At 46.9% G+C, this 72,089-nt stretch overlaps 2 protein-coding genes and 1 long non-coding RNA gene across 4 annotated transcripts in view; 1 reads left to right on the plus strand and 2 right to left on the minus strand.

Moving 5' to 3' along the window:
* LOC116412131 (murinoglobulin-1-like) overlaps positions 1–2,830 on the minus strand; it is a 3,134-nt gene extending 304 nt beyond the window's left edge. Inside the window, exons 1-3 of the mRNA XM_031905749.1 lie at positions 2,775–2,830; positions 2,332–2,491; positions 370–444 (exon numbers count right to left, since the gene is read on the minus strand). Of these exons, the coding sequence (XP_031761609.1) occupies positions 370–444; positions 2,332–2,491; positions 2,775–2,830 (291 nt within the window). The remainder of the gene's footprint in view (positions 1–369; positions 445–2,331; positions 2,492–2,774) is intronic.
* A 28,033-nt stretch (positions 2,831–30,863) lies between these two features.
* Positions 30,864–45,544, plus strand: LOC116412058. 2 transcript variants are annotated; one of them, XR_004223506.1, is made up of 4 exons: positions 30,864–30,951; positions 33,734–33,868; positions 40,450–40,535; positions 44,995–45,544. It is a non-coding gene; the product is annotated as an uncharacterized LOC116412058 (long non-coding RNA). The 2 variants fall into 2 exon arrangements; XR_004223505.1 differs by lacking the exon at positions 30,864–30,951 and adding an exon at positions 31,060–31,281.
* Positions 45,545–47,786: 2,242 nt separating this feature from the next.
* LOC101733595 (protein spinster homolog 1-like) lies at positions 47,787–53,696 on the minus strand. The gene is made up of 12 exons (XM_031905750.1): positions 53,669–53,696; positions 53,219–53,284; positions 52,883–53,025; positions 52,642–52,793; positions 52,481–52,544; positions 51,943–52,088; positions 51,375–51,527; positions 50,930–51,119; positions 50,670–50,735; positions 50,361–50,432; positions 50,033–50,233; positions 47,787–47,876 (listed from the first exon to the last, which is right to left on the minus strand). Exons 1-12 carry the CDS (start codon positions 53,694–53,696, stop codon positions 47,787–47,789), a joined length of 1,371 nt encoding a protein of 456 aa, XP_031761610.1.
* Positions 53,697–72,089: the final 18,393 nt, after the last annotated feature.

The raw sequence follows: 72,089 nt of genomic DNA on the forward strand, positions 1-72,089 counted from the left end.
TGGTCAACATATAGACTGGAGCTAAGATATATAGACATCTTTGAGGAGTTCCATGACCATGGAACCATGGTCTTTACCATGGAACTTGGGAGGTGGCATTAGAGTTGGTCAACATATGGACTGGAGCTAAGATATATAGGTCTTTACCATGGAACTTGGAGGGGACTTCTAAACTTCTAATATCCTTACATTTTTACCTGAGAGGTATATGATTCAGAGTATTTAATACTGTAGTTTTAATGAGCCACGTGAGCCAAGCTACTTCTATAGTCAGTAGGGTGAACTAATGTGGGATGAGAGTAGGTCTCCTTGTGTGGCTGAACTGAATGTGAATTTTAGTTTGACTCTCAAATACAACTGGGCACTTACCGCTCCTGGGTAGTTCGTCTCCATCAGAATTGCAACCACATAGGCCGTAAAGCTGATTTCATTTTCAGCGCCACCCTGTAGGATAAAATGTTACCTCTGTCATACTTCAGCATTTATATGGCAAACGGCTATACCTCCTCATTGTCCAAGTGGCTTATTGACAGATATAAACTACACATATCACAGAGGTGTTCAATAATGGTAAAAAAAATTGCACCTCTACAAGACACCCAAGCTGTATGGAATCTACAGAATGAACTATGACAGCAGTTGTGCCTATCTAGTTAAGGAAAAATAAACCATAAATATAAAGACATAAATAAAATTAGGGTGGATTATACTGATTGGTTATTATAATGAAATGGTACACACATTTAGCAACTATCTACACATAATTGGTGTGAAAGCGAGTCCCTAATATTGGTTTTCTGGCGGCTCTCTCTCTCTTAAGCTAGCCATACAGGCACCGATAAAATCATATGAAACCTAGTTTTCGGACTGTGTTTGGGCTCAGAATTATTATCCCGATAATTTTCATACCATGGCAATTGGTTGTTCAGTTCGATTGTCCAGGTTAGAAAATGTTGGTTGGAAAACAATAAAATCTGTGCATGTATTGTGTATCTGGCAGTATCCTTGGGGTTCCTACAATGGAAATCACTTCCATACGATTGGTGTCTGCCAACTTTTACATGTTCAGAACATCCTCCCATTTGTTATTTTTAGGGCTTTATCCTACAATTTCAGTATGAAATGTGATTTTCAGATCGTTGCATTTTAAATGTACAACTGATATCTGAACGTTTGTTGGAAGAAGACTAAAAGCTGAACGTGTAAGACCAGGTAAACTTCCATCTCAGTCCAGATGTATGAACAAGTCAAAAGGATTGAGGAGACCGCCTCATACGTATGTAAATAGTCAAAAGGGATTCTGGGAAACAAATTCCTTAAGGCTCTTAAAAAAATTCCATTTACATGGGTTTACCCCTATAGGCTAAAGCAATTTGTTCCCAGAGTCCAGATATATTAAACACTTGGATAGAACAATTGTTTCCTTCAGTCCATTTAGCCAATACACAAACCTACCCCAGCTCTACCTGCCTACTCCCTCTTACCTTGAAACAACCATTGACACCCTACTTTAAATCTTGCCCTACCTCTGTAATCATTTTGTGCAAGATCCATGCCAGCCCTTTCACCAAAAACCATCTCCTACTTCTACTTATTTTCTGACCCTCCTTTACTATTACTTTCTTTATGTAACCTTTTGAATCTTACTCTGCTCTTTCAAATACTCCCCTCCATAAATTAAACAAAGGCAGGACTATAATCTATTCACCAAACATATCCTTATCTTCTCTCTAAAAACCTATCACCCAAGTCTCTAGGAACGGCCCAATTCCATCTTCTCTAGGAATACTCCAACTACTTTCCCCTAAAACACTATTGAGCTTCTACAACAACCAAGTATGTTTTATCCTTAAGGTGGCCATAACACGCGCCGATTGTAGCTGCCGATATTGGTCCCTTGTAGGCAGCTTATCAGCCTGTGTAGGGGCACAAACGACGGGCCTGCCTGATATCTGGCCTGAAATCGGGTTAAAAAATGTAGTCGGATCGGGGACCACATCGCTCGTTGATGCGCCCCCGAACCAACTGCACCTATTCCGGCATTCTAATTCGAATTAACCCTAAATTCTCCCAATATCACCCACCCGTAGGTGGGGATATCGGGAGAAGATCTGCTCGCTTGGTGACCGTCGCCAAGCAAGTGGATGTTACATGTATGGCCACCTTTATCCACACACTCCAACTGTCCAGTCTGTATTTGCATTTCCAAGTTTTATCTAGGAAACACTAGACCTCTAGCAACCAGACATTCACTCCCCACTTCCCCAGTGTCCATGTTCTAGTCCTAATCCTAGTCATGTCAGTATTCCTGGTTCTGACAAGAACACTTACCTTGAGTTCACTGTTAAACAGAGTCCCCGAGACTTTAAAACATCCTGATTGAAGGTCCTGGCTTTTCTCAAGAGCAATCAGCGCCTGATTTATGACTGTTGGATCTACTAATGTATATTGCTTTATTTTCTGAAATGTGTATAAAGATAAAGCTGTCAACCTGGGGAAAAACACAAAGAGGAAAAAAATTCAGTAAAAACTTTAATGAGAATATTCAGGTCTTATTGTGGTCCCTAACGTACCCCAAGGAATGAGAAATCTTTAATGGTGGGCTTAGCTGGAGCTATAATTTGTATAAAGTACGATTGTACAGCTTATGTCCCTTGGTTAACCACAACTACAGTCTTTAAAGGGTGTTGAAAATAATTTAATAAAAAGTGCAGTGCACATGTGCACACATTATTGCCTGAACCATTTCTTCAACATTCTTAATCTTTACTCACCATGAACTTCCCTCAGGATCTCTCTTGGATTTTTCCAAAAGCACTGAAAGTTCCATCGTAGCGTTTGAAACCAAGCTGCCTTACATATCCTAGGAAACATGGGAGCATAGAAACACCAATATAATGCTGAACCAAGTCCGTAACTATAGAGGAAGCAGACCCCATGGTCATGGGGGGCCAGGAAGGCCTGGAGCAGGGTCTGCTGCATAAACATTCCCCACGCATAGCCACTTTAATACCGTAAATACCGAGTCGGCAGGCGTACACCTGTGTGGGAGGGGGGTGCTGGGTTGCGCCAGCCCCTCTGGAGTTTTCATTGCAGTGGGGCCCAGGGACTGCTTGGTAACACTACTGTACTGAACTTTTATAAAAGTATTTAACAATTCATATATGGTCAGTGCACCAGTGGAGCTTACACTCTCCTTCCACTGGCTCATAAATATCAATTTCCTAAGAAGCCAAATAACCAGAAATTGTATAGGACAGAATCCACAATAAAACAAGATATAGAAGACATTTAAATCCTGTGATAATATTAGGGATGCATCCAGGATTCGGTTCGGGAATCCAAATCTGAAATGTAAATTTTTCATTACGAGCTTTGCATGGTTCTCTTTAGCCCTTCCAATACTGAATTTGCTTGACCAAATTTGGATTTGGTTCGGTATTTGCCCGATTTGGGGGTTCGGCTGGATCATAAAATAGTGGATTCGGTGCAATCCCTGAATAAACATCAACCAAAAGACTTCAATGTAACAAGTACCTCAATATGCTACTAATATGGGTGACAACCATCCCATTACTGACAGCTTTGACAGCCTTCATGGCATATTTTGCAAAATGTTGCATTATTTTGGAGTGGTCAAACATGAAAAATTCTTTTGTACAGTCGTATTTATGGTTATTAAAGAGAGACACAATCCTAAACGCAACCAGTAGCATCTTCATATCTAGGGTAGTTGGCACGTACCACTTTTACATTTATGGGGATGAGAATGAGCCTTAAGTCAATGCATTTTTAATACTGTGGTGCCACATGCATATATTATAGTGGAGTACTCACCAGTTGCCATGTACTGCACTGCTTTGTCCTTGGATCTCCTTGGTTAGCTGCCCGCTGCAATTCAGATAAGCCAGCACCCGCCGGTATTGGCAGCAACTTAACTAGATTCTGTTCCCCCAGCCCGTGGGCATCTGGATCAGAGAGTCCGGATTGTTAACAGCGTGGCCCAGTGGGTCCCCTATATGTGGGATAAGGTTTGCCAGTGTTTAACAAGAAACCTGAAGTTGTTATACCACACAGATACAATGATAATACTGGATATGACTTCCTGCGCAGCTGCAACAGGGGCAACCCCACATGTGTCCTATGGGCATTGGATGGGACAACAGAGGGGCAGACCGTTTAACTGCTAGAAATAGTTAAGTCCCTGGTTGATGTGCAAGTTTAAAGGGGACCTGTCACCCGAAGAAATAATTCAAAAGTATTTTCTACTTATTCAAAAGTATTTTCGACAGTCACTAGCCCACATCTTATATTGGATTGACAATACGTTCCTTATATTTCTATACTCAGTGATTCAGTGTAGAATCCCTAGAAGCACCCCAGGATGGTGCGAGGCTGTATAGAGGAAAAATACTATATGGCAACCCAACGGCACAACTCTTTTTTTATCCATTAGAGTGAGTTTGTGCCTATTTTCCTGGGCTGCCCCACTCCATGTGTTACTCACCAATCACAGTGACAGAAGCCTTGGCGGATCCTTTCACCATGTTTGCGGGTGGGGTGATGCTGAATGGAATTTGTGCGTTGTTGCCTGTATAAAGATGGTGGAGAAAGAACATGAAGAGTATTCTGGAACTAACAACTTTATTAGATCTAGTTCAGCGTTAGAGGGAAAGCCAAGCAGTGGGACTGGATTTAGAGATAACGATGCCCAAATGCAGGAATTATGTGCATTATACTCTGTATTAAATATCCACTCTATGGCCCTAATGACTCTCCCTATCCCCACCATACGACTAGGCTGGGATTATGAGTATAACCAATAGCAGTCAGCAGAAATAAAGGTAAGGGTAGATTTCCAATCTGGCCAACAGATGGGGCTGTTGCAGGATCCCCAGGCAAGAATGATTTTTCTTGGGGAGAAGGGACTTACTTCCACACACACCAGGTTACTGTATGTCACTTCCTTCTCTATACCCTCGGCCTGTTAGGGAAGGACATACGGGACGTGTGAATTAAAAAATGCTTTTCTTATACACTTATTGGCAAGAGGCGATGGGTCACTGGTTGATACAGGTTATGATATTTGTTCAATGTTTGCATGACAACAATCCCCATTATGTTCTGTATTATATTTTGCCTCTTACAGAGCCCAAACCATCTGTTCAGTGATTTAACCTTTCAGCATTGTATTAGCCAAACTGCCACTTCAACGACAAGGTACATTAGTGTATATGTATGAACACTGGCATTCCCCTTCCATACCCTACCCTCTAGCAAGTCACACAAGTAACTAAGCACCGGTGGAGTGCAGACTGCAAACGAGGCCCTGATCTTATTGCCTGCCCTATGTCGGTCCAGACTTAAGGTGGCCATACAGCTTAGACCGATTCAGCAGCTAATTGGCCTGTGTAGGGGCAGCAACGAGGGCATGCCCGACCGATATCTGGCCTGAAATTGGGCAGATATCGATTGGGCAGGTTAAAAGATTTAAGTCAGTCCCCAAACCGACTGTGCCCATTGCCGCTGTTAATTCGGGCTAAACGATCTAATTAGCCTACATTTGCCCGATAACGCCCACCCGTAGGAGGGAATATCGGGAGAAGATCTGCTTGCTTGGCGAACTCGCTAAACGAGTGGATCTTAACTTGTATGGCCGCCTTTAGATTCAAAATAAGCCCTGGCAGCCACGTTTCAGACTTCTAGAAAATCCTAGAGCTTCGTAAAAGGCCTAGGAGGTCTGAAACGTTGCTATTGCTTGTGTTGCAGCCATTTTGGCTGCAATAAAGGCCTTTTTTTTAAAAAAATCACAGTGCTGTCTATATATGAAAGGATATCTAGTTTTCAGTTGAAGTGGCTACTGGGGACATGTACCAGACAGGAACACAGAGTGTCATGAAACAGAGCCAGAGTGGGCCACCAGTAGATCACTTTAGTGGGTCCTCTATGGAGTTTCACCTCCATGCCAGGACTGTGGTTTTCCCTCATTTACCCTACAGCACTACAGAAACTCCAAAGCTGGACCTCCTGTCCATTCACAGTAGGGTATGGTCATGGGAGGAAGGCTGAAAGTTAGAACAGAAGCCAATATGGAGGGATGCCAGTCAAGAGGACTAGTCGATCTTATATACTTTTTTTTTGCATTCACACTAGTCTAGTTCCACAGAACTTCAGGTGGTCCCGGTTGCACAGTTTTAGAAGAGCTATTCTACATGGACAATCAATGGGAGTGTAACTGGATTTTCACCTCCACAATGACGGTCTTTATTACAGTATCACTGCGAGGTGGTTGGGTGGTGTTGGGAGGCCCTCCGCACGTGGCTCCAATAAAAGTCATCTGAACGGTCACATTAAAACTTATCACTCCTGTAGGGAGAAGCAGAGGCAGGCTTTGATATGCACCCGTATGCTTATACAATGTGTTTCAACTGTATATAGAGTTGCCAAAAGTATTAAAAAGGCAAAAAGATAACAAATATAGGAAGATAGAAAAGGTAGAAACCCTAACGCGTATTCACAAAAACGTAAGCTTTTAATTAGACATTCTGTTCAAAATGTTGGAAGTTTGCGAGAGCGCCTACCCAGCGAATTAGCAGTCACGTTCCAGGAGTAGGAGGCCCTGCCTTTGGGGCACACACACATGTCCTGTGTCCCTTCCTGCAGAATGGCTGTGTAGTCCTTGGATGGTTGCAGGGTCACACGTACCTAAATACACACAAGAATAGTCGTGCTGTATTTATGAAGACTTACATTATTCAGAACATCTCAATATTCAAAGTCCAACTTACCCTTTAGTGCAAACAAGTTTGAAGGCTTATTTGATGATGCAGTGGGGGTAATTATAGGAGCCTTTAGCTGAGGTGGTTGTGCTGTACGATCTCCCCATTCCCATCCTCCTGTATCTACTATGTGAGTTGGGGCTAAAGGGTGGCGTTGTGGGGCTGGTTTGAAGCTGGGCAGGGGTGCAAAGCCTGCAGGAATGGGTGGTGGTGGGGTCTCAGTGATATATAGGCACTTCCATACCTGAAGAGCCAAACTAAATGTAATCTGGTCATTCAGCAATCTCCCAAAGTATTGTATAGGGCAGTGGCCCCCAACCAGTGGTCCCCCTACCTTTCCCTCACAAAAGGGATTTGAAAAATCCAAGCCAGTATTAAATTGTCTTGAAAACCCCAATAAATAAGATAATCCGATGAGTAGAATGTGATGAAAATCTAAAGGCTGAGTTGGACAACTGATGGCGGTTAATATGGTTGGTTTGTGTAGAAGTGCAGTATAAATGGCGGTATTGGTTGTGTAGAAGGCAGTATAATGGCGTATTGGGGTTTGTGTAGAAGTGCAGTATAAATGGCGGTATTGTGGTTTGCGTAGAAGCGCAGTATAAATGGCGCTATTCTGGTTTGAGTAGAAGTGCAGTATAAATGGCGGTATTGTGGTTTGTGTAGAAGTGCAGTATAAATGGCGGTATTGTGGTTTGACTAGAAGTGCAGTATAAATGGCGGTATTGTGGTTTGAGTAGAAGTGCAGTATAAATGGCGGTATTGTGGTTTGTGTAGAAGTGCAGTATAAATGGCGGTATTGTGGTTTGAGTAGAAGGGCAGTATAAATGGGCGGTATTGTGGTTTGCGTAGAAGCGCAGTATAAATGGCGGTATTGTGGTTTGTGTAGAAGCGCAGTATAAATGGCGGTAATTGTGGTTTGAGTAGAAGTGCAGTATAAATGGCGGTATTGGGGTTTGTGTAGAAGTGCGGTATAAATGGCGGTATTGTGGTTTGAGTAGAAGTGCGGTATAAAATGGCGGTATTGTGGTTTGAGTAGAAGTGCAGTATAAATGGCGGTATTGTGGTTGAGTAGAAGTGCAGTATAAATGGCGGTATTGTGGTTTGTGTAGAAGTGCAGTATAAATGGCGGTATTGTGGTTTGAGTAGAAGTTGCAGTATAAATGGCGGTATTGTGGTTTGAGTAGAAGTGCGGTATAAAATGGCGGTATTGTGGTTTGAGTAGAAGTGCAGTATAAAATGGCGGTATTGGTGGTTTGAGTAGAAGTGCAGTATAAATGGCGGTATTGTGGTTTGAGTAGAAGTGCAGTATAAATGGCGGTATTGGGGTTTGTGTAGAAAGTGCGGTATAAATGGCGGTATTGTGGTTTGAGTAGAAGTGCGGTATAAAATGGCGGTATTGTGGTTTGAGTAGAAGTGCAGTATAAATGGCGGTATTGTGGTTTGAGTAGAAAGTGCAGTATAAATGGCGGTATTGGGGTTTGTGTAGAAGTGCAGTTAAATGGCGGTATTGGGGTTTGTTTAGAAGTGCAGTATAAATGGCGGTATTGTGGTTGTGTAGAAGTGCAGTATAAATGGCGGTATTGGGGTTTGTGTAGAAGTGCAGTATAAATGGCGGTATTGTGGTTTGAGTAGAAGTGCAGTATAAATGGCGCTATTGTGGTTGTGTAGAAGTGCAGTATAAATGGTGGTATTGTGGTTTGAGTAGAAGTGCAGTATAAATGGCGGTATTGTGGTTTGGAGTAGAAAGTGCAGTATAAATGGCGCTATTGTGGTTTGTGTAGAAGTGCAGTATAAATGGTGGTATTGTGGTTTGTGTAGAAGTGCAGTATAAATGGCGGTATTGTGGTTTGTGTAGAAGTGCAGTAATAAATGGCGGTATTGTGGTTTGTTGTAGAAGTGCAGTATAAATGGTGGTATTGTGGTTTGAGTAGAAGTGCAGTAATAAATGGCGGTATTGTGGTTTGTGTAGAAGTGCAGTATAAATGGTGGTATTGTGGTTTGAGTAGAAGTGCAGTATAAATGGCGGTATTGTGGTTTGTGTAGAAGTGCAGTATAAATGGTGCTATTGTGGTTGAGTAGAAGTGCAGTATAAATGGCGGTATTGTGGTTTTGTGTAGAAGTGCAGTATAAATGGCGGTATTGGGGTTTTGTGTAGAAGTGCAGTATAAATGGTGCTATTGTGGTTGAGTAGAAGTGCAGTATAAATGGCGGTATTGTGGTTTGTGTAGAAGTGCAGTATAAATGGTGGTATTGTGGTTTGAGTAGAAGTGCAGTATAAATGGCGGTATTGTGGTTTGTGTAGAAGTGCAGTATAAATGGTGGTATTGTGGTTTGAGTAGAAGCGCAGTATAAATGGCGGTATTGGGGTTTGTGTAGAAGTGCAGTATAAATGGCGGTATTGTGGTTTGTGTAGAAGTGCATTATAAATGGCGGTATTGTGGTTTGAGTAGAAGTGCAGTATAAATGGCGGTATTGTGGTTTGAGTAGAAGTGCAGTATAAATGGCGGTATTGGGGTTTGTGTAGAAGTGCAGTATAAATGGCGGTATTGGGGTTTGAGTAGAAGTGCAGTATAAATGGCGGTATTGGGGTTTGTGTAGAAGTGCAGTATAAATGGCGCTATTGTGGTTTGAGTAGAAGTGCAGTATAAATGGCGGTATTGTGGTTTGAGTAGAAGTGCAGTATAAATGGTGGTATTGTGGTTTGAGTAGAAGTGCAGTATAAATGGCGGTATTGTGGTTTGGGTGTTTGTGTAGAAGTGCAGTATAAATGGCGGTATTGTGGTTTGTGTAGAAGTGCAGTATAAATGGCGGTATTGTGGTTTGAGTAGAAGTGCAGTATAAATGGCGGTATTGTGGTTTGAGTAGAAGTGCAGTATAAATGGCGGTATTGTGGTTTGTGTAGAAGTGCAGTATAAATGGCGGTATTGTGGTTTGAGTAGAAGTGCAGTATAAATGGCGGTATTGTGGTTTGTGTAGAAGTGCAGTATAAATGGCGGTATTGTGGTTTGAGTAGAAGTGCAGTATAAATGGCGGTATTGTGGTTTGAGTAGAAGTGCAGTATAAATGGCGGTATTGTGGTTTGAGTAGAAGTGCAGTATAAATGGCGGTATTGTGGTTTGTGTAGAAGTGCAGTATAAATGGCGGTATTGTGGTTTGAGTAGAAGTGCAGTATAAATGGCGGTATTGTGGTTTGTGTAGAAGTGCAGTATAAATGGCGGTATTGTGGTTTGAGTAGAAGTGCAGTATAAATGGCGGTATTGTGGTTTGAGTAGATTGTGGTTAATGGCGGAATTGTGGTTTGTGTAGAAGTGCAGTATAAATGGCGGTATTGTGGTTTGAGTAGAAGTGCAGTATAAATGGCGGTATTGTGGTTTGAGTAGAAGTGCAGTATAAATGGCGGTATTGTGGTTTGAGTAGAAGTGCAGTATAAATGGTGGTATTGTGGTTTGAGTAGAAGCGCAGTATAAATGGCGGTATTGGGGTTTGAGTAGAAGTGCAGTATAAATGGTGGTATTGTGGTTTGGAGTAGAAGTGCAGTATAAATGGCGTATTGTGGTTTGAGTAGAAGTGCAGTATAAATGGCGGTATTGGGGTTTGAGTAGAAGTGCAGTATAAATGGTGGTATTGTGGGTTTGAGTAGAAGTGCAGTATAAATGGCGGTATTGTGGTTTGAGTAGAAGCGCAGTATAAATGGCGGTATTGGGGTTTGAGTAGAAGTGCAGTATAAATGGTGGTATTGTGGTTTGAGTAGAAGTGCAGTATAAATGGCGGTATTGTGGTTTGAGTAGAAGTGCAGTATAAATGGCGGTATTGTGGTTTGAGTAGAAGTGCAGTATAAATGGCGGTATTGTGGTTTGAGTAGAAGTGCAGTATAAATGGCGGTATTGTGGTTTGAGTAGAAGTGCAGTATAAATGGCGGTATTGTGGTTTGAGTAGAAGTGCAGTATAAATGGCGGTATTGGGGTTTGAGTAGAAGTGCAGTATAAATGGCGGTATTGTGGTTTGTGTAGAAGTGCAGTATAAATGGCGGTATTGTGGTTTGAGTAGAAGTGCAGTATAAATGGCGGTATTGTGGTTTGAGTAGAAGTGCAGTATAAATGGCGGTATTGTGGTTTGAGTAGAAGTGCAGTATAAATGGCGGTATTGTGGTTTGAGTAGAAGTGCAGTATAAATGGCGGTATTGTGGTTTGAGTAGAAGTGCAGTATAAATGGCGGTATTGTGGTTTGAGTAGAAGTGCAGTATAAATGGCGGTATTGGGGTTTGTGTAGAAGTGCAGTATAAATGGCGGTATTGTGGTTTGTGTAGAAGTGCAGTATAAATGGCGGTATTGTGGTTTGTGTAGAAGTGCAGTATAAATGGCGGTATTGTGGTTTGAGTAGAAGTGCAGTATAAATGGCGGTATTGTGGTTTGTGTAGAAGTGCAGTATAAATGGCGGTATTGTGGTTTGTGTAGAAGTGCAGTATAAATGGCGGTATTGTGGTTTGTGTAGAAGTGCAGTATAAATGGCGGTATTGTGGTTTGTGTAGAAGTGCAGTATAAATGGCGGTATTGTGGTTTGTGTAGAAGTGCAGTATAAATGGCGGTATTGGGTGCAGAAGTGCAGTATAAATGGCGCATTGTGGTTTGTGTAGAAGTGCAGTATAAATGGCGGTATTGTGCAGAAGTGCAGTATAAATGGCGGCATTGTGGTTTGTGTAGAAGTGCAGTATAAATGGCGGTATTGTGGTTTGTGTAGAAGTGCAGTATAAATGGCGGTATTGTGCAGAAGTGCAGTATAAATGGCGGTATTGTGGTTTGTGCAGAAGTGCAGTATAAATGGCGGTATTGTGGTTTGTGCAGAAGTGCAGTATAAATGGCGGCATTGTGGTTTGTGCAGAAGTGCAGTATAAATGGCGGCATTGTGGTTTGTGCAGAAGTGCAGTATAAATGGCGGCATTGTGGTTTGTGCAGAAGTGCAGTATAAATGGCGGCATTGTGGTTTGTGCAGAAGTGCAGTATAAATGGCGGCATTGTGGTTTGTGTAGAAGTGCAGTATAAATGGCGCATTGTGGTTGAGTAGAAGTGCAGTAAAATGGCGGCTATTGTGGTTGAGTAAAGTGCAGTATAAATGGCGGTATTGTGGTTGTGTAGAAGTGCTGTATAAATGGCGGTATTGTGGTTGAGTAGAAGTGCAGTATAAATGGCGGTATTGTGTTTGAGTACAAGTGCAGTATAAATGGCGGTATTGGGGTTTGTGTAGAAGTGCAGTATAAATGGCGGTATTGGGGTTTGAGTAGAAGTGCATATAAATGGCGGTATTGGGGTTTGAGTAGAAGTGCAGTATAAATGGTGGTATTGTGGTTGAGTAGAAGCGCAGTATAAATGGCGGTATTGGGGTTTGTGTAGAAGTGCAGTATAATGGCGGTATTGTAGTTTGTGTAGAAGTGGCAGTATAAATGGCGGTAGTGTGGTTTTGTGTAGAAGTGCAGTATAAATGGCGGTATTGTGGTTTGAGTAGAAGTGCAGTATAAATGGCGGTATTGTGGTTTGAGTAGAAGTGCAGTATAAATGGCGGTATTGTGGTTTGAGTAGAAGTGCAGTATAAATGGCGGTATTGTGGTTTGAGTAGAAGTGCAGTATAAATGGCGGTATTGTGGTTTGAGTAGAAGTGCAGTATAAATGGCGGTATTGGGGTTTGAGTAGAAGTGCAGTATAAATGGCGGTATTGGGGTTTGTGTAGAAGTGCAGTATAAATGGCGGTATTGTGGTTTGAGTAGAAGTGCAGTATAAATGGCGGTATTGGGGTTTGAGTAGAAGTGCAGTATAAATGGCGGTATTGGGGTTTGTGTAGAAGTGCAGTATAAATGGCGGTATTGTGGTTTTGTGTAGAAGTGCAGTATAAATGGCTTTATTGTGGTTTGTGTAGAAGTGCAGTATAAATGGCGGTATTATGGTTTGTGTAGAAGTGCAGTATAAATGGCGGTATTGTGGTTTGTGTAGAAGTGCAGTATAAATGGCGGTATTGTGCAGAAGTGCAGTATAAATGGCGGTATTGTGGTTTGTGTAGAAGTGTAGTATAAATGGCGGTATTGTGGTTTGTGCAGAAGTGCAGTATAAATGGCGGTATTGTGGTTTGTGCAGAAGTGCAGTATAAATGGCGGCATTGTGGTTTGTGCAGAAGTGCAGTATAAATGGCGGCATTGTGGTTTGTGCAGAAGTGCAGTATAAATGGCGGCATTGTGGTTTGTGCAGAAGTGCAGTATAAATGGCGGCATTGTGGTTTGTGCAGAAGTGCAGTATAAATGGCGCTATTGTGGTTGAGTAGAAGTGCAGTATAAATGGCGGCATTGTGGTTTGTGCAGAAGTGCAGTATAAATGGCGGCATTGTGGTTTGTGCAGAAGTGCAGTATAAATGGCGCATTGTGGTTTGTGCAGAAGTGCAGTATAAATGGCGGTATTGTGGTTTGTGCAGAAGTGCAGTATAAATGGCGGCATTGTGGTTTGTGCAGAAGTGCAGTATAAATGGCGGCATTGTGGTTTGTGCAGAAGTGCAGTAATAAATGGCGCTATTGTGGTTGAGTAGAAGTGCAGTATAAATGGCGGCATTGTGGTTTGTGCAGAAGTGCAGTATAAATGGCGGCATTGTGGTTTGTGCAGAAGTGCAGTATAAATGGCGGCATTGTGGTTTGTGTAGAAGTGCAGTATAAATGGCGCTATTGTGGTTGAGTAGAAGTGCAGTATAAATGGCGGTATTGTGGTTTGTGTAGAAGTGCTGTATAAATGGCGGTATTGTGGTTGAGTAGAAGTGCAGTATAAATGGCGGTATTGTGGGTTTGAGTACAAGTGCAGTATAAATGGCGGTATTGGGGTTTGTGTAGAAGTGCAGTATAATGGCGGTATTGTGGTTTGAGTACAAGTGCAGTATAAATGGCGGTATTGGGTTTGTGTAGAAGTGCAGTATAAATGGCGTATTGGGGTTTGAGTAGAAGTGCAGTATAAATGGCGGTATTGGGGTTTGAGTAGAAGTGCAGTATAAATGGCGGTATTGTGGTTTGTGTAGAAGTGCAGTATAAATGGCGGTATGTGGTTTGTGTAGAAGTGCAGTATAAATGGCGGTATTGTGGTTTGAGTAGAAGTGCAGAATAAATGGCGGTATTGTGGTTTGTGTAGAAGTGCAGTATAAATGGTGGTATTGTGGTTTGAGTAGAAGTGCAGTATAAATGGCGCTATTGTGGTTTGTGTAGAAGTGCAGTATAAATGGCGGTATTGTGGTTTGAGTAGAAGTGCAGTATAAATGGCGCTATTGTGGTTTGTGTAGAAGTGCAGTATAAATGGTGGTATTGTGGTTTGTGTAGAAGTGCAGTATAAATGGCGGTATTGTGGTTTGTGTAGAAGTGCAGTATAAATGGCGGTATTGTGGTTTGTGTAGAAGTGCAGTATAAATGGTGGTATTGTGGTTTGAGTAGAAGTGCAGTATAAATGGCGGTATTGTGGTTTGTGTAGAAGTGCAGTATAAATGGCGGTATTGTTGGTTTGTGTAGAAGTGCAGTTATAAATGGTGGTATTGTGGTTTGAGTAGAAGTGCAGTATAAATGGCGGTATTGTGGTTTGTGTAGAAGTGCAGTATAAATGGTGCTATTGTGGTTGAGTAGAAGTGCAGTATAAATGGCGGTATTGTGGTTTGTGTAGAAGTGCAGTATAAATGGCGGTATTGGGGTTTGTGTAGAAGTGCAGTATAAATGGTGCTATTGTGGTTGAGTAGAAGTGCAGTATAAATGGCGGTATTGTGGTTTGTGTAGAAGTGCAGTATAAATGGTGGTATTGTGGTTTGAGTAGAAGCGCAGTATAAATGGCGGTATTGGGGTTTGTGTAGAAGTGCAGTATAAATGGCAGTATTGTGGTTTGTGTAGAAGTGCATTATAAATGGCGGTATTGTGGTTTGAGTAGAAGTGCAGTATAAATGGCGGTATTGTGGTTTGAGTAGAAGTGCAGTATAAATGGCGGTATTGTGGTTTGAGTAGAAGTGCAGTATAAATGGCGGTATTGGGGTTTGTGTAGAAGTGCAGTATAAATGGCGGTATTGGGGTTTGAGTAGAAGTGCAGTATAAATGGGGGTATTGGGGGTTTGTGTAGAAGTGCAGTATAAATGGCGGGTATTGGGGTTTGAGTAGAAGTGCAGTATAAATGGGGTATTGTGGTTTGAGTAGAAGTGCAGTATAAATGGCGGTATTGGGGTTTGTGTAGAAGTGCAGTATAAATGGCGGTATTGGGGTTTGTGTAGAAGTGCAGTATAAATGGCGGTATTGGGGTTTGAGTAGAAGTGCAGTATAAATGGGGTATTGGGGTTTGTGTAGAAGTGCAGTATAAATGGCGCTATTGTGGTTGAGTAGAAGTGCAGTATAAATGGCGGTATTGTGGTTTGAGTAGAAGTGCTGTATAAATGGTGGTATTGTGGTTTGAGTAGAAGTGCTGTATAAATGGCGGTATTGTGGTTTGAGTAGAAGCGCAGTATAAATGGCGCTATTGTGGTTTGTGTAGAAGTGCAGTATAAATGGTGGTATTGTGGTTTGAGTAGAAGTGCAGTATAAATGGCGCTATTGTGGTTTGTGTAGAAGTGCAGTATAAATGGTGGTATTGTGGTTTGAGTAGAAGTGCAGTATAAATGGCGGTATTGTGGTTTGTGTAGAAGTGCAGTATAAATGGTGGTATTGTGGTTTGAGTAGAAGCGCAGTATAAATGGCGGTATTGTGGTTTGTGTAGAAGTGCAGTATAAATGGCGGTATTGGGGTTTGAGTAGAAGTGCAGTATAAATGGCGCTATTGTGGTTTGTGTAGAAGTGCAGTATAAATGGCGGTATTGTGGTTTGAGTAGAAGTGCAGTATAAATGGTGGTATTGTGGTTTGAGTAGAAGCGCAGTATAAATGGCGGTATTGGGGTTTGAGTAGAAGTGCAGTATAAATGGTGGTATTGTGGTTTGAGTAGAAGCGCAGTATAAATGGCGGTATTGTGGTTTGAGTAGAAAGTGCAGTATAAATGGTGTATTGTGGTTTGAGTAGAAGCGCAAGTATAAATGGCGGTATTGGGGGTTGAGTAGAAGTGCAGTATAAATGGTGGTATTGTGGTTTGAGTAGAAGCGCAGTATAAATGGCGGTATTGTGGTTTGAGTAGAAGTGCAGTATAAATGGCGGTAATTGGGGGTTTGAGTAGAAGTGCAGTATAAATGGTGGTATTGTGGTTTGAGTAGAAGCGCAGTATAAATGGCGGATTGTGGTTTGAGTAGAAGCGCAGGTATAAATGGCGGTATTGGGGTTTGAGTAGAAGTGCAGTATAAATGGTGGTATTGTGGTTTGAGTAGAAGCGCAGTATAAATGGCGGTATTGGGGTTTGTGTAGAAGTGCAGTATAAATGGTGGTATTGTGGTTTGAGTAGAAGTGCAGTATAAATGGCGGTATTGTGGTTTGAGTAGAAGTGCAGTATAAATGGTGGTATTGTGGTTTGAGTAGAAGCGCAGTATAAATGGCGGTATTGGGGTTTGTGTAGAAGTGGCAGTATAAATGGCTGGATTGTTGGTTGTGTAGAAGTGGCAGTATAAAGTGGCGGTAGTGTGGTTTGTGTAGAAGTGCAGTATAAATGGCGTATTGTGGTTTGAGTAGAAGTGCAGTATAAATGGCGGTATTGTGTTTGAGTAGAAAGTCCAGGTATAAATGGCGGTATTGTTGGTTTGGTAGAAGTGGCCAGTATAAATGGCGGTATTGTGGTTTGAGTAAGAAGTGCAGTATAAATGGCGGTATTGGTGGTTTTGAGTAGAAGCGCAGTATAAATGGCGGTATTGGGGTTTGAGTAGAAGTGCAGTTATAAATCGGCGGTATTTGGGGTTTGTGTAGAAGTGCAGTATAAATGGCGGTATTGTGGGTTTGTTGTAGGAAAGTGCAGTATAAATAGGCGGTATTGGGGTTTGAGTAGAAGTGCAGTATAAATGGCGGTATTGGGGTTTGTGTAGAAGTGCAGTATAAATGGCGGTATTGTGGTTGTGTAGAAGTGCAGTATAAATGGCGGTATTGTGGTTTGTAGAGTGCAGTATTACCTTGTGCACTGATTCAGATAGTTGGACACAAAGGCTCTCAGGAGCAACATCTCCCTCGAGTGAAGGAGAAGGGTACAGAGACCTCCACAAAGAACGGGAGGGAGGAGGTGAAGTTGGACGGATACTTGGTCCACCCCCAATCCTTTCCCCTTCTGAACAGGCAGAACATGGAGGCTTGCCATTGGTGATGGTATCTGGGGCTTTTCAGTGCTGGGGAAGCTGAACCTGTGTCACTGGCGGAAAGAAGACAAGGAGAATGTGATTTACGTTCTTCCTGGGAGGAGCCTGAGGTTTTACCATAAAAATTGCTTTAAAAAAATACCCCCCAGTCACCTGACTACAAAGTCCTGGGCAGTTTCAATTAGCGATCACCAAAACGACGATTTGGGGATTTGGCTGAACCCCGAATCATTCATGAAAGATTTCCCATTCCAATTGGCCCGGCAAATAGATTGAGCCGAATCCTGGATTTGGTGCCCCCCTAGTTGTAATTATGCCTTTTATTTTAATCTCATTTGAATATGCAATTAACCGGTCTTGGGCCCAATGTGAGGTGTGTCCCAGGCAGTACCACTTAGTAGGGTACCAGTACCAGTTAGTAGGGTACCAGTACCAGGGACAGTACCAGTTAGTAGGGTACCAGTACCAGGGACAGTGCCAGTTAGTAAGGTACCAGTACCAGGGACAGTACCAGTTAGTAGGGTACCAGTACCAGGGACAGTACCAGTTAGTAGGGTACCAGTACCAGGGACAGTGCCAGTTAGTAGGGTACCAGTACCAGGGACAGTGCCAGTTAGTAGGGTACCAGTACCACGGGCAGTAGCAGTTAGTAGGGTACCAGTAACAGGGACAGTACAAGTTAGTAGGGTACCAGTACCAGGGACAGTACCAGTTAGTAGGGTACCAGTACCAGGGACAGTGCCAGTTAGTTGGGTACCAGTACCAGGGACAGTGCAGTTAGTAGGGTACCAGTACCAGGGGCAGTACCAGTTAGTAGGGTACCAGTACCAGGGACAGTGCCAGTTAGTGGGGTACCAGAGACAGAACCAGCTAGTAGGGTACCAGGGACAGTACCAGTTAGTAGGGTACCAGTACCAGGGGCAGTACCAGTTAGTAGGGTACCAGTACCAGTTAGTAGGGTACCAGTACCAGGGACAGTACCAGTTAGTAGGGTACCAGTACCAGGGACAGTGCCAGTTAGTAAGGTACCAGTACCAGGGACAGTACTAGTTAGTAGGGTACCAGTACCACGGGCAGTAGCAGTTAGTAGGGTACCAGTAACAGGGACAGTACAAGTTAGTAGGGTACCAGTACCAGGGGCAGTACCAGTTAGTAGGGTACCAGTACCAGGGACAGTGCCAGTTAGTGGGGTACCAGAGACAGAACCAGCTAGTAGGGTACCAGGGACAGTACCAGTTAGTAGGGTACCAGTAAAGGGGCAGTACCAGTTAGTAGGGTACCAAGGACAGTACCAGTTAGTAGGGTACCAGTACCAGGGACAGTACCAGTTAGTAGGGTACCAAGGACAGTACCAGTTAGTAGGGTACCAAGGACAGTACCAGTTAGTAGGGTACCAAGGACAGTACCAGTTAGTAGGGTACCAAGGACAGTACCAGTTAGTAGGGTACCAATACCAGGGACAGTGCCAGTTAGTAGTGTACCAGTACCAGGAACATTACCAGTTAGTAGGGTACCAGTACCAGGGACAGTACCAGTTAGTAGGGTACCAGTACCAGGGGCAGTACCAGTTAGTAGGGTACCAGTACCAGGGGCAGTGCCAGTTAGTAGGGTACCAGTACCAGGGACAGTGCCAGTTAGTAGCGTACCAGGGACAGTGCCAGTTAGTAGGGTACCAGTACCAGGGGCAATACCAGTTAGTAGGGTACCAGGGACAGTACCAGTTAGTAGGGGACATGGGACAGTACAGTTAGTAGGGTACCAATACCAGGGACAGTGCCAGTTAGTAGTGTACCAGTACCAGGAACATTACCAGTTAGTAGGGTACCAGTACCAGGGACAGTACCAGTTAGTAGGGTACCAGTACCAGGGACAGTACCAGTTAGTAGGGTACCAGTACCAAGGGCAGTACCAGTTAGTAGGGTACCAGTACCAGGGGCAGTGCCAGTTAGTAGGGTACCAGTACCAGGGACAGTGCCAGTTAGTAGCGTACCAGTACCAGGGGCAGTGCCAGTTAGTAGGGTACCAGTACCAGGGGCAATACCAGTTAGTAGGGTACCAGTACCAGGGACAGTGCTAGTTAGTGGGGTACCAGTACCAGAGACAGAACCAGCTAGTAGGCTACAAGGGACAGTACCAGTTAGTAGGGACATGGGACAGTACCAGTTAGTAGGGTACCAGTACCAGTTGGTAGGGTACCAGTACCAGGGACAGTACCAGTTAGTAGCGTACCAGTACCTGTTAGTAGGGTACCAGTACCAGGGACAGTACCAGTTAGTAGGGTACCAGTACCACGGGCAGTAGCAGTTAGTAGGGTACCAGTACCAGGGACAGTACCAGTTAGTAGGGTACCAGTACCACGGGCAGTAGCAGTTAGTAGGGTACCAGTACCAGGGGCAGTACCAGTTAGTAGGGTACCAGGGACAGTACCAGTTAGTAGGGTACCAGTACCAGTTAGTAGGGTACCAGTAACAGGGACAGTGCCAGTTAGTAGGGTACCAGTACTAGGGACAGTGCCAGTTAGTAGGGTACCAGTACCAGGGATAGTGCCAGTTAGTAGGGTACCAGTACCAGGGACAGTGCCAGTTAGTGGGGTACCAGTACCAGAGACAGAACCAGCTAGTAGGGTACAAGGGACAGTACCAGTTAGTAGGGGACATGGGACAGTACAAGTTAGTAGGGTACCAGTACCAGGGGCAGTGCCAGTTAGTAGGGTACCAGTACCAGGGGCAGTACCAGTTAGTAGGGTACCAGTACCAGGGACAGTGCCAGTTAGTGGGGTACCAGAGACAGAACCAGCTAGTAGGGTACCAGGGACAGTACCAGTTAGTAGGGTACCAGTACAAGGGGCAGTACCAGTTAGTAGGGTACCAAGGACAGTACCAGTTAGTAGGGTACCAGTACCAGGGACAGTACCAGTTAGTAGGGTACCAAGGACAGTACCAGTTAGTAGGGTACCAAGGACAGTACCAGTTAGTAGGGTACCAAGGACAGTACCAGTTAGTAGGGTACCAAGGACAGTACCAGTTAGTAGGGTACCAAGGACAGTACCAGTTAGTAGGGTACCAAGGACAGTACCAGTTAGTAGGGTACCAGTACCAGGGACAGTACCAGTTAGTAGGGTACCAGTACCAGGGACAGTACCAGTTAGTAGGGTACCAAGAACAGTACCAGTTAGTAGGGGACATGGGACAGTACAGTTAGTAGGGTACCAATACCAGGGACAGTGCCAGTTAGTAGTGTACCAGTACCAGGAACATTACCAGTTAGTAGGGTACCAGTACCAGAGACAGAACCAGCTAGTAGGGTACCAGGGACAGTACCAGTTAGTAGGGGACATGGGACAGTACAGTTAGTAGGGTACCAATACCAGGGACAGTGCCAGTTAGTAGTGTACCAGTACCAGGAACATTACCAGTTAGTAGGGTACCAGTACCAGGGACAGTACCAGTTAGTAGGGTACCAGTACCAGGGGCAGTACCAGTTAGTAGGGTACCAGTACCAGGGGCAGTGCCAGTTAGTAGGGTACCAGTACCAGGGACAGTGCCAGTTAGTAGCGTACCAGGGGCAGTGCCAGTTAGTAGGGTACCAGTACCAGGGGCAATACCAGTTAGTAGGGTACCAGGGACAGTACCAGTTAGTAGGGGACATGGGACAGTACAGTTAGTAGGGTACCAGTACAAGGGACAGTGCCAGTTAGTAGGGTACCAGTACCAGGGACAGTACCAGTTAGTAGGTACCAGTACCAGGGACAGTACCAGTTAGTAGGGTACCAGTACCAGGGACAGTGCCAGTTAGTAGGGTACCAGTACCAGGGATAGTGCCAGTTAGTAGGGTACCAGTACCAGGGACAGTGCCAGTTAGTAGGGTACCAGTACCAGGGACAGTGCCAGTTAGTAGGGTACCAGTACCAGGGACAGTGCCAGTTAGTAGGGTACCAGTACCAGGGACAGTGCCAGTTAGTAGGGTACCAGTACCAGTACCAGTTAGTAGGGTACCAGTACCAGGGATAGTGCCAGTTAGTAGGGTACCAGTAACAGGGACAGTACAAGTTAGTGGGGTACCAGTACCAGAGTCAGAACCAGCTAGTAGGGTACCAGGGACAGTACCAGTTAGTAGGGGACATGGGACAGTACCAGTTAGTAGGGTACCAGTACCAGGGGCAGTACCAGTTAGTAGGGTACCAGTACCAGGGACAGTACCAGTTAGTAGGGTACCAGTACCAGGGGCAGTACCAGTTAGTAGGGTACCAGTACCAGGGACAGTACCAGTTAGTAGGGTACCAGTACCAGGGACAGTACCAGTTAGTAGGGTACCAGTACCAGGGACAGTGCCAGTTAGTAGGGTACCAGTACCAGGGACAGTACCAGTTAGTAGGGTACCAGTACCAGGGGCAGTGTCAGTTAGTAGGGTACCAGTACCAGGGGCAGTACCAGTTAGTAGGGTACCAGGAACAGTGCCAGTTAGTAGGGTACAAGTACCAGGGACAGTGCCAGTTAGTAGGGTACCAGTACCAGGGGCAGTGCCAGTAAGTAGGGTACCAGTACCAGGGGCAGTGCCAGTTAGTAGGGTACCAGTAACAGGGACAGTACAAGTTAGTGGGGTACCAGTACCAGAGACAGAACCAGCTAGTAGGGTACAAGGGACAGTACCAGTTCGTAGGGGACATGGGAACAGTACCAGTTAGTAGGGTACCAGTACCAGTTAGTAGGGTACCAGTACCAGGACAGTACCAGTTAGTAGCGTACCAGTAAGTAGGGTACCAGTACCAGGGACAGTACCAGTTAGTAGCGTACCAGTAAGTAGGGTACCAGTACCAGGGACAGTACCAGTTAGTAGGGTACCAGTTCCACGGGCAGTAGCAGTTAGTAGGGTACCGGTACAAGGGGCAGTGCCAGTTAGTGGGGTACCAGAGACAGAACCAGCTAGTAGGGTACCAGGGACAGTACCAGTTAGTAGGGTACCAGGGACAGTACCAGTTAGTAGGGTACCAGTACCAGGGACAGTGCCAGTTAGTGGGGTACCAGAGACAGAACCAGCTAGTAGGGTACCAGGGACAGTACCAGTTAGTAGGGTACCAGTACAAGGGGCAGTACCAGTAAGTAGGGTACCAGTACCAGGGACAGTACCAGTTAGTAGGGTACCAAGGACAGTACCAGTTAGTAGGGTACCAAGGACAGTACCAGTTAGTAGGGTACCAAGGACAGTACCAGTTAGTAGGGTACCAAGGACAGTACCAGTTAGTAGGGTACCAGTACCAGGGACAGTACCAGTTAGTAGGGTACCAGTACCAGGGACAGTACCAGTTAGTAGGGTACCAGTACCAGTTAGTAGGGTACCAGTACCAGGGACAGTACCAGTTAGTAGGGTACCAGTACCAGGGACAGTGCCAGTTAGTAGGGTACCAGTACCAGTTAGTAGGGTACCAGTACCAGTTAGTAGGGTACCAGTACCAGGGACAGTACCAGTTAGTAGGGTACCAGTACCAGGGACAGTACCAGTTAGTATGGTACCAGTACCAGGGACAGTGCCAGTTAGTAGGGTACCAGTACCAGGGACAGTGCCAGTTAGTAGGGTACAAGTACCAGGGACAGTGCCAGTTAGTAGGGTACCAGTACCAGGGACAGTGCCAGTTAGTAGGGTACCAGTACCAGGGGCAGTACCAGTTAGTAGGGTACCAGTACCAGGGACAGTGCCAGTTAGTAGGGTACCAGTACCAGGGACAGTACTAGTTAGTAGAGTACCAGTACCAGGGACAGTACCAGTTAGTAGGGTACCAGTACCAGGGACAGTGCCAGTTAGTAGGGTACCAGTACCAGGGACAGTGCCAGTTAGTAGGGTACCAGTACCAGGGACAGTACCAGTTAGTAGGGTACCAGTACCAGTGCCAGTTAGTAGGGTACCAGTACCAGGGACAGTAGTGCCAGTTAGTAGGGTACCAGTACCAGGGGCAGTACCAGTTAGTAGGGTACCAGTACCAGTTAGTAGGGTACCAGTACCAGGGACAGTGCCAGTTAGTAGGGTACCAGTACCAGGGACAGTACTAGTTAGTAGAGTACCAGTACCAGGGACAGTACCAGTTAGTAGGGTACCAGTACCAGGGACAGTGCCAGTTAGTAGGGTACCAGTACCAGGGACAGTGCCAGTTAGTAGGGTACAAGTACCAGGGACAGTGCCAGTTAGTAGGGTACCAGTACCAGGGACAGTGCCAGTTAGTAGGGTACCAGTACCAGGGACAGTGCCAGTTAGTAGGGTACCAGTACCAGGGGCAGTACCAGTTAGTAGGGTACCAGTACCAGGGACAGTGCCAGTTAGTAGGGTACCAGTACCAGGGACAGTACCAGTTAGTAGGGTACCAGTACCAGGGACAGTGCCAGTTAGTAGGGTACCAGTACCAGTGCCAGTTAGTAGGGTACAAGTACCAGGGACAGTGCCAGTTAGTAGGGTACCAGTACCAGGGACAGTGCCAGTTAGTAGGGTACCAGTACCAGGGGCAGTACCAGTTAGTAGGGTACAGGTACCAGGGACAGTGCCAGTTAGTAGGGTACCAGTACCAGGGACAGTACTAGTTAGTAGAGTACCAGTACCAGGGACAGTACCAGTTAGTAGGGTACCAGTACCAGGGACAGTGCAGTTAGTAGGGTACCAGTACCAGTTAGTAGGGTACCAGTACCAGTGCCAGTTAGTAGGGTACCAGTACCAGGGACAGTGCCAGTTAGTAGGATACCAGTACCAGGGGCAGTACCAGTTAGTAGGGTACCAGTACCAGTTAGTAGGGTACCAGTACCAGGGGCAGTACCAGTTAGTAGGGTACCAGTACCAGTTAGTAGGGTACCAGTACCAGTGCCAGTTAGTAGGGTACCAGTACCAGGGACAGTGCCAGTTAGTAGGGTACCAGTACCAGGGACAGTGCCAGTTAGTAGGGTACCAGTACAGGGGCAGTACCAGTTAGTAGGGTACAGGTACCAGGGACAGTGCCAGTTAGTAGGGTACCAGTACCAGGGACAGTACTAGTTAGTAGAGTACCAGTACCAGGGACAGTACCAGTTAGTAGGGTACCAGTACCAGGGACAGTGCCAGTTAGTAGGGTACCAGTACCAGGGACAGTGCCAGTTAGTAGGGTACCAGTACCAGTTAGTAGGGTACCAGTACCAGTGCCAGTTAGTAGGGTACCAGTACCAGGGACAGTGCCAGTTAGTAGGGTACCAGTACCAGGGGCAGTACCAGTTAGTAGGGTACCAGTACCAGTTAGTAGGGTACCAGTACCAGGGGCAGTACCAGTTAGTAGGGTACCAGTACCAGTACCAGTTAGTAGGGTACCAGTACCAGTGCCAGTTAGTAGGGTACCAGTACCAGGGACAGTGCCAGTTAGTAGGGTACCAGTACCAGGGACAGTGCCAGTTAGTAGGGTACCAGTAATGGCTGGGGGATATTATTGCTGGGTAAATGCCCTGGAGGAATGGGTGTTGAAGCAGTGTATGGGGGGGTCACTGAAGGGCAATTAATAGAAAAGGAATTTTACCCTAGAGGGGCCCCACAGGCACCAAACTGAGTATCTGTATTGTACTATGTAATCAGTATGGCAGCGCTGCCCACAGTGCCTTTTGAGCCCTGAGCCAATCAGATTTCAGCTCTTAGCTCAAAATCTGGTTGGCTGATGACCCCCATCAGTACGTACCCCCATAAGCCCCTGTGTGACCCAGGATGGGCCACTATTCTACTGGGATCCAAGTCATTAGCCCAGGGCTGCTGTATGTGGGAACTGGCACTCAGTTATATATATATATATCAGTTATAATAACTGCACCAGTCGCCCTAGCAACGCAAAGATCTCATAAAAACCAAACCAACTGCAAATAGAGAGCCGGTCTCTCCGTACGGCCCCCAGCCGCCCCCTGCTGGCAACAAGGGGAACTATTCTGGAAGGAAAAATCATAATCATCATAATGCGGGATTCCAAGTGTCTTACATGTATGAAATGTGTCTTTTGGGGGGTTCCAGACCCCGATTGTTATAGTTAATAGTTTTCCACAGCTTGGCAGGGGTAGGCAAATGCTTACAGACACGCTTTTTCCAAACAGTTTTGGATTTTCACAATGCTTTTTTATTTTCTTATAACTAAAATGCCTATAATATCGCCATCTAGTGGCTAGCAAATATTTACATATAACTACGAGATATAAATAAAATATCTATATATAACTAAAGTTTGTATTATGTCGCCATCTAGTGGCCTAATAAAATATCTACATATAACTAAAATACGTAGTATGTCTCCATCTAGTGGTCAATAATACATATACTTAATATACGTAGTATATCCATCTAGTGGTCAATAAAAAAATCTACATATAATTATTATACATACTGTGTCGCCATCTAGTGGCCAAAACAATATCCGCATAGGTATAAAATTCTTATTAAGGAGCTAATGGGTTATTTTTAGTTATACAGTAAAGGAACAGTGTGAGTCCAACTCATAGCCCCCTGTGAAGCCGGTCAGGGAGGCTTAGGCAGTGTGGGGCCCCTTCACCCTCAAGTCCGGTAGAGCAATGAATGCAAGAATTTGGTTGCCGTGGGTTACTGCCCATTGCCGTATTTGCCCGGTGAGCCCCACTGACAGCTTTTGGCACAATGAACTGAATTTCCCTTATACCCTAAAGAGGCCGAATGCTTCTCCCAATAGTCACGCAAAGGTTGCTGGGAGTTGTAGGGATAAACGCCATTTCTCCGTGTAACATCTCACTCCCCGGACAGATTATTTCTACTGCTGGAACACCTTTGTGGGGAGCCGGGAGCGGCGCTTTGAAGCTTGGGACGGACTGCACGAGAACTTGGTCCGGCTGGCGCGGAAACTCCGGCGCATATTGCAGGTAACGCACGGGGGGGCCCATATAGATATATCTAATATAATGTAAATATATCTAATATAAAGCACAAGGAATCATGGGAAGGAACAGGGGTACAATGGTGGATCCCCTGGGTGCTGGGGGCCCTGAAGCTATAAGGAGCCCTATGAGCCCTATATATATATATGTATATTATATATATATTCCCTAAGTGTAATGGGGCCCTACAGGGATTTAGCTGGGGGCCCTACAGGGATTTAGCTGGGGGCCCTACAGGGATTTAGCTGGGGGCCCAGGAGCTACAAGGGATCAAACTAAAAGGAAACCAGTTTCATTCATTCCTCTCCCCTTCGTTTGGGTGGAATTCAGTATAATTTGGTAAAGGCCACACTTTCTATTGCAGCCGCCGTACGACATGGAGGATCTACGGGACGTGTTTGAGCTCCTTGGGCTCTGAAGGTTCCGGTCCCAGACGCCACGAGAGCCAATCAGACTCACCCAGGGTCCCGCTGTTTATTCCCTGTTCTACCCTTACGGGTTCCCTGGGTCGGTACCGGTCCGACTGTACATTTGCCCCACAAACTGTATATAATCCCTTGTGTGTATTTGTGCCGTTGGCGCAGGATTTGTACATTTTTATTTGCGCCACTTAGTCTGACGCTTTAGGGTTCCAGCTAATATGGCGGCCAAGTTCCAATTCCGCCCTTGGGTCCTGGCATTCCTGGGAATGGAACCCCCCCCCCTGACTAGCAGTTTTCAGCCTAGAAACACTAAAATGTGCATTTTGGGCAAAGTGCCTGCCCCAAGCTGTGATGGGAGGGTTCCTTTTATATTAATGCCAGGAGAAATGGGGGGTATCAGGTACAGGAAGCCATACAGGTAGCCATACAGGAAGCCATACAGGAAGCCATACAGGAAGCCATACAGGTAGCCATACAGGTAGCGCATATGTATGTATTATTTATGTGTTCATATTACAATACAGTAACAGTAGGGAAATACAGCAATCAGTAAATCTATAGCGTTCCAAGGGTTAAGTGGCACAGGCTGAGAGACGCAGGGGGTTCTGGGAAGCCCGGGGAGGCGCAAGTGGAACTGCACGGTGGGTCATTAAGGGGTTAAACTTTTGCACCTGATACCCCAGTGCATGCCCATTGGAGCAGAGCTCTGTAAAGTCCCATTTCTCCATTCAGAGCACAGACTGTGAGCATTAACCCCTACCCCACCCAAGAGTCGGTTCTTGTGTCATTGTCCCCATCCCAGAAGCAGTCCCTGTCAGTATGTGTTTATATAATCAGTACCGGCCCGGTACCCTGAGCCCAAACACCCCCCGGGGGCTCTATGGATGGGGGGGTTGGGGGATGATACTGATATGACTGGGCTGCACAGAGGGATGTTGCTAATAAAGACATTTAATACAAGGTAAAGGAGTGTTTGTATGTTTATGGCAGACTCGGTACCATGGGAATTGGGGCACAGAACTCTGTGGGACTTTATTTAGCCGGTGCTGCAGGCCCACGTCTGACACCCTAAGGGGCTCTGGGGTGTTTGTGCCCACACTTGGGGGTACAGAGGGGCAAATGGATCTCAAGAGAATCACACAATTGCCCAGCAGGTCTGGGGTGCCTGGGCAGGGCACTGGGGGGCACTGGGATACATTGCTAAGGTACAGATACTGGGTGCTGTGTACTGTCTGTCTGTTTATTAAACTATCTGTCTGTATCTATCTGTCTGTCTGTCTGTCTGTCTGTCTGTATGTATGTATGTAGTGGGTACAAGATCAGAGCACACACTCATCCCATTCTGCCAGCACCCATGTATCCTTCTGCCAGCACCCATTATATATGTCTCTCCCCATTATACCCCCCATGTCTCTCCCCATTATACCCCCCGCCTGTCTCTCCCCATTATACCCCCTGCCCGTCTCTCCCCATTATACCCCCTGCCCGTCTCTCCCCATTATACCCCCTGCCCGTCTCTCCCCATTATACCCCCTGCCCGTCTCTCCCCATTATTACCCCCTGCCCGTCTCTCCCCATTATACCCCCTGCCCGTCTCTCCCCATTATACCCCCTGCCCGTCTCTCCCCATTATATCCCATGCCCCGTCTCTCCCCATTATACCCCATGCCCGTCTCTCCCCATTATACCCCCTGCCCGTCTCTCCCCATTATTACCCCCTGCCCGTCTCTCCCCATTATACCCCCTGCCCGTCTCTCCCCATTATACCCCCTGCCCGTCTCTCCCCATTATACCCCCTGCCCGTCTCTCCCCATTATACCCCATGCCCGTCTCTCCCCATTATACCCCCCATGTCTCTCCCCATTATACCCAAGTATAGACGAAAGACTTTACTTGACAAAGGGGTTATGTTGCCCCGAAACGTTGCATTTCCGCAATAAAGTATTTAGAGGGCTAGTCCCGCTTGTAGCTCTTGAGTGCCATTGCTTTTTTTCGATTTCTCCCCATTATACCCCCCGCCTGTCTCTCCCCATTATACCCCCGCCCGTCTCTCCCCATTATACCCCCCGCCCGTCTCTCCCCATTATACCCCCTGCCCGTCTCTCCCCATTATACCCCATGCCCGTCTCTCCCCATTATACCCCCTGCCCGTCTCTCCCCATTATACCCCCCATGTCTCTCCCCATTATACCACAAGTATAGACGAAAGACTTTACTTGACAAAGGGGTTATGTTGCCCCGAAACGTTGCATTTCCGCAATAAAGTATTTAGAGGGCTAGTCCCGCTTGTAGCTCTTGAGTGCCATTGCTTTTTTCGATTTCTCCCCATTATACCCCCCGCCTGTCTCTCCCCATTATACCCCCCGCCCGTCTCTCCCCATTATACCCCCCGCCCGTCTCTCCCCATTATACCCCCTGCCCGTCTCTCCCCATTATACCCCCTGCCCGTCTCTCCCCATTATATCCCATGCCCGTCTCTCCCCATTATACCCCATGCCCGTCTCTCCCCATTATACCCCATGCCCGTCTCTCCCCATTATACCCCCTGCCCGTCTCTCCCCATTATACCCCCTGCCCGTCTCTCCCCATTATACCCCTGCCCGTCTCTCCCCATTATACCCCCATGTCTCTCCCCATTATACCCCCTGCCCGTCTCTCCCCATTATATCCCATGCCCGTCTCTCCCCATTATACCCCCCGCCTGTCTCTCCCCATTATACCGCCCATGTCTCTCCCCATTATACCCCCTGCCTGTCTCTCCCCATTATACCCCATTATACCCCCCCATGTCTCTCCCCATTATACCCCCCATGTCTCTCCCCATTATACCCCTGCCTGTCTCTCCCCATTATACCCCCTGCCCGTCTCTCCCCATTATACCCCCTGCCCGTCTCTCCCCATTATACCCCCTGCCCGTCTCTCCCCATTATAACCCCTGCCTGTCTCTCCCCATTATACCCCCTGCCTGTCTCTCCCCATTATACCCCCCATGTCTCTCCCCATTATACCCCCTGCCTGTCTCTCCCCATTATACCCCCTGCCTGTATCTCCCCATTAAACCCCCTGCCCGTCTCTCCCCATTAAACCCCCTGCCCGTCTCTCCCCATTATACCCCCTGCCCGTCTCTCCCCATTATAACCCCTGCCCGTCTTTCCCCATTATACCCCCTGCCCGTCTCTCCCCATTATACCTCCTGCCCGTCTCTCCCCATTATACCTCCTGCCCGTCTCTCCCCATTATACCCCCCCAGTCTCTCCCCATTATACCTCCTGCCCGTCTCTCCCCATTATACCTCCTGCCCGTCTCTCCCCATTATACCCCCTGCCCGTCTCTCCCCATTATACCCCCCATGTCTCTCCCCATTATACCCCCTGCCCGTCTCTCCCCATTATACCCCCCATGTCTCTCCCCATTATACCCCCTGCCCGTCTCTCCCCATTATACCCCCCCATGTCTCTCCCCATTATACCCCCCATGTCTCTCCCCATTATACCCCCTGCCTGTCTCTCCCCATTATACCCCCTGCCTGTCTCTCCCCATTATACCCCCCATGTCTCTCCCCATTATACCCCCCATGTCTCTCCCCATTATACCCCCTGCCTGTCTCTCCCCATTATACCCCTGCTGTCTCTCCCCATTATACCCCCCATGTCTCTCCCCATTATACCCCCTGCCTGTCTCTCCCCATTATACCCCCCATGTCTCTCCCCATTATACCCCTGCCTGTCTCTCCCCATTATACCCCCTGCCCGTCTCTCCCCATTATACCCCCTGCCTGTCTCCCCCATTATACCCCCTGCCTGTCTCTCCCCATTATACCCCCTGCCTGTCTCTCCCCATTATACCCCCTGCCCGTCTCTCCCCATTATACCCCCCATGTCTCTCCCCATTATACCCCCTGCCTGTCTCTCCCCATTATACCCCCTGCCCGTCTCTCCCCATTATACCCCCTGCCCGTCTCTCCCCATTATACCCCCTGCCCGTCTCTCCCCATTATACCCCCTGCCCGTCTCTCCCCATTATACCCCCTGCCCGTCTCTCCCCATTATACCCCCTGCCCGTCTCTCCCCATTATACCCCCTGCCCGTCTCTCCCCATTATACCCCCTGCCCGTCTCTCCCCATTATACCCCCTGCCCGTCTCTCCCCATTATACCCCCTGCCCGTCTCTCCCCATTATACCCCCTGCCTGTCTCTCCCCATTATACCCCCCATGTCTCTCCCCCAATATAACTTGTGCGCCCCCACCTGTCTCCCAAACTTCCCTCCCAGACTCCTCCCCACGCTGCTCCCTATGCCCCACACTCCTTTCCTCTCCCCCCCGTACCAAGGAATATGGCCAGAATTAGTCTCAAGGCCGGCTCCTCCGCCACTAGATACAACACTGAATCCCCGGTCGCCGCCATCTTCCCTCTCCCTGCCAGGCCTGCCTCGGACCCGGAGCCCCCTCACACAGGCCACGCCCAGCCAGGATGGCTCCCGCATAACCACGCCCAGCTCCCCGCTGGTTGGCTTGGCGAAAATGTGGAGCACGGATGGGCGTGGCGCTATCCTAAACAGCTTGATCCTGAGAGCCGCTCTGATTGGCTGCTGTGCGCTGGGGTTACAAGCGGTCGGTGTGAGTGGCAAGCTGGATTTGGGGAGAGACCTGGGCGCTGCGGCTGTTATTTGTTTGGGGGGGGGGGACAGCGGCATCAAATAATTATATAAAATCTTGCCCGGCCGCGTCTACTTCCTTGTGCCTGACGTCATCACGCACGTCGTTACGTGTCAGTGGGCGCGGTCTCGCAAAACTTGTTATTGGGAGTGGCGTACAGAAAATAGAAACTGCGCCATCAGGAGCAATGCGCGTTCATGTGGATTTGGCGGGCTGCCTGGCTGCAGCGGGCACTCTCACAGCGCTGGGCCCACACTGCTCCCCTGGGTACTTTATCCCTCAGTTCAGTCGGTAGGTTACATTCAGTATAATAATAATGCTACTGAGCTGCCAGCCAATGGAATGACAGGAACCGAACTGATTTTAAACAAAAACTTAAAAAAAGAAAAAATAATTGTGGGGGTTTATTTGATATTATGTAACGGTACAGTCACACACGGACCCGGGCTTCTGGCTGCTGATATAAAGCTGTTGCTGAACTTGAACAACACGCACAGCCCTATGCCGTAATGGTAACTCCTCTCCCCGTATGTGGCCAGTGGCTGTAATGTTCTAACCAGCTGCCTGTTAGTAACTGGGTGGCACCCTGGGGGTGAGGGTGAGGGTGCCAGTCTGTAAGCGGCTCCCCCCCCCCCCCAGTGAGTTTTGATTTTCCTTCTCCTTTAAGGACATTCAGTTACACTAAAGGGGAGCTGTGAGTGTATCCTCTTTAGAGATATGTGGGGAAATTATACAGATATACAGTAACATAATACTTTAGGTTTAAAAAAGACATAAATCCATCAGGTTCAGCCATAATGCCTGTATACCTGCCTAACTGTTACTGTTGTATCAGCCAGTACCACTGATTCAGGGGGGGGGATCCCACAACTTCCCAGCCCCCCCTGTAACTCCCCTTCCTTGTACCTATCTAATGTATCAGCCAGTACCACTGATTCAGGGGGGGATCCCACAACTTCCCAGCTCCCCCTGTAACTCCCCTTCCTTGTACCTATCTAATGTATCTGCCAGTACCACTGATTCAGGGGGGGATCCCACAACTTCCCAGCCCCCCTGTAACTCCCCTTCCTTGTACCTATCTAATGTATCAGCCAGTACCACTGATTCAGGGGGGGGGATCCCACAACTTCCCAGCCCCCCCTGTAACTCCCCTTCCTTGTACCTATCTAATGTATCAGCCAGTACCACTGATTCAGGGGGGGGATCCCACAACTTCCCAGCTCCCCCTGTAACTCCCCTTCCTTGTACCTATCTAATGTATCAGCCAGTACCACTGATTCAGGGGGGGATCCCACAACTTCCCAGCTCCCCCTGTAACTCCCCTTCCTTGTACCTATCTAATGTATCAGCCAGTACCACTGATTCAGGGGGGGATCCCACAACTTCCCAGCCCCCCTGTAACTCCCCTTCCTTGTACCTATCTAATGTATCAGCCAGTACCACTGATTCAGGGGGGGATCCCACAACTTCCCAGCTGCCCCTGTAACTCCCCTTCCTTGTACCTATCTAATGTATCAGCCAGTACCACTGATTCACGGGGGGGATCCCACAACTTCCCAGCTCCCCCTGTAACTCCCCTTCCTTGTACCTATCTAATGTATCAGCCAGTACCACTGATTCAGGGGGGGGAATCCCACAACTTCACAGCTGCCCCTGTAACTCCCCTTCCTTGTACCTATCTAATGTATCAGCCAGTACCACTGATTCAGGGGGGGGGGATCCCACAACTTCCCAGCTGCCCCTGTAACTCCCCTTCCTTGTACCTATCTAATGTATCAGCCAGTACCACTGATTCAGGGGGGGGGGATCCCACAACTTCCCAGCTCCCCCTGTAACTCCCCTTCCTTGTACCTATCTAATGTATCAGCCAGTACCACTGATTCAGGGGGGGATCCCACAACTTCCCAGCTCCCCCTGTAACTCCCCTTCCTTGTACCTATCTAATGTATCAGCCAGTACCACTGATTCAGGGGGGGGAATCCCACAACTTCCCAGCTGCCCCTGTAACTCCCCTTCCTTGTACCTATCTAATGTATCAGCCAGTACCACTGATTCAGGGGGGGATCCCACAACTTCCCAGCTCCCCCTGTAACTCCCCTTCCTTGTACCTATCTAATGTATCAGCCAGTACCACTGATTCAGGGGGGGATCCCACAACTTCCCAGCTCTCCCTGTAACTCCCCTTCCTTGTACCTATCTAATGTATCAGCCAATACCACTGATTCAGGGGGGGGATCCCACAACTTCCCAGCTCCCCCTGTAACTCCCCTTCCTTGTACCTATCTAATGTATCAGCCAGTACCACTGATTCAGGGGGGGATCCCACAACTTCCCAGCTCTCCCTGTAACTCCCCTTCCTTGTAGCTATCTAATGTTTTATTAGGCAAACATTATTTTTTGGGTGTACTTGTCCTTTAATCCCATGATATCCTTTGCTGAGATCATGCTGAAACAATCCTTTTGCTTTATAGCTGTACTGGTTCATAGAGAAGGTACTAATGTGGCTGCACCCAGAGCCATGGCGCTGCTGCATACCGGCACATATTGTAGCAGTTTTGCCCTGAAATCTGCTCCGTGTGCCTGCGCCTCCCCCCACGGCTCCGGGAACAGAAGGGATATTGCGCATAGGGGTGCGGTTCCGCTCATAGTAACCCCTCGTGTCCATTGTGTAGCTGCACGGGTTTAATGTTAATCATTATATTAACTCTCTATATTTAACCCTATGTGTATTTGTGCCCCTCAGGATGCTGGGAGGGATGCACCACAAAGATGCGCTGCAGCGGCTGCCGGTTACTCTGCTTCATGATATGATCATCGAGGGACTGAACATCTCGTGCCCAGTGGCATTCTGACTCCCATCATGCACAGTACCATCATGGTGAGAGGGGCTGCAGGCTAAAGCACACAATATACGGCTCATCCCAATATGCACTGTACCCCCTTTATGCCTCTCATCCCTCCTAATAACGAGCAACTGGATCCACATGGAACAGACCCCCCAAGTGAGCATTTTGCCACCAAAGTCTGTCTGTCTGAATCCCTATGTGCCATAGTTTTATTGTATCTCTCTGTACAGGCTATGAGCAAACTTAGGGGGCTGTTCCTGCTGAATTGTGCTTAGTACAGGGGAATCCCTATGTGCCATAGTTTTATGGTATATCTCTGTACAGGCTATGAGCAAACTTAGGGGGCGGTTCCTGCTGAATTGTGCTTAGTACAGGGGAATTCCTTTGCTTCCATAATTATATGGTATCTCTCTGTACAGGCTATGAGTAAACTTAGGGGGCTGTTCCTGCTGAATTGTGCTTAGTACAGGGGAATCCCTATGTGCCATAGTTATATGGTATCTCTCTATACAGGCTATGAGCAAACTTAGGGGGCTGTTCCTGCTTAATTGTGCTCAGTACAGAGACTGGGTGGGTATCACGGATGGGCATGTATATATATAATATAGGGTCAGTGTTTATAGATGGGGGGGAGGGAGTGTGGGGCATAGGGAGCAGCGTGGGGAGGAGTCTGGGAGGGAAGTTTGGGAGATGTTGGGGGGCGCACAAGTTATATTGGGGGAGAGACAGGCAGGGGGTATAATGGGGAGAGACAGGCAGGGGGTATAATGGGGAGAGACAGGCAGGGGGTATAATGGGGAGAGACAGGCAGGGGTTATAATGGGGAGAGACAGGCAGGGGTTATAATGGGGAGAGACAGGCAGGGGGTATAATGGGGAGAGACAGGCGGGGGGTATAATGGGGAGAGACAGGCGGGGGGGTATAATGGGGAGAGACGGGCAGGGGGTATAATGGGGAGAGACGGGCAGGGGGTATAATGGGGAGAGACGGGCAGGGGGTATAATGGGGAGAGACGGGCAGGGGGTATAATGGGGAGAGACGGGCAGGGGTATAATGGGGAGAGACGGGCAGGGGGTATAATGGGGAGAGACGGGCAGGGGGTATAATGGGGAGAGACGGGCAGGGGTATAATGGGGAGAGACGGGCAGGGGGTATAATGGGGAGAGACACGAGGGGTATAATGGGGAGAGACGGGCAGGGGGTATAATGGGGAGAGACGGGCAGGGGGTATAATGGGGAGAGACGGGCAGGGGGTATAATGGGGAGAGACGGGCAGGGGGTATAATGGGGAGAGACGGGCAGGGGGTATAATGGGGAGAGACATGGGGGGTATAATGGGGAGAGACATGGGGGGTATAATGGGGAGAGACGGGCAGGGGGTATAATGGGGAGAGACATGGGGGGTATAATGGGGAGAGACGGGCAGGGGGTATAATGGGGAGAGACAGGCAGGGGGTATAATGGGAGAGACAGGCAGGGGGTATAATGGGGAGAGACATGGGGGGTATAATGGGGAGAGACGGGCAGGGGGTATAATGGGGAGAGACAGGTAGGGGGTATAATGGGGAGAGACGGGCAGGGGGTATAATGGGGAGAGACAGGTAGGGGGTATAATGGGGAGAGACGGGCAGGGGGTATAATGGGGAGAGACACGAGGGGTATAATGGGGAGAGACGGGCAGGGGGTATAATGGGGAGAGACGGGCAGGGGGTATAATGGGGAGAGACGGGCAGGGGGTATAATGGGGAGAGACATGGGGAGTATAATGGGGAGAGACGGGCAGGGGGTATAATGGGGAGAGACGGGCAGGGGGTATAATGGGGAGAGACGGGCAGGGGGTATAATGGGGAGAGACATAAGCGCTGTATATAAAGTGGGAGAGAGATGGGGGCTTAGAGAGGGAACATGGAGTTGGGAGATATATAGAGTTGGGGGAAAAGAGAGTGGGGAAAGTCAAAAGATATAATAGGGATATACAGTACATGAGTGATATGTATAGTTTGGGGAGAAATATAGGAAATATAGGTGCTGTTAGAATAGGAACATAATGGGGAGAGACAAGAGTGACACAGAAGGAAAAGATATAATGGGTGCCGGCAGAAGGATACATGGGTGCCGGCAGAAGGATACATGGGTGCCGGCAGAAGGATACATGGGTGCCGGCAGAAGGATACATGGGTGCCGGCAGAAGGATACATGGGTGCCGGCAGAAGGATACATGGGTGCCGGCAGAAGGATACATGGGTGCCGGCAGAAGGATACATGGGTGCCGGCAGAAGGATACATGGGTGCTGGCAGAATGGGATGAGGGATTTAATAGATTGATGAGGAGCAGAATAAGATTGTTGGAGATGCTTGAGGGTCGGGGGGGTGGGTACTGGGAATGCCGGGGGGGCTGTAAGGTGCCACAGACAGTTACTATTTATTGGGCTGGGGGGGGCTGTTTTTGCCTCTGGGTACTGGGAATGCCAGGGGGGCTGTAAGGTGCCACAGACAGTCACTATTTATTGGGCTGGGGGGGGGCTGTTTGTGCCTCTGGGTACTGGGAATGCCAGGGGGGCTGTAAGGTGCCACAGACAGTCACTATTTATTGGGCTGGGGGGGCTGTTTGTGCCTCTGGGTACTGGGAATGCCAGGGGGGCTGTAAGGTGCCACAGACAGTCACTATTTATTGGGCTGGGGGGCTGTTTGTGCCTCTGGGTACTGGGAATGCCAGGGGGGCTGTAAGGTGCCACAGACAGTTACTATTTATTGGGCGGGGGGGGGGCTGTTTGTGCCTCTGGGTACTGGGAATGCCAGGGGGGCTGTAAGGTGCCACAGACACTCACTATTTATTGGGCTGGGGGGGCTGTTTGTGCCTCTGGGTACTGGGAATGCCCGGGGGGCTGTAAGGTGCCACAGACAGTCACTATTTATTGGGCTGGGGGGGGGGGCTATTTGTGCCTCTGGGTACTGGGAATGCCAGGGGGACTGTAAGGTGCCACAGACAGTCACTATTTATTGGGCTGGGGGGGGGGCTGTTTGTGCCTCTGGGTACTGGGAATGCCAGGGGGGCTGTAAGGTGCCACAGACAGTCACTATTTATTGGGCTGGGGGGGGGGGGCTATTTGTGCCTCTGGGTACTGGGAATGCCAGGGGGGCTGTAAGGTGCCACAGACAGTCACTATTTATTGGGCTGGGGGGGGGGCTGTTTGTGCCTCTGGGTACTGGGAATGCCAGGGGGGCTGTAAGGTGCCACAGACAGTCACTATTTATTGGGCTGGGGGGGGCTGTTTGTGCCTCTGGGTATTGGGAATGCCAGGGGGGCTGTAAGGTGCCACAGTCACTATTTATTGGGCTGGGGGGGCTGTTTGTGCCTCTGGGTACTGGGAATGCCTGGGGGCTGTAAGGTGCCACAGACAGTCACTATTTATTGGGCTGGGGGGGGGCTATTTGTGCCTCTGGGTACTGGGAATGCCAGGGGGGCTGTAAGGTGCCACAGACAGTCACTATTTATTGGGCTGGGGGGGGCTTTTTGTGCCTCTGGGTACTGGGAATGCCAGGGGGGCTGTAAGGTGCCTCTGGGTACTGGGAATGCCAGGGGGGCTGTAAGGTTCCACATTTATTGGGCTGGGGGGGTAATGTCAGGTGATGTCTCTGGGGAGGGTCGGTGGCTCCCGTGTGTGCGCCATGGAGAGTTTAGTGCCATATTTGCTGCTTATGGGAAAAGGGGTGGGAAGAGCGGTCCGGCTTGTGTGTGTTTGTGTGGTGGGGGCCTGTGTGTGTAGGAGCAGGACATTGTTATTAACTTGTAATTAAAAAGCACAAGAGAAACAAATCTTCACTTTTAAAAGTTTGGGTACTGGGGGTGTGTATCCTGCCCCCTGTATGCGGGGAGGAAGGGTTCAGTATAGTGTTGGGGGGCGGGGGGGGTTGGTTACTCTGTGAATTGCCCCTGTCCTGTCGGTGGCAGAGTTGTGGTTTGTACTCTGTATGAGGGCGGGGGAGAGGCCTATATTCTGGAGGGGGTGTGGCCTCTCCCACCTATAGGGGTAAGGGAGAGTGTCTATTCTAATTGGAGGGAGGGTCCTGTCTCATGTTGGGCAGGGTAAGGGGTGTGGCATGTAGCTAGAGGTGTGTCCTACATGTGGGGGTTAGGGCGAGTGTCCTGCTTTTGGGGGTGTATGGGGGGGCAGAGTGTCTTTTCTCCATTGGATAAGGAGGGGGAGTGTCCTACCCTGTGCATGGGTGGGGGAGGGGCTGGGGATGTGCCATATTTCTATGTGGCAGTGGATTTGGGGGTTCCTGGCCATGTCTCCTGCATGTTGGGTGACATTAAGGACCAATCCTGATTCAATGTTGTTGGGGGGCGCGTATTCTTCTACAAGTCATGGGGCTAGGGTGCTGTGTCTCCTTAGGGTGCAACTGGGCTACCAGAGTGCCATTGCCTCCTCCTATACCATTAGCACTCTGTATGGAATTGCTGTGAGAGTGGGCCTAGGTAAAAAATAAATACCGGCCTTCCTATATGTTAATCTAATTTTTCTATTAATCCCATTGGGGTAAAGCATTGCTTTTACTGGTCAAGCCAGTAATTACTCTCCAGGCGGCAACCCTCGCCCTAGGGGCCCATTCCCCCATCCTCTGTATGAGGGTGACAGTAGGGGGCTTTTGTTGGGTGAGGGGGGGACATGTCTCCTGTGTTGGAAGGGGGGGCAGTGGGTATGTATGTGGGGGGCAGGGGGAATGGGCAGTTGCAAGCCTTTAATAGGCACAACATTGTTATATTGTTATAAACATTCATACAAATTGCACCGGTGGTTTCATCTTTCTTTTTCCCATGTTTTATTCAATTTTGCTCATAGATTGAGATATGTGTTTTATGAACTTAACATTAATTTCCTGCCGCGAACATGCTGTGTCAGTAGCACCTTCCAGATCACTGGCTCGTGTTTAAAGGGAATATTGTCATGGGAAGCCATGTATGTTACAAACCCATCAGTTTATAGAGCTGCCTGGCTTAGAAATATAAGCTTTATGTAGTATTTCCGTATGTGATACACTGCATGTTCCTCCCTGCCTTTTATATTGTGTGTGAAATAGTTCAGCCGTGTCTCTGTTGTGCATCACTCATTGTACAGATGCTTGGGATACGTTGGCGCCGGTGTGTAGCCGCTCTAGCATGGGCTAAAGTAATGTAGTGTTGATGGTTTGATGTAGTGAGCGGCAGGGAAAGGGATATCTAAAGGTCCCCATACACGGGCCGATAGTAGCCTCCGATATGGGTCCCTTGGAGCGATTGGGCAGCTAATGGGCCAGTGTATGGGCACTTCCGACCCCATCGGCTCGTTGGTGCGGCCCCCGGACTGACTTTACCTATGCCCGTCATTATAATTGGGCCAAACAATCGAATGACCTTGGATTCTCCCAATATCGCCCACCCGTAAGTGGGATCTCATGGTGTATGGGGACCTTAAGAGAGCACTGCATTGTGTGATTGCCGCCATGTTATGTTGCCTTTGTGTTTGTCACAGCAGCAAAAATAAAACAACAAATACCTGATTGTTCCTTTGCACTTTACCTGGTTACAAAAGTGTAAGTTATGATACATGAACGTTACATTCAAAATGATGGATCTTCTTAAAAAGATAAACTGGGAACCCATGGGGTGCCCCCGTGTCCAGCAACAGCTTAAAGGGGATGCCCACCTTTGAGTTAACTTTTAGTGTGATGTAGAGAGTGACATTCTGAGACAATTTGCAATTGGTCTTTATTTTTTATTATTTGTAATATTTTTTTTTTTTTGTCATTTTCAGTTCAGCAGCTCTCCAGTTTGGAGTTTCAGCAGCTATTTGGTTGCTAGGGTCCAAGTTACCTTAGCAGCCAGGAATTGGTTTGGAAGAGAGGCTGAAATATGAATAGGGGAGGGGCTGATAGCAAAGAAAGTTACAACAAGTAATAATAACAAAACTGGAGCCTCACAGAGCAATAGTTTTTTGCTGCCGGGGTCAGTGACCCCCATTTGAAAATTGCAAAGACTTGGAAGAAGAAGGCGACAAATAATTAAAAAACTATAACAAACAAATAAATAATGAAGACCAATTGAAAAGTTCCTTGGAATTTCCATTCTATAATATAATGAAAGTTTACTTGTTGCTTTGGGAGTCTGGTTTTTTTTTTGGTCTTGCAGCTTTAAAGAAACTCCCAAGGGCCAAGTTACACTGGTCAAAATCCAGTTGTACCAGGGCAGGGAACTGTTAGCGCTGAACTCTTACAATTCAGTTTTGATGGGGGCCGGCGGCACTGTAGGACAGGAACCAATCCGCTGCTAGACTGACCTGATAGGGAACTGAAGTCTGTCTGTGTGACTTCAGTGCTATGATTCTGGCAGGAGCCGTTAGGACACGCCCACCCCTCATTTGAAACACAGACACACATTTCATTTTTAGCCTAAAATGCAACCAGCATCATATATTATTCATTGTTGCCTACAAGGCTGGGGAAGTTCTCACTGGCTAAATGCTTTACAGTATTCCTGTACGTGTAAGAATCCTTCTTTGTATAAATTATGGAACCTTTCACCTCATTGTAACATTTCTTCTCTTCTTCCCTTCTCTCTCGGCTGAATCTCAAGGAGAACACATTTATATCCCACGGGTGTATCAAACACAATGGGAATAGAGACACCAAGTGACAGAAATGCTAATGTAGCTAATGTAGGTAAGTATTTATACAATTAGCCCGTTAAAGGGCAAGTTCAGTGTTATGTTTATTCTGGAGGCCTAACCATTGCAACCAGATTCTTTGTGGCTGGCTGATCAGAACTCATTTATTCATGGTTGCATTGGCTTCCTACACCATTGTGACATTATAGCTGTTAGGTGAGCACCCCCCTAAAGGGCCCCTATATTTTATTTTCTGTTTAAGCTGCTTTGTTTAGAGACAGGCTTTTATATAGGCAATTCACCAGCCCTCAGCAAGGGAAATTAGCACTGGTGGCACGCATAGTACTGGCTTTTGCCTGTGGGCAAGAATAACGTTTGCTGTGGCTAAACTTGGAAATACATCTGGGTACACCAAGAATGTGTCCTGATAGAATTGGTTACACTAGTCTGAATACTGGTGAGGCAGGCTGCACTAGCATGCGTTCCACTGGTCCTGGGTACACTGGCAGCTCAACCATTCATATTGTTGGATGGGGGTGCATTTACCATGCATACTACTGCATTTGGATAAGGTAAATGGGCATATTGATGGTGCACTGGGCTTATATACTACACATACTGTTGGCTCTGGGTACCCTGGGCATATATACTACACATACTGTTGGCTCTGGGTACCCTGGGCATATATACTACACATACTGTTGGCTCTGGGTTCACTGGGCATATATACTACACATACTGTTGGCTCTGGGTGCACTGGGCTTATATACTACACATACTGTTGGCTCTGGGTGCACTGGGCATATATACTACACATACTGTTGGCTCTGGGTGCACTGGGCTTATATACTACACATACTGTTGGCTCTGGGTGCACTGGGCATATATAGTACACATACTGTTGGCTCTGGGTGCACTTGGCTTATATACTACACATACTGTTGGCTCTGGGTACCCTGGGCTTATATACTACACATACTGTTGGCTCTGGGTGCACTGGGCATATATACTACACATACTGTTGGCTCTGGGTGCACTGGGCTTATATACTACACATACTGTTGGCTCTGGGTGCACTGGGCATATATAGTACACATACTGTTGGCTCTGGGTGCACTTGGCTTATATACTACACATACTGTTGGCTCTGGGTACCCTGGGCTTATATACTACACATACTGTTGGCTCTGGGTTCAGGGCCGCCATCAGGGGGGCACAGGGGGTACAGTCGTCCCGGGCCCGGCCGATTTTAACTTTAAAAGGGGGCCCGGCCGTGCTAAAGTTTTCTTAGTAGCTCGGGCCCCCTTTAATCAGTTCCGGGCCCTGTCATTGGTGGTCAGCGGGGGATCCTATTGGTCGCGCCCCGTGCGTACATCACGTCAGTACGCACGGGGCGCAACCTTATAAAAGGGCCTGTGTTCTGCCGGCAGTCAGAAGGGAAGAGGTGTCGGCAGGGAAGGGCCTCGCCGCCGCTGAAGATGCCGCCGCTGAAGATGCCGCCGCTGCCGAACTAGACGCAAGGGCTGTGCTGGCTACCAATGTACTGGGGGGGGCCCTGCTGGCTACCAATGTACTGGGGGGGGCCCTGCTGGCTACCAATGTACTGGGGGGGGCCCTGCTGGCTACCAATGTACTGGGGGGGGCACTGCTGGCTACCAATGTACTGGGGGGGGGGCACTGCTGGCTACCAATGCATTAGGGGGGCCCTGCTGGCTACCAATGTACTGGGGGGGGCACTGCTGGCTACCAATGTACTGGGGGGGCACTGCTGGCTACCAATGCATTAGGGGGGCCCTGCTGGCTACCAATGTACTGGGGGGGCACTGCTGGCTACCAATGTACTAGGGGGGGCCCTGCTGGCTACCAATGTACTAGGGGGGGGGCCTGCTGGCTACCAATGTACTAGGGGGGGGCCCTGCTGGCTACCAATGTACTAGGGGGGCACTGCTGGCTACCAATGTACTGGGGGGGCACTGCTGGCTACCAATGTACTAGGGGGGGCTGTGCTTGCTACCAATGTACTGGGGGGGCACTGCTGGCTACTAATGTACTGGGGGGGGCCTGTTGTCTACCATGTATTAGGGGCCCTGCTTGCTACCAATGTACTAGAGGGGGGCACTGCTGGCTACCACGTATTAGGGGGGCCCTGCTGGCTACCAATGTCTCATGTCTGTGAGTCCTTTGTACTGGTGGGAGGGGGGCCCAGAAAATGTTGTTGTGAGGGGCCCCGTGATTTCTGATGGCAGCCCTGTCTGGGTTCACTGGGCTTATATACTACACATACTGTTGGCTCTGGGTGCAATGGGCATATATACTACACATACTGTTGGCTCTGGGTGCACTGGGCATATATACTACACATACTGTTGGCTCTGGGTGCACTGGGCATATATACTACACATACATTTTGAACTTGATGGACGTATGTCTTTTTTCAACCCAACTTACTATGTTACTGTTGGCTCTGCGGTCACTGGGCATATATACTACACATACTGTTGGCTCTGCGGTCACTGGGCATATATACTACACATACTGTTGGCTCTGGGTGCACTGGGCTTATATACTACACATACTGTTGGCTCTGGGTGCACTGGGCATATATACTACACATACTGTTGGCTCTGGGTACCCTGGGCTTATATACTACACATACTGTTGGCTCTGGGTTCACTGGGCTTATATACTACACATACTGTTGGCTCTGGGTGCAATGGGCATATATACTACACATACTGTTGGCTCTGGGTGCACTGGGCATATATACTACACATACTGTTGGCTCTGGGTGCACTGGGCATATATACTACACATACTGTTGGCTCTGCGGTCACTGGGCATATATACTACACATACTGTTGGCTCTGCGGTCACTGGGCATATATACTACACATACTGTTGGCTCTGGGTGCACTGGGCATATATACTACACATACTGTTGGCTCTGGGTACCCTGGGCTTATATACTACACATACTGTTGGCTCTGGGTGCAATGGGCATATATACTACACATACTGTTGGCTCTGGGTGCAATGGGCATATATACTACACATACTGTTGGCTCTGGGTGCACTGGGCATATATACTACACATACTGTTGGCTCTGGGTGCACTGGGCTTATATACTACACATACTGTTGGCTCTGGGTGCAATGGGCTTATATACTACACATACTGTTGGCTCTGGGTGCACTGGGCATATATACTACACATACTGTTGGCTCTGGGTGCAATGGGCATATATACTACACATACTGTTGGCTCTGGGTGCAATGGGCATATATACTACACATACTGTTGGCTCTGGGTGCACTGGGCATATATACTACACATACTGTTGGCTCTGGGTGCACTGGGCATATATACTACACATACTGTTGGCTCTGGGTGCAATGGGCTTATATACTACACATACTGTTGGCTCTGGGTGCACTGGGCTTATATACTACACATACTGTTGGCTCTGGGTGCAATGGGCTTATATACTACACATACTGTTGGCTCTGGGTGCACTGGGCATATATACTACACATACTGTTGGCTCTGGGTGCACTGGGCATATATACTACACATACTGTTGGCTCTGGGTGCAATGGGCATATATACTACACATACTGTTGGCTCTGGGTGCACTGGGCATATATACTACACATACTGTTGGCTCTGGGTGCACTGGGCATATATACTACACATACTGTTGGCTCTGGGTGCAATGGGCTTATATACTACACATACTGTTGGCTCTGGGTGCACTGGGCTTATATACTACACATACTGTTGGCTCTGGGTGCAATGGGCTTATACACTACACATACTGTTGGCTCTGGGTGCACTGGGCATATATACTACACATACTGTTGGCTCTGGGTGCAATGGGCTTATATACTACACATACTGTTGGCTCTGGGTGCACTGGGCATATATACTACACATACTGTTGGCTCTGGGTGCACTGGGCATATATACTACACATACTGTTGGCTCTGGGTGCAATGGGCATATATACTACACATACTGATGGCTCTGGGTGCAATAGGCATATATACTACACATACTGATGGCTCTGGGTGCAATGGGCATATACACTACACATACTGTTGGCTCTGGGTGCACTGGGCATATATACTACACATACTGTTGGCTCTGGGTGCACTGGGCATATATACTACACATACTGTTGGCTCTGGGTGCACTGGGCATATATACTACACATACTGATGGCTCTGGTTGCACGGGTAGGTATGCCGGCTATGCATATTGTTGGATATAAGGTCAGTGGGCAGGCATACTGATGGATGTGTGTACCTTAAGCTGAATAGCGCTAGTTGGTGTATGCTGTTAGTTTTGGGAGGCATATATACAATAGGCTTTGCTTGCAGTGCAGATTCATGACAATGAGTCTGGCCCATTCATACTGGCTACACAAGGGAAACACTATGAACTCCACTGTTTGCTGGCTTAGGGCACTAAAATAACTAAATAACCATATAAAACCCTTTTATTTTTTTAATAGAGTCTGATTCTGAACTAAGTGGAGCAGAGCAAAACAAATATGAAGAAAATGGAAATGTGGCAGAATCTTCTATTACTGAAGCCAGACTTCACTCCAAAGCAAAGCGCCGCCTGAGGAAGAATTCCCCCCGGGACTCGGGGAGAGGCGAGTTCGGGGGAGTTCCAGAAATCTGTCTTGCCCTGCCCCCGCCTTTCCCTGGTAGGGAGCAGAAGTTTTCTCTGGAGCCTCTGGAGGTAAAGAAGGGCCAGAACTAGGGGTAACTAGGCAGAAAGGGTTTGTGTTGTGCCCCCCAAGTGTTGCCCCCTAGGCACGTGCCCCTTGTGCCTTCCCCTAGTTCCGGCCCTGCCCATAGGCTTCTTTTCCCCCTGGTTCTCCCCTTTGTGGGTGGGAGAGATAGACAGACTGCAGCCCTGTTCAACATGAGCCAATGAATGGGGCTTGTACTGAACATTCCTTTTGCCTATATGAAGCCGCTTTCACTTTAGCACTTCCTTGATAAACCTATGTACAGTGGGCATGGAACTGTTCAGTAGCCTCTGGGGTTCATATTTAGGGGGTTTATATGGCTGCCTAACGGCCTGTAGGAGATAAGATGCTGCATAAGGGAAGTTTTGAGGTGATTTTTGGAAAAGTCATAAAACTTCCCCTCTGCCCCTCAACTTCTCCTCCACCCCTCAACCACATGAGCAGATAAACTGCCCGTTATGGGTTTGTGCCAATAACAAATGGCAGATCTATAGTGCAGCCAATTTTGCCATTATTATACCATTGCGCACCATATAATATTTATCCCATGGGAAATTCCGTAGGGCACATCTGTAACAGGCAGTGTAATACAGCAACTGAATTGATGACCTTTTTGGAGAAGCCCCTCCATTTTTTTCCACATTTGGGTTAGGGGGGAATTTGTAGTTTTTGCAGATAAACAATAACTGTAGTGTTTTACTTATATGCTATATATCGGCTGTGTAAAATCCTGCCTGGAATTGAACCGGAGACCTGCAGGCTGCTGGGCAGTATCATTACCACTGCTCTATATGAGCTGACAGATCCTGGTTCCCTGCTGTGTAACCCGTGTATATACATGTAGGTAGGGTTAGTTGTGTATTTGGGTCTGACCCCTGCCTGTATCCTGACTCCGAGTGAACTCCGCCTGGACTGACCCCTTGCCTGTGTGACTTCTGGATCCTGATTCTGTACTGCGCTCCTGTTCCGGTTCTGACCCGGCCTGCCTGACACCGACCCAGTAATCTCCTCCAGTCCTTCTCTAACGATCTGGTACCCTTGCTTGCCCAGAACCTTTGCCTTGGTCCTCTCACTGTAAGACCTGGCGGCACCCGAGTAGCGGAGGGCTCCACCCGAAGCCAAAGGTGGCTGTTATAGGCAGAAGCGTGAGCCGTGACCGGGCCCTTGGCGATTGTTCTGGGTTTTGGGTTACCGATCGTGACAGCAGCTCACACACAAAATAGTAGATTTTTCTTTGTCATTAAGCAAGACGCACTGGTATCCAATCTACATCCGGCTAATGTCATTGTTTACAACTGCTGTATATTTAGATAATTCGGACATGGTCACTAAGACACACGCACACAGGTATTGGACAATAGTAATAAAACATATATTCATAGATAGATAACAGAGGAATATTATACAGCGGATAAAGCTAAAAGGCGGTTTAATATCAGACGAAAGTCCAAGATTTTCGTTAAGTCCACGTGGGGACACTGCCCAGATGGTATAACCTGCAGGCTTCCGGTTCATGTAAGGCAGGGTCACTATTATATATAATAAATATCACCATGTCCAGCTCAAACATCAACTCACCAAAAGTAGAACGCGCTCCAGGTCCATTTACTTGTTTTAAGCAACTTATCTATTGCCTTATGGTCTTGGAGCACAAAACGCGTAAGGCAATAGAGATGTTGCTTAAATAAAGTAAATTGTTTTTAAATTATTATTACGGTGACCTTTGTGGGTTTTCTCCTGTTTTGATGTTGAGGGACAAGGCCACGATTGCTTCATTTTGGGAAAATTGGAATTCTTTCGCCATACAGTGAAATGCGAGTAAACCATAGCCGGTATTCTAAAGTTTCTTGCCCTATTTTGGCCCAGTTTCCAAACGAGAATCTTTCACCTGAGATATGAGATTCATCTGATTGGATCATGTTGATGGGATGCGGCCATTGCGCCATGGACTGGATGAACAAGGCAATGCACTCTTTGCCCCGATAGGATCTTTAAACTTTCCTAATCCACATCTGCTCATGTATGTGGAGCCCCATACACAGACCAATAATCTGCTGATGCAGTCCGTTGGCAGATTTTATCAGCACTTTAAGGGCAGATCTGTGGCTCCCAATCCTTTCATTCAAGGAGTAGTAGTCTTGCCCACATATTACATGCCACATGGGCATGGCACAATATACACCACGTATGTGGCGGTGCATGTAAGTTTGTGTTGGATGTTACACAGTTTGCCTGTGTGGGGGAGATGGACAGTCTGTCCCTATGAGCATGGGCCTACAGATACCCTTCAGGCAGCTACAGCACGTCAGTTTTCATTATGCTGTAAGCCGATTGGCCTGTCCCCTATTGTAAAATCTCATGTTTTCCTCCATTGTACTGGAGTTTTATCTGGTCACTGTTAATACATGGGCTGAAACATTGGGAGTAGGCGATACCTCTGATAGTGGCTGGGCACCGGCAGCATGTTGATATTATGATCCATGGGTTTCCCAAATAAGTTTCGCTCACCCCCATCTGCATTTTAAAATTTTGAAAGGTCAGGAAACTCAATACAAACCCTTCCAAATAGCAGTCTGTGCACTGAAGGTATAAGATATATTATCAGAAGCCTTGCTAACAATATTTTCTTTCTCATACTGCAATATAATTAAGTTGGCAAAGAGGGCAGCGGGACAAATTGGGACTGATGAATAATATAAATATATATATTTATATTCTGACGTATGGGATTAGGTACAATAAATGTTACTAGCCGTGGGTCCATATTGGCCTAAGGCTAATGTCACACCAGGTACAGTATATATATTTATTTATTTTTTTTATTTTTAAAAAACTTTTTCATAACAATCATCAAAGTTGCTTATTACATATGGAAGTTGACATGTAATTATAACAGAATAATGATTATGTCTATTAAGATTCTCATTCATCCAGGCCATGATATACAGTTTCTAGTAGAATTAAGTCTAAAACAACTGGACTTTTCTGAGTTTTTCTTGAAAACGTTTCACCACTCATCCGAGTGGCTTCTTCAGTTCAAATGACTGGTAGGGAATTCCCTGGTATTTAAACCCTTGAGGGTAGTACAGACACGAACATCCAATCACAACAGTTCCATTGAACTTATTCAGTTAGGTGTTGGCTGGAACTGACAGGTGTAAGAAGGCATGATCCAGTCACAACGGTACCATGATTCTCAATGATGCATTGGTTAATCCTTCAAAGTACATGACGAAGTGTGAACTGTTGTAAAACCGCCGGGGTAAGGATGTCAAAGCGGCATTGTGTGTTGATGACAAGCGGTGTCGCAGGCCCCCTCCTCTGTTCACGGATGGTTTTTCCAGGCTGGCATAAATGGCCTCTTTCAAACTATCTGTCCTTTTGGTCCAAAATATGCACGTTACTGTCCTCAAAAAAGTGTCCTTCTTCTTTCTTCTCTCTTGTTCTTCTTTGAGGTGTAGATAGACTGCTGAGTCTTGTCCTGAGGAGTTACCCCCCTTACGTTGTGCCAAGTCAGAGCACTCTTCACTACACTGGTCAGCATAGACCACATTACTTTTCATGAGCTAAAACAGAGCTCATGGTCTTCCCGCCCAAACCTGGCCCTCCTCCTCCTTTCACCATTACTATTGATGGCATGACCATCAACCCTGTAAATTCTGCACGCTGCCTTGGGGTTATCTTTGACCAGTCCCTCTCCTTCTCTAACCATATTAATAACACTGCCAAAACCTGCCGCTTTTTGCTCCGCAATATTGCCAAGATACGCCCCTTTCTTTCACAAGCAACAGCTAAAACACTAATTTATGCCCTTATCCTTTCCTGCTTAGATTACTGCAATCTCCTACTAACCGGCCTCCCAGACTCCCACCTCTCTCCCCTGCAATCAATCTTAAACTCTGCTGCCAGGATCCTCCTGCACTCTCCTAAGAGGGATCCTGCTCAGCCTCAATTAAGCTCACTAGCATGGCTGCCTGTCAAGCAAAGGATAGCTTACAAAATCCTTCTGCTGACATTCAAAGCCCTTCACTCCTCTGCTCCTCACTACATTCCCTCACTGGTCTCCCTACATGTTCCTGGTCGTCTCCTCCGCTCCTCTCAGAGCCTCCGTCTCTTTACACCACCCACACCCACTGCGCTCTCTCGTCTTAAACCTTTCTATTTCGCTGCTCCTTACCTCTGGAACTCTATCCCTGAATCCCTCCGTAGGGAACACTCACTAACTCTCTTTAAGAAAAAACTCAGCTGTTACCTTCTGGAGCAATAAGACATTATTTTGCCCAGTCCTGCGCTTAAGTTCAAATGCCCATACCTGATGCACTCTTACCTTCCAGTTTGTGCCTGTATGTTACCCAACCACTTAGATTGTAAGCTCTACGGGGCAGGGACCTCCTTCCTACTGTGTCTCATACTACATGGCACTTATATATATATATATACATATGTGTATTTATTGTATTTATTGTATTTATTTATTATATCACTTATCCTCCCTGTGTGTAATTTTGTATTCTGTAAGACTGTACAGCGCTGCGTACCCTTGTGGCGCTTTATAAATAAAGTTATACATACATACATACATACATACATGTGCTTTGGTGTAGGGTCTTTAAGGTGCACCAGCTTTTGTCTCAGAGTGTTGCTGGGGGGGTGAGGGAGGTGAGAGTTGGGGGAGGGGGAGCTGGGGGGAGCTTTTCTCCCAGCTCCCCAACCCCTTCCTCCCTCCCTCTCCCACTTCCAGCTCCTCCCCCTCTAGCCTCTGTCCCCTGTATCTCTCTATACCCCTTTGTACCTTGAACAAGCTTTTCTCCACATCAGATTGTCTTGGGGTAGCGTTCTTGTCCGCTGCTTCCCGATCCTTTCTGAAGCTCAAATTTAAATAAAGGAAGCAGGTTCCTCCAATCACTGCCACTACTGTTAAAAACATTAGGGCAAATTGCATGCATTCAAAGGAAGTCTTCTCAGAATTCGACTCCTGGATCTTAACAGATATCTGTCAGATAGAAAAGATAGAGTAATTATAACTATTCTTTATTTATAGAGTTCTGACACATTTAAAATTTCTAAAATAAATCAGAACAGATTGTACTTACATATTCAATAATAAATGGAGCACCTACGCCTGCAATCAACCGCGTCAGGAAGGCCTGTAGCTGTCCAGCGATTGTGTAGAATTTTGGCCGTATTACAGACTGGGGGGAGAGAAAAGAGTCAGTGAGGGTAGGGATTGCTTCACAAGGAACAGCACAAAGGCAGATATTACAGGAATTGCATTACTTAGTCACTGAGGGACCAAAGGAGCCTGATAGATGACTGCCAGTGATGGCATTACATTATCATTAGCAGAACAAATCGAGGATGATATTGCCCTAGCCAGCTATGGATCATGCTATAGAGAAACAGACAAAAGTGCATGAAAAGTTCCTTACCAGCATCATATCCTCTGATAGGGCCTGGTTTAAGCTCAGGAAAACTCCACTGATAAAGAGGAATACCTGAAGGGCGAGAGAAGGGAAAATCAGATATAGAAAGCAAACAAGTCATTCCCTCCAAAAATGCCCTAAATCTGCCATTGGCTATTGTCACCCACCTACTGCTAGCCCTGTACCCTTGTCCTAAAGCCACAGCTACATACACAGTGCAAGGAAATAAACATAAACCCATGTTAGATTAAACCGATAATACTCACACATGGAAGGACAATGCCATCTTTGATGAAAAACAAAAATAAAGAGAAGATGGGTGTAAAGGCAAAGAGTCCTACGGCGCAGACCCATGGATCTGCACTGTGAGGCTCTTTGCTCAATAGCTTGCTGATTTCCATCCCTAACAGCATGCCGAGTACATCCGCTGCACATTTGATTGCTGAGTAGATCATACTAGGGGAAAGAAAGACAAGGGTGTTGAGTACAAACTGCCGACTTCTGTGTTGCACCATATTATATCTACATTCCTTGTGTATGTTCTACTGCCAGGAAAACCATTGCTAGGTTACCAATAGCATAATATAACATAAATACATAAATACAAGTTACAAATATGTTGGGAGATTTATTAACACATATTAGTAGTATTATAATTAATAATATACAGAAGTTTTGATAAAGCCAAAGAGAGTATGAAATGAAACTTACAAGTCACTGTAGTAACTCTGAGACAAGAAAAGGGGCCATTGTTTCCCCGTCTCATTCCTGGTTCTGTCCAAGAAATCAGGAATAACTGCAAACATGCCCTCGTGAATAAAGTCCACACTAAGGGAACCTATCATAATAAGGGCAAAGCTCCACCTGAAAGAGGAAAGGTGACATTAGTGGCACATGAATAACTTTTATTTCTCATTCATCAAAAAAATGAAAAGACATTACTTTGCAATATCAATATAAAAATAGTTTCCATAAAACTGAGCTTCTGATTATTATTGCAATGTATTTGCTTTAATGTTCCCCAATGGAAGACATTTTTATTGTCACATAAATCTGAATGCCCACCCATTCAGTGCAGACATAATACAGCTTATTCAGATATAGACAATGCGCAAATGTGTCATGGAAATTCTGTAGCTTCAATTTATTTACTTTGGCTTCTTGTGACATTAATCATTGCAATCCCACAGAACATGAATGCTTTTGTATTTGCTAAACTAAACATGTCAGAGGGACTAGATCGTCAGCTCCTTTTGCCTAAAGATAAAGAGATACTCACGTCAGCAGAGGCTTCAAACAGGAAAAGAGGGAACATTCCACTTGAGGTTCATCATCTTCATCCTCTTCTTCCGTGTTGCCTCCAGATGGGTCCTTCATAAATACCAGTAGTAGGCTCAAACAAATGACTCCAAGGCACGGCGCTATCTGTATCCAGATAAAGACAACTGACAGTTAGCCGACTGCATGATTAACACTGGCTGAATGTAAAAGCACAAGAACTGGCCAATGGCTGAGCAGATACTCTGCTCCCTCTAAATCTGGACCACTTATATTACCAGAAACAGCCTAAAGGGGACTATTGTTCCTGGTGCATTTCAAAGGCCTAATGCCAGAAAAAATAATCATCTAGCCAGTTGGTCACTATAATGCCCACGTTGAAAATTGTTTTCAGTTAGTTGCTTTTTTTTCTGAAAGTTATATTTATGTGCTGTGATATACAATACAGTATTTTATAGATGCCAGATGAGTTATATGTCTAAATGCTAACAGATATCTTACTCTAAGCGTTATGGCGCTCAGCTGAATATATCACTTACCAGTCGTGCCACGTGCCAGGAGAATTGGTTGGCCACTAATGCTGCTATGCAGATCGCTATTAGCCTGAAGAGGAGAATGCAAAGAGTTCAGGGTTAATATAAAAGAATGAGCACAAGCAGAAGAAAACAATATACACTCACATGTAAGACTTAGTACTTACCTGAAAAGAAAGCTACACAGCTGAGATCCAAATATGGCGAGTCTTCGATTGGACGCTGAGAACATGTGTCCAATCAGTGGTAAAGCACAGCTTAAGAAAAAATCTGCTAATATGTCCAGTAATCCTCGCAGAAGTAGGATGAGCCAGAACCACTACAAGAAAAGGGACATAATCCTTATTCATTGTTTCATATTGTATCTGAATATCACAGAATATGAGCAGAAAGAAAGCTGAATATTACCTGCTTGGGTACAAAACAGAAGGTAAAAGTGAGCAGGGTCCAAAGTGTCATCCCTATACACATTATAGTCTTCTGGCTTAACCAATCTCCAAAATATCTAAAGACAGGACTTATAGCCAGAATGGTGAAGCCAAGAGCAAATACTGTAGGGGGAGAAAGAATGAGATTGTGAGACATAGCTAGTAAGAGCCAGAGATGGAACAAACAGAAAGAGAGTGCCGCAGAAGGAAATATATGGAATATTATTATATTTCCATTAATGCAGAGAGAAAGACATAGCATTATAGACAATAAAAGACACAGATATTTGAGTAACACAAGGAAATGTGCCCTTACGTCCATCTACAAGTGCAGTCTTCTTTATATCAATGCCGTATTCTTCTTCAATTAATGGCATCACAGCTATAAATACAATAAAAGGACAATGAAGTGAAGTTAGTAACATGGCGGTTTTACACATAGAGATAATAGTAAAACTATAAAGGACTCTGTGAAGAAGAATAGCCCCCCAGCTTATATACTGATTACCCCCCAAAGTTTGGATCTAACATGGCAAATGGCAGTTATATAAAAATGGGTGATATTGATAGGTCCAAATGACCCATCTGAAATTAGAGCTTTGGGAAAAGCAGCAAAAGAAGAGGAAATAGTGGAAGAGCCAAAGACTATGCCGGGGCAATAAACAGATGAGAGAGAAGAAATCTGCTTTTTCTAAGGGAATTTGCTTGCTAATTGTATGCTCAGGACACAGAATACTAAAGTCGTTTAGCTGGCCTTGCCCCTTACCTTCTGTAAAATATCTATCAAACACCATGACTGCAGTTATAATTAGCATCACCGCCCAATTCAGGATACGGGGTATTTTCGTCTTCGTTCCATTCTCTTCTTCAAGTGTTTTAATAGGTTTTGATTTAAATTTTTTAAAAATAAAAAAGTCCAAAAAATGATGGAATGTTTTAGAACTGCAACAAATAGAGAATAAAATTAGGCTTCTGGCAAAAAATCCCTCATCTCTGTCTCATGTTCCGCGAGGGAGAACGGACAGGAAACAAAGACGCCGGTTACAAACCAAATATCTGACTAATAAAAATGTAGGCTCTGAGCTCTGACCAACAACACAACATTCCTGGCTGCCATAGGGAACCTAAAGCAACCGGGAATGTCAGAAATATAAATACAATAATATAAATTATATTACTATTAATGATAATAATAATATGAATAATAATACTAATAGTTATTAGTCATTATAAATAATATTATAAACTAGAAAGGGAAGTTTGAGAACAAACTTCATGTTGGGTTGAAAAACATGAAGTCACTGAATGGGCTCCGCCCACTTTCTCTGACCATGGACCACAGTTATATAGTTAAAACCACTGTGCAAAGTTTGGGGACCCTGGTTTTAATAGTGTCTGAATGGCAGCAACTTAAATTTCCCCACCGAAAGTCAACGAGTGACAACAGTGATTGGTGGTTGGTGGCTCCACCCCCTTTTTCTAACCTGGAACTGCAGTTACCCAGTGACTAACTCTGTTTAGGGACCCTAGGATTAATATTTAAAGAACGGCAGCAGTTTAAATTTAAACCAATAAAAGTCAATAGGTGAATTGGGATTGGTGGGTGTGCCCACTTCTTCTAACCTTGAGTTGAAGTCACCCAGTGACAAACAGTGGGCACCCTGGCATAAATAGTGTGAGAATGGCAGCATTTTAAATTTAAACCAATAAAATTCAATGGATGAAATCTGATTGGCTGTTAGTGGCCCAACCCACTTTTCCTATTTTTGAACTGCAGTCCCCCAGTGACCAACTTTGCAAATTTTGGGGACTCAGGCATAAAAAGTGTGAGACTGAAAGCATTTTACACTTCCCCATTGTACCATTACCATAGTAAATAGGTGAAATGTTATTGGCTGTTTATTGGCTCCGCCCACTTTTTTCTAACTTGAAATGGCAAATACCCAGTGACTAACTCTGGAAACTTTAAAGTGGACTTATCACCCAGACATAAAAAGCTGTATAATAAAAGTCCTTTTCAAATTAAACGTGAAACCCCAAATAATTTTTTTATTACCACATCTATACCCATTATAAAAGCATTTAGAAATCCGAGCTGTCAATCATATATTGCCTGCCCCGCCTCCATTCCTTAGGCATAGAGGTGGGGCAGATAGTTACTTTCACTTTCAATTCAGAACTTTTTAGATGTTGCTGCTCTCCTCACATTCCCCCTCCCTCCTCACCATGTAATTGTGTAACCAGTGCATAGGCATGGGTATAAGGTCCCCCCATACTGGCACCGAAACAAGATATTGACAGAATGCAATGCCTGCTTTGATAACAGTGTCCACAAAATGGCGCCTGCCTGCTTGTTGCAATTGTGAATTCCAAGGCTGAAGAAAATAAGATTAAAATAATTTATATAGTGTAAGTAAAGTTTATTTGCTTGACAAACACAATAGAAAACAATTTGGAATTATTTCCTAAGGTGACAGGTCCGCTTTAACAACCCTGGAATTAATATTTAAATAATGGCAACAGTTGTAACCAATGAAATCTAATGGGTGGAAATGGATTTGCTGTTGGTGGCTCCGCCCACTTGTTCTAACCCTGAATATGTAGTCATCCAGTCACTGACTGTGCAAAGTTTGGGAACCCTGACATAAATAGTGTGAGAAAAGCAGAATTTTAAATTTAAACAAAAAAAATTCAATAGGTGAACTCTGATTGGCTGTTGGTGGCTCCTCCCACTTTTTAAAACCTAAAAATGCAGTCCCCTAGTGACCCTGGTTTTAATACTGTGAGAATGGCAGCAGGTTGAATTTCCCCATTGAAAATCAATAGTTAAAATCTGATTGGCTATTGGTGGCTCCACCCACAACTCTGAACCGCAGTTACCAGGTGACTAGCTCTGCAAAGTTTGGAGACCTTAGTATTAATTGTTAAAGAATGGCAGCAGTTTAAATTTAAACATATCTGATTGGTTGTTGTTGGCCCCACCCACTTTTCTAAACTTGGAATATAGTCACCTAGTGACAAACTGTGCAAAGTTTGGGGACCCTGACATTAAACATGTGAGAATGGCAGCAGTTAAAATTTCCCCACTGAAAACAATGAAAGAAATGTGATTGGCTTTTGGCGGCCCCGCCCACTTTTTCTAACCTTGAGTACAAAGTCACCCAGTGACTGACTGTGCAAAGTTTCCGAACCCTGGCATCAAACCAATAATATTCAATAGGTGAAATCTGATTGGCTGTTAGTGGCCCCGCCCACTTTTTTCAAAACTAAAACTGCAATCCTCTAGTGACCAACTGTGAAAAGTTTGGGGACCCTGGTGTTATTACTGTGAGAATGGCAGCAGGTTGGATTTCCCCATTGAAAGTCAATAGGTAAACTCTGATTGGCTGTTGGTGGCTCCGCCCACTTTTTCTTACCTTGAACCACAGTTACCTGGTGCCTAACCCTGCAAAGTTTGGGGACCCCGGCGTTATTACTGTGAGAATGGCAGCAGGTTGGATTTCTGCCAAGTCAATAGGTAGAATTTGATTGGCTGTTCACATCTCCGCCCACTTTTGGGCATCCAATAATCATCCTATTTTCATTCAGGCTGAGCCCATGACTGTGTGATTCAAGTTTGGGGAGTGAAGCCTCAAAGCTGTAAGATTGGCAGCAGTTTCAATTTCCCCATTAAAGTCAATGGGTACAATATGATTAGCTGTTGTTGGCCCCTCCCACTTTGCAGGGGGTTTTTTTGTTTTGTTTTTTTTTAAACCTGAATGCGTAGTCACCCAGTGACTGAGCAAAGTTTGGAAAATCTGGCATCAAACCAATAAAGATCAATAGGTGAAATTTGATTGGCTGTTGGTGGCTCCGCCCACTTTCCAAAACTTGAACTGCAGTCCCCTAGTGACCAACTGTAAAAAGTTTGGGGACCCCGACGTTATTACTGTGAGAATGGCAGCAGGTTGAATTTCCACCAAATCAATAGGTAAAAGCTGATTGGCGGTTCACAGCTCCGCCCACTTTTGGGCATCCAATAATCATCCTATTTTCATTCAGGCTGAGCCCATGACTATGTGATTCAAGTTTGGGGGCTGTAGCCTCAAAGCTGTAAGTGTGGCAGCAGTTTGAAAATCTTCCCTGTCAAAGTCAATGGGAAAATTGGGGGGTTCGGAGCGGCGCCACAAAAAGACGGGGGGCACAATCGCTTAGAAAAGCACAAGCAACCTGCTCCGCTATAGGGCGAAGATGTGTGGGGAGTTTGGGTGTTGTACCCCTAAAACTGTAGGAGGAGTAGTGTTTAGAAAATGGGGGGCGCTAAGAATAAGAAGAAGCCAAAGTGGAAGAAGAGTCTGTGGGTTTCAGCCCAATATAATTACACAGCGCCAATGGGCATAAGGGTTAGAGATATTATTAGTGATGGGGGAAATCATTCCCCATGGATTTGCAGTGAACTTCTGCGTTTCGCCATTGGCGAATTTTTTTGCGAAACGGGCGTCAAAATTTGCCACATCAAAAAATGATGCGCGTGACATTCCTTTTTGACGCACAAAATTTTCACTTTTGTGAATTGAAAAGGGACAGAGTCGCTTATCCCTATATATTATGTGGCATAAAAAAACAACAAAACTTGCGCCCTTTTGCTGCAGAAAAAACTGCATCGTTTTTTACACGTTTTTCTTCTGGTGGAACATAAAAAAACTACAGTAATTTAGTAAAATCTGATGTTTAGTGACGAGCAAATCTGTCCTGTTTTGTCAGAAAATTCGCAAATTATGTGAAAATTCGTAAAACGGTGAATTTAGTTTTACACCAAAAATATAGAAAATCTCCCACTCCATACAAATGTACATTTTATATCAAAATCCCTGCCCATTGTACCGGGTAACACAAAGGGATCAATATATGGATTCTAGCAGCTAATCTTTCTTACCAACACGCCATCATGTCTAAACTTTAACTGAATCTGTCACTCACTCAATAAGTAGCCTTGGTTCTCTTATCAGCATTATGACATCACAATCACTCTGATCTTCTCTTCAACCTATTGTGACATCACACACAACACTTCCTCTGTGGGTTGCCATGGATACATGCCATTGTTTCAAGTAATGCCAATGAGGAATACATGGTTTCTAGCAGCTGACAGCGCCATTTTAGCTTTCCCGCTTACACGCCATTGCCTCCCAACTCTAAATGATTGCATCAGTCACAAACTGGGACAACCTGCCATCAACATATTGTGATAACATCACCTGTAGTATTTAAAAAAAGAAACATATTTGAAAGTGTAAATCAGTAGTAATTTATGCTAAAAAACAATAAGTGGAAGTGGGAATAAACACCAAGGGGAACGTTTATTATATAAATATAATGCAAATAAATAATGCCAAAATAAATTGGAGACCGCAGTTTACGATCCATGTCTTTTTCTGTGATTTTCCATATATTTATAGTGAGCTCGAGTTCATCAGCATTGTGCGTGTTGCATGAAAATGAATGGAAAAATATCACAAATGGTTGTTTTCTGTGCATTCTCAAGCAAGTGTAATAGTGACTACCGTAATTTTCAGCTTGCTCAGATACCGAGGGGGTCTTCATCAGGGGCGCGTGCATAAGAAATACAAAAATGTGCCCCTGACTAAGATGCCCTGGGTGGGGTAATACGCATTGGGTGTAAAATAAAGCAAGCAATATTTTTTTTTCATATACAGGTATGGGATCCCTTATCCAGAAACCTGTTATCCAGAAAGTTCCGAATTACAAATAGGCCATCTCCCATAAGACTCCATTATAAGCAAATAATTTAAATTTTTTTTAAATGATTTCTTTTTCTCTGTTGTAATAATAAAACAGTACCTGTACTTGATCCCTACTAAGATATAATTACCCCTTACTGGGGCAGAACAGCCCTATTGGGTTTATTTCATGGTTAAATGATTCCCTTTTCTCTGTAATAATAAAACAGTACCTGTACTTGATCCCAACTAAGATATAATTACCCCTTATTGGGGCAGAACAGTCCTATTGGGTTTATTTCATGGTTAAATGATTCCCTTTTCTCTGTAATAATAAAACAGTACCTGTACTTGATCCCAACTAAGATATAATTACCCCTTATTGGGGCAGAACAGCCCTATTGGGTTTATTTCATGGTTAAATGATTCCCTTTTCTCTGTAATAATAAAACAGTACCTGTACTTGATCCCAACTAAGATATAATTACCCCTTATTGGGGGCAGAACAGCCCTATTGGGTTTATTTAATGGTTAAATGATTCCCTTTTCTCTGTAATAATAAAACAGTACCTGTACTTGATCCCAACTAAGATATAATTACCCCTTATTGGGGGCAGAACAAGCCTATTGGGTTTATTAAATATTTAAATGATTTCTTAGTAGTCTTATGGAGATATAAATTACGGAAAGATCCCTTATCCGGAAAACCCCAGGTCCCGAGCATTCTGGATAACAGGTCCCATGCCTGTACTGGAGTGCTCTACTCCTCTTGTTTATTAGTTATTACATTATGGGGACTTACAGGTACCCCCTTACAATAAGCACCCTGTATTTATTGCTGTAAGATCTTGGGGTGCATTGCTTGCTAGTTACTGACCATACACTTCCCATTCTAATCAAAATGAAATAAACACTTAGAAACATATTCATCTTTTGGCAGATAATAGCAGGAGTTATTCCTGAGTAAAGCCTTACAGGCACTTTATGATATAACCATCTTTTATCTGGGCTGATACAATCAGTTCCACCTCAGGAGATAATTCTGCTGTTTCCCCCTCCCCCCCCACGTGCAGTTTGTATGAGGGAGCAAGGGTCAGACAGTTGGGAGTACTGAGCGCTGCTGGGCATTAGGGCATCACTTACAGCCCTGCTTTGATTGGCTGCTGCAGGACAGTCCCTACGTAAAAATCAAATGTGATTGGCACTGGCAAACTGAATGTGAAGAGATATAAACACTAAGGAGCTGATTTATCCAAGAACAGGGGACCTGCTTTGACTGCTTTCATTATACAAAAGGGCTGTTTGGGGGTCCGAGCCCCTAGGTTATTGAAAGCAATACATAGGCTGATCCTAATCAAACAAACATTGGTGGATTTAGGCCAAAAAATGGGCATTCTTGTCATATTCAAGTCGGGGGCACGTTTGAACCCTGCCCAGCACGGGGCACAGACTCTGCCATCTGTCTCTATGGCTCCTCATCCCTTACCCCAAGGTGGTGGGATAGTGTCCCCTGCAGCCTGACCCCTGTGATATTATATCTAATTCCTTTCTGAGGGGGATGGTTAGGCTTGGGCCTAAGTTGCAAAAGGTTGGGTTACAAAGGACTGGTTTAGGGTGGGTGCGGATAATCCCACCAGAAATCTGAGTAAACAAATAGCAATTTAAATTTCAACCCCCAACAGCTGCAGATCAAGAGATTCATAATAAAACCCCAAACGACCTATATGGATTGTCTTTATCTTATGTATAATGTCACATATACAGAACCTACAGCGCCGTTACATACAGCACAAATATAAACAAATCTCAGCAGCTGTTATGAGAAAACTAGCGGTGAGGGAATATTTCAGCGGGCAATAGATTGGTTGTGAAATTCAGCGTTTCAGCACTGGCAGTTGTTTTAGTGAATCTGCAGCTTGGCTAATGCCAGCCACATACCAAGTACCAATCCAGCCATTCAAATAGTAATAAACCATAGCAGGCACAGCTCTCGCCATGGCATGGCGGCTAGCATGTATGGGTGCCCTTGGTTTGTGTGAGAGCTCAGGGATTCATTACAGCCGCACAGACAGCTGTTAGTAATGGCTGAATCTGGCTGGGCACCGGCAGGCAAAAGGCATCTGTGTATGGGCCTTGCTCTCTTTTATGTTTGTTTATTCTATATTCATGAAATGTTTGGGGGCATGTACCGTGTCTGTCATGAAATGTTTAGGGGCATGTACCGTGTCTGTCATGAAATGTTTAGGGGCATGTACCGTGGTTGTCATGAAATGTTTTGGGGCAAGTACTTTGTCATGAAATGTTTGGGGGCAAATATTCATTCCGTCATGAAATGCTTGGGGGCAAGTACTGCGTCTGTTATGAAATGGCACTGGGACAAGTACTGCGTCTGTCGTGAAGTGTTTGGGGACAAGTATTGTGTCCGTCATAAAATGTTTGGGGGCAAATACTGTGCCTGTCATAAAGTATTATGTCTGACATGAAATGTTTGGGGGCAAGTACTGTGTCTGACATGAAATGTTTTGGGGCAAGTACTTTGTCATGAAATGTTTGGGGGCAAATATTCTGTCCATCATGAAATGTTTGGGGGCAAGTACTGCGTCTGTTATGACACTGGGACATGTACTGTGTCTGTCATGAAATGTTAGGGGACAAGTACAGTGTCAGTTATGAAATGGCAGGGGGGATCCAAGGGGGGAATGTGGCGCTGGGCCCAGGACTGGATCCGAGGGGGAAATGTGGTGCTGGGCAACAGTAACACAGTCTGACCCCTGCTGGCCACATTGGGAAGGCAGGGTAGGGCAGGCACTGGCCACCATTTTGACAGCACTGCCACATATAGCATTGACCGTAATGTAAAAGGGCCACCATTAGAAATAACAGGGTCCTATACTACTTCGTTAGCAGGGCCCTTGCCTCAGGGGTCCTAGGTAATTAACCGCCTGCCTAGGCTATTTAGGGGGTGGGCCCTGCCAACTAAATAGAGAATAAAAGCCCCTCAGTAGATCACAATGCCCTATTATACCCACTGCCCATCCATATTTCTCCCAGAGCAGGAACAAAGTGCCTTTAGGGCAATGGGACATACACAGTGGGGTATTTATATAAACTATAGTAGGGTTTCTGTAGCAAACACCCCAGCTGTACCGGTGCAGGAATGGCTGCCCCCGGGGCTACACAGCAGGGTATTTATATAAACTATAGTAGGGTTTCTGTAGCAAACACCCCAGCTGTACCAGTGCAGGAATGGCTGCCCCCGGGGCTACACAGCAGGGTATTTATATAAACTATAGTAGGGTTTCTGTAGCAAACACCCCAGCTGTACCAGTGCAGGAATGGCTGCCCCCGGGGCTACACAGCGGGGTATTTATATAAACTATAGTAGGGTTTCTGTAGCAAACACGCCAGCTGTACCAGTGCAGGAATGGCTGCCCCGGGGCTACACAGCGGGGTATTTATATAAACTATAGTAGGGTTTCTGTAGCAAACACCCCAGCTGTACCAGTGCAGGAATGGCTGCCCCCGGGGCTACACAGCGGGGTATTTATATAAACTATAGTAGGGTTTCTGTAGCAAACACCCCAGCTGTACCAGTGCAGGAATGGCTGCCCCCGGGGCTACACAGCGGGGTATTTATATAAACTATAGTAGGGTTTCTGTAGCAAACACCCCAGCTGTACCGGTGCAGGAATGGCTGCCCCCGGGGCTACACAGCGGGGTATTTATATAAACTATAGTAGGGTTTCTGTAGCAAACACCCCAGCTGTACCAGTGCAGGAACGGCTGCCCCCGGGGCTACACAGCGGGGTATTTATATAAACTATAGTAGGGTTTCTGTAGCAAACACCCCAGCTGTACCAGTGCAGGAACGGCTGCCCCCGGGGCTACACAGTGGGGTATTTATATAAACTATAGTAGGGTTTCTGTAGCAAACACCCCAGCTGTACCAGTGCAGGAATGGCTGCCCCCGGGGCTACACAGCGGGGTATTTATATAAACTATAGTAGGGTTTCTGTAGCAAACACCCCAGCTGTACCAGTGCAGGAACGGCTGCCCCGGGGCTACACAGCGGGGTATTTATATAAACTATAGTAGGGTTTCTGTAGCAAACACCCCAGCTGTACCAGTGCAGGAACGGCTGCCCCCGGGGCTACACAGTGGGGTATTTATATAAACTATAGTAGGGTTTCTGTAGCAAACACCCCAGCTGTACCAGTGCAGGAATGGCTGCCCCCGGGGCTACACAGCGGGGTATTTATATAAACTATAGTAGGGTTTCTGTAGCAAACACCCCAGCTGTACCAGTGCAGGAATGGCTGCCCCCGGGGCTACACAGCGGGGTATTTATATAAACTATAGTAGGGTTTCTGTAGCAAACACCCCAGCTGTACCAGTGCAGGAATGGCTGCCCCCGGGGCTACACAGCGGGGTATTTATATAAACTATAGTAGGGTTTCTGTAGCAAACACCCCAGCTGTACCAGTGCAGGAATGGCTGCCCCCGGGGCTACACAGCGGGGTATTTATATAAACTATAGTAGGGTTTCTGTAGCAAACAGGAAGTGGCGTCACTCCCACAACCTGATGGCGCGTTAAGGCCTAGGGTGGCACCTAAATACCCCCCTGGGAGAGCGAGCTGTGGGGCAGTGAGAGTGTGCCCTTTATAATCCCTCCCCCGCTGAATGGGAGAAATACAGTTTTTGCATTGTGTGTAAGAAACCAAGTGCGTGTTTGTGGCACAAGGATAGGGAGCACGTGGTGCAAAGGGCAAGTAATAATAATTCATATTAAACACAAGGCATCCATTTTTATTTGGTTTAACAATAAGCATCTCTCAAGGTTCTTAACAGTCAGAATCAAAGTTACATTTTAAAATACAGCAATAAATTCAACAAATATCAGTTGAAATAAGGGAGTCGTTACGGGACACAGAGACATTTCCACAGATAAGAGATGGGGATCAAAATACCCCACATGTGACCTGAGTCGCTACCAGAAAGTCCCTCCACCACCCCCCCATGCTTGTATATGGCACGGGCAGGGCCCCAGGGGATATAAATATACTTTCTGGCTCCTCATTGGTCAGTCTCACCCCTGGGCCCCCCCACAGTTGTGGGTTCTGCTTTTTATATTTCACAGAAATTCATAACAGAGTGTTTGTGGATCTCCTGGCTCAGTCCATTCTGCTGCAGTTCCAGAGCTCGGGTTTCTTCTCGAATGCCTCCCAGTCTAATCCCTATAAAAGAACAGAAATAAATAAAGCTTTCCATCCCACCTCCAACAATGCCCCAGGGTACCAACTGTCTGTCACTGTGTATAGTGTCCCGGAGGGGCCAATAATCCCTGTCTCACACTGTATATAGTATGCTTGGGGTGTCAGTGCCCAGTGCTTGGGGGCCAATAATCCCTGTCTCACACTGTATATAGTATGCTTGGGGTGTCAGTGCCCAGTGCTTGGGGGGCCAATAATCCCTGTCTCACACTGTATATAGTATGCTTGGGGTGTCAGTGCCCAGTACTTGGGGGCCAATAATCCCTGTCTCACACTGTATATAGTATGCTTGGGGTGTGAGTGCCCAGTGCTTGGAGGGCCAATAATCACTGTCTCTCACTGTATATAGTATGCTTGGGGTGTGAGTGCCCAGTGCTTGGAGGGCCAATAATCCCTGTCTCACACTGTATATAGTATGCTTGGGGTGTCAGTGCTTGGGGGGCCAATAATCCCTATCTCACACTGTATATAGTATGCTTGGGGTGTGAGTGCCCAGTGCTTGGGGGCCAATAATCCCTGTCTCACACTGTATATAGTATGCTTGGGGTGTCAGTGCTTGGGGGCCAATAATCCCTGTCTCACACTGTATATAGTATGCTTGGGGTGTCAGTGCCCAGTGCTTGGAGGGCCAATAATCCCTGTCTCACACTGTATATAGTATGCTTGGGGTGTCAGTGCCCAGTGCTTGGAGGGCCAATAATCCCTGTCTCACACTGTATATAGTATGCTTGGGGTGTCAGTGCTTGGGGGGCCAATAATCCCTGTCTCACACTGTATATAGTATGCTTGGGGCTTCAGTGCTTGGGGGGGCAATAATCCCTGTCTCACACTGTATATAGTATGCTTGGGGTGTCAGTGCCCAGTGCTTGGGGGCCAATAATCCCTGTCTCACACTGTATATAGTATGCTTGGGGTGTCAGTGCCCAGTGCTTGGGGGCCAATAATCCCTGTCTCACACTGTATATAGTATGCTTGGGGTGTCAGTGCCCAGTGCTTGGGGGGCCAATAATCCCTGTCTCACACTGTATATAGTATGCTTGGGGTGTCAGTGCCCAGTGCTTGGGGGCCAATAATCCCTGTCTCACACTGTATATAGTATGCTTGGGGTGTCAGTACCAGTGCTTGGGGGGCCAATAATCCCTGTCTCACACTGTATATAGTATGCTTGGGGTGTCAGTGCCCAGTGCTTGGGGGCCAATAATCCCTGTCTCACACTGTATATAGTATGCTTGGGGTGTCAGTGCTTGGGGGGCCAATAATCCCTATCTCACACTGTATATAGTATGCTTGGGGTGTGAGTGCCCAGTGCTTGGGGGCCAATAATCCCTGTCTCACACTGTATATAGTATGCTTGGGGTGTCAGTGCCCAGTGCTTGGGGGCCAATAATCCCTGTCTCACACTGTATATAGTATGCTTGGGGTGTGAGTGCCCAGTGCTTGGGGGGCCAATAATCCCTGTCTCACACTGTATATAGTATGCTTGGGGTGTCAGTGCTTGGGGGGGCAATAATCCCTGTCTCACACTGTATATAGTATGCTTGGGGTGTCAGTGCTTGGGGGGGCAATAATCCCTGTCTCACACTGTATATAGTATGCTTGGGGTGTCAGTGCCCAGTGCTTGGGGGCCAATAATCCCTGTCTCACACTGTATATAGTATGCTTGGGGTGTCAGTGCCCAGTGCTTGGGGGGCCAATAATCCCTGTCTCACACTGTATATAGTATGCTTGGGGTGTCAGTGCCCAGTGCTTGGGGGGCCAATAATCCCTGTCTCACACTGTATATAGTATGCTTGGGGTGTCAGTGCCCAGTGCTTGGGGGGCCAATAATCCCTGTCTCACACTGTATATAGTATGCTTGGGGTGTCAGTGCTTGGGGGCCAATAATCCCTGTCTCACACTGTATATAGTATGCTTGGGGTGTCAGTACCAGTGCTTGGGGGGCCAATAATCCCTGTCTCACACTGTATATAGTATGCTTGGGGTGTCAGTGCCCAGTGCTTGGGGGCCAATAATCCCTGTCTCACACTGTATATAGTATGCTTGGGGTGTCAGTGCCCAGTGCTTGGGGGGCCAATAATCCCTGTCTCACACTGTATATAGTATGCTTGGGGTGTCAGTGCCCAGTGCTTGGGGGGCCAATAATCCCTGTCTCACACTGTATATAGTATGCTTGGGGTGTCAGTGCCCAGTGCTTGGGGGGCCAATAATCCCTGTCTCACACTGTATATAGTATGCTTGGGGTGTCAGTGCCCAGTGCTTGGGGGGCCAATAATCCCTGTCTCACACTGTATATAGTATGCTTGGGGTGTCAGTGCCCAGTGCTTGGGGGGCCAATAATCCCTTTCTCACACTGTATATAGTATGCTTGGGGTGTCAGTGCCCAGTGCTTGGGGGGCCAATAATCCCTGTCTCACACTGTATATAGTATGCTTGGGGTGTCAGTGCCCAGTGCTTGGGGGCCAATAATCCCTGTCTCACACTGTATATAGTATGCTTGGGGTGTCAGTGCCCAGTGCTTGGGGGCCAATAATCCCTGTCTCACACTGTATATAGTATGCTTGGGGTGTCAGTGCCCAGTGCTTGGGGGGCCAATAATCCCTGTCTCACACTGTATATAGTATGCTTGGGGTGTCAGTGCCCAGTGCTTGGGGGCCAATAATCCCTGTCTCACACTGTATATAGTATGCTTGGGGTGTCAGTGCCCAGTGCTTGGGGGGCCAATAATCCCTGTCTCACACTGTATATAGTATGCTTGGGGTGTCAGTGCCCAGTGCTTGGGGGCCAATAATCCCTGTCTCACACTGTATATAGTATGCTTGGGGTGTCAGTGCTTGGGGGCCAATAATCCCTGTCTCACACTGTATATAGTATGCTTGGGGTGTCAGTCCAGTGCTTGGGGGGCCAATAATCCCTGTCTCACACTGTATATAGTATGCTTGGGGTGTCAGTGCCCAGTGCTTGGGGGGCCAATAATCCCTGTCTCACACTGTATATAGTATGCTTGGGGTGTCAGTGCCCAGTGCTTGGGGGCCAATAATCCCTGTCTCACACTGTATATAGTATGCTTGGGGTGTCAGTGCCCAGTGCTTGGGGGGCCAATAATCCCTGTCTCACACTGTATATAGTATGCTTGGGGTGTCAGTGCCCAGTGCTTGGGGGGCCAATAATCCCTGTCTCACACTGTATATAGTATGCTTGGGGTGTCAGTACCCAGTGCTTGGGGGCCAATAATCCCTGTCTCACACTGTATATAGTATGCTTGGGGTGTCAGTGCCCAGTGCTTGGGGGCCAATAATCCCTGTCTCACACTGTATATAGTATGCTTGGGGTGTCAGTGCCCAGTGCTTGGGGGCCAATAATCCCTGTCTCACACTGTATATAGTATGCTTGGGGTGTCAGTGCCCAGTGCTTGGGGGGCCAATAATCCCTGTCTCACACTGTATATAGTATGCTTGGGGTGTCAGTGCCCAGTGCTTGGGGGCCAATAATCCCTGTCTCACACTGTATATAGTATGCTTGGGGTGTCAGTGCCCAGTGCTTGGGGGGCCAATAATCCCTGTCTCACACTGTATATAGTATGCTTGGGGTGTCAGTGCCCAGTGCTTGGGGGGGCCAATAATCCCTGTCTCACACTGTATATAGTATGCTTGGGGTGTCAGTGCCCAGTGCTTGGGGGCCAATAATCCCTGTCTCACACTGTATATAGTATGCTTGGGGTGTCAGTGCCCAGTGCTTGGGGGGCCAATAATCCCTGTCTCACACTGTATATAGTATGCTTGGGGTGTCAGTGCCCAGTGCTTGGGGGGCCAATAATCCCTGTCTCACACTGTATATAGTATGCTTGGGGTGTCAGTGCCCAGTGCTTGGGGGGCCAATAATCCCTGTCTCACACTGTATATAGTATGCTTGGGGTGTCAGTGCCCAGTGCTTGGGGGGCCAATAATCCCTGTCTCACACTGTATATAGTATGCTTGGGGTGTCAGTGCCCAGTGCTTGGGGGCCAATAATCCCTGTCTCACACTGTATATAGTATGCTTGGGTGTCAGTGCCCAGTGCTTGGGGGGCCAATAATCCCTGTCTCACACTGTATATAGTATGCTTGGGGTGTCAGTGCCCAGTGCTTGGGGGCCAATAATCCCTGTCTCACACTGTATATAGTATGCTTGGGGTGTCAGTGCCCAGTGCTTGGGGGCCAATAATCCCTGTCTCACACTGTATATAGTATGCTTGGGGTGTCAGTGCCCAGTGCTTGGGGGCCAATAATCCCTGTCTCACACTGTATATAGTATGCTTGGGGTGTCAGTGCCAGTGCTTGGGGGGCCAATAATCCCTGTCTCACACTGTATATAGTATGCTTGGGGTGTCAGTGCCCAGTGCTTGGGGGCCAATAATCCCTGTCTCACACTGTATATAGTATGCTTGGGGTGTGTCCCAGTGCTTGGGGGCCAATAATCCCTGTCTCACACTGTATATAGTATGCTTGGGGTGTCAGTGCCAGTGCTTGGGGGGCCAATAATCCCTGTCTCACACTGTATATAGTATGCTTGGGGTGTCAGTGCCCAGTGCTTGGGGGCCAATAATCCCTGTCTCACACTGTATATAGTATGCTTGGGGTGTCAGTGCCCAGTGCTTGGGGGCCAATAATCCCTGTCTCACACTGTATATAGTATGCTTGGGGTGTCAGTGCCAGTGCTTGGGGGCCAATAATCCCTGTCTCACACTGTATATAGTATGCTTGGGGTGTCAGTGCCCAGTGCTTGGGGGCCAATAATCCCTGTCTCACACTGTATATAGTATGCTTGGGGTGTCAGTGCCAGTGCTTGGGGGGCCAATAATCCCTGTCTCACACTGTATATAGTATGCTTGGGGTGTCAGTGCCCAGTGCTTGGGGGCCAATAATCCCTGTCTCACACTGTATATAGTATGCTTGGGGTGTCAGTGCCCAGTGCTTGGGGGCCAATAATCCCTGTCTCACACTGTATATAGTATGCTTGGGGTGTCAGTGCCCCAGTGCTTGGGGGCCAATAATCCCTGTCTCACACTGTATATAGTATGCTTGGGGTGTCAGTGCCCAGTGCTTGGGGGCCAATAATCCCTGTCTCACACTGTATATAGTATGCTTGGGGTGTCAGTGCCCAGTGCTTGGGGGGCCAATAATCCCTGTCTCACACTGTATATAGTATGCTTGGGGTGTCAGTGCCCAGTGCTTGGGGGCCAATAATCCCTGTCTCACACTGTATATAGTATGCTTGGGGTGTCAGTGCCAGTGCTTGGGGGCCAATAATCCCTGTCTCACACTGTATATAGTATGCTTGGGGTGTCAGTGCCCAGTGCTTGGGGGGCCCAATAATCCCTGTCTCACACTGTATATAGTATGCTTGGGGTGTCCAGTGCCCAGTGCTTGGGGGGCCAATAATCCCTGTCTCACACTGTATATAGTATGCTTGGGGTGTCAGTGCCCAGTGCTTGGGGGGCCAATAATCCCTGTCTCACACTGTATATAGTATGCTTGGGGTGTCAGTGCCCAGTGCTTGGGGGCCAATAATCCCTGTCTCACACTGTATATAGTATGCTTGGGGTGTCAGTGCCAGTGCTTGGGGGGCCAATAATCCCTGTCTCACACTGTATATAGTATGCTTGGGGTGTCAGTGCCCAGTGCTTGGGGGGCCAATAATCCCTGTCTCACACTGTATATAGTATGCTTGGGGTGTCAGTGCCAGTGCTTGGGGGCCAATAATCCCTGTCTCACACTGTATATAGTATGCTTGGGGTGTCAGTGCCCAGTGCTTGGGGGCCAATAATCCCTGTCTCACACTGTATATATTGGTTATGCCTTGGGGCCTGTCCAGTATGCCAGTGCTTGGGGGGCCAATAATCCCTGTCTCACACTGTATATAGTATGCTTGGGTGTCAGTGCCCAGTGCTTGGGGGGCCAATAATCCCTGTCTCACACTGTATATAGTATGCTTGGGGTGTCAGTACCAGTGCTTGGGGGCCAATAATCCCTGTCTCACACTGTATATAGTATGCTTGGGGTGTCAGTGCCCAGTGCTTGGGGGCCAATAATCCCTGTCTCACACTGTATATAGTATGCTTGGGGTGTCAGTGCCCAGTGCTTGGGGGCCAATAATCCCTGTCTCACACTGTATATAGTATGCTTGGGGTGTCCCAGTGCTTGGGGGCCAATAATCCCTGTCTCACACTGTATATAGTATGCTTGGGGTGTCAGTGCCCAGTGCTTGGGGGCCAATAATCCCTGTCTCACACTGTATATAGTATGCTTGGGGTGTCCAGTGCTTGGGGGCCAATAATCCCTGTCTCACACTGTATATAGTATGCTTGGGGTGTCAGTCCAGTGCTTGGGGGGCCAATAATCCCTGTCTCACACTGTATATAGTATGCTTGGGGTGTCAGTGCCCAGTGCTTGGGGGGCCAATAATCCCTGTCTCACACTGTATATAGTATGCTTGGGGTGTCAGTACCCAGTGCTTGGGGGCCAATAATCCCTGTCTCACACTGTATATAGTATGCTTGGGGTGTCAGTGCCCAGTGCTTGGGGGGCCAATAATCCCTGTCTCACACTGTATATAGTATGCTTGGGGTGTCAGTACCCAGTGCTTGGGGGGCCAATAATCCCTGTCTCACACTGTATATAGTATGCTTGGGGTGTCAGTGCCCAGTGCTTGGGGGGCCAATAATCCCTGTCTCACACTGTATATAGTATGCTTGGGGTGTCAGTGCCAGTGCTTGGGGGCCATAATCCCTGTCTCACACTGTATATAGTATGCTTGGGGTGTCAGTGCCAGTGCTGGGGGGCCAATAATCCCTGTCTCACACTGTATATAGTATGCTTGGGGTGTCAGTGCCCAGTGCTTGGGGGCCAATAATCCCTGTCTCACACTGTATATAGTATGCTTGGGGTGTCAGTGCCCAGTGCTTGGGGGGCCAATAATCCCTGTCTCACACTGTATATAGTATGCTTGGGGTGTCAGTGCCCAGTGCTTGGGGGCCAATAATCCCTGTCTCACACTGTATATAGTATGCTTGGGGTGTCAGTGCCCAGTGCTTGGGGGCCAATAATCCCTGTCTCACACTGTATATAGTATGCTTGGGGTGTCAGTGCCCAGTGCTTGGGGGGCCAATAATCCCTGTCTCACACTGTATATAGTATGCTTGGGGTGTCAGTGCCCAGTGCTTGGGGGGCCAATAATCCCTGTCTCACACTGTATATAGTATGCTTGGGGTGTCAGTGCCCAGTGCTTGGGGGCCAATAATCCCTGTCTCACACTGTATATAGTATGCTTGGGGTGTCAGTGCCCAGTGCTTGGGGGGCCAATAATCCCTGTCTCACACTGTATATAGTATGCTTGGGGTGTCAGTGCCCAGTGCTTGGGGGGCCAATAATCCCTGTCTCACACTGTATATAGTATGCTTGGGGTGTCAGTGCCCAGTGCTTGGGGGCCAATAATCCCTGTCTCACACTGTATATAGTATGCTTGGGGTGTCAGTGCCCAGTGCTTGGGGGCCAATAATCCCTGTCTCACACTGTATATAGTATGCCTTGGGGTGTCAGTGCCCAGTGCTTGGGGGCAATAATCCCTGTCTCACACTGTAATATTAGTATGCTTGGGGTGTCAGTGCTTGGGGGGCCAATAATCCCTGTCTCACACTGTATATAGTATGCTTGGGGTGTCAGTGCCCAGTGGCTTGGGGGGCCAAAATCCCTGTCTCACACTGTATATAGTATGCTTGGGGTGTCAGTGCCCAGTGCTTGGGGGCCAATAATCCCTTGTCTCACACTGTATATAGTATGCTTGGGGTGTCAGTGCCCAGTGCTTGGGGGGCCAATAATCCCTGTCTCACACCTGTATATAGTATGCTTGGGGTGTCAGTGCCCAGTGCTTGGGGGGCCAATAATCCCTGTCTCACACTGTATATAGTATGCTTGGGGTGTCAGTGCCCAGTGCTTGGGGGGCCAATAATCCCTGTCTCACACTGTATATAGTATGCTTGGGGTGTCAGTGCCCAGTGCTTGGGGGGCCAATAATCCCTGTCTCACACTGTATATAGTATGCTTGGGGTGTCAGTGCCCAGTGCTTGGGGGCCAATAATCCCTGTCTCACACTGTATATAGTATGCTTGGGGTGTCAGTGCCAGTGCTTGGGGGGCCAATAATCCCTGTCTCACACTGTATAT

The sequence above is a fragment of the Xenopus tropicalis genome, chromosome 7 (genome assembly GCF_000004195.4).
Source record: "Xenopus tropicalis strain Nigerian chromosome 7, UCB_Xtro_10.0, whole genome shotgun sequence".
Classification (NCBI taxonomy): domain Eukaryota; kingdom Metazoa; phylum Chordata; class Amphibia; order Anura; family Pipidae; genus Xenopus; species Xenopus tropicalis.

Coding starts and splice junctions, on each gene's coding strand:
- LOC101733595 (XM_031905750.1), bottom strand. CDS start 53,696: ATGGTGTTTGATAGATATTTTACAGAAG. Junction 51,528..51,942: donor TGTTTGAAGCCTCTGCTGAC/GTGAGTATCTCT, acceptor TTCCTCTTTCAG/GTGGAGCTTTGCCCTTATTA. Junction 50,234..50,360: donor TGACGCGGTTGATTGCAGGC/GTAGGTGCTCCA, acceptor TCTATCTGACAG/ATATCTGTTAAGATCCAGGA.